General features: G+C 41.6%; 3 gene segments (V, D, J or C); all 3 read left to right on the plus strand.

Moving 5' to 3' along the window:
- The first annotated feature begins 3,217 nt into the window (after positions 1-3,217).
- On the plus strand, positions 3,218-3,714 carry LOC308375253 (immunoglobulin kappa variable 4-1-like). The segment is given in 2 exons: positions 3,218-3,266; positions 3,377-3,714.
- Positions 3,715-25,971: 22,257 nt separating this feature from the next.
- Positions 25,972-29,221, plus strand: LOC308375254 (Ig lambda chain C region-like). The segment is given in 2 exons: positions 25,972-26,044; positions 28,920-29,221.
- Positions 29,222-31,499: 2,278 nt separating this feature from the next.
- Positions 31,500-36,984, plus strand: LOC308375255 (Ig kappa chain V-III region MOPC 321-like). The segment is given in 3 exons: positions 31,500-31,548; positions 31,655-31,942; positions 36,683-36,984.
- The last annotated feature ends 35,105 nt before the right edge of the window (positions 36,985-72,089 follow it).

A 72,089-nucleotide genomic window follows, 5' to 3' on the forward strand; every position in this document is an offset into this window, starting at 1 on the left:
TTCTATCTTCTCTTAACCTATTTTAGCTACTAGCCTGGGTTCATGATCCTCTGTGGATGTCTATGTGCAATGCAGTTTTAGCAGGAAGAGATTTGCCCGGCAGGGTGGTCTATGGCTTTACCCTTTGACCTTTGAGCCTTGATTGACCCCCCCCCCCCCCCCCCCCCCCCCGACACACACATACACACACACACACACACACTCACCTATACATGCTAAAGTGTAGCATTGAGAATACCGCCTTCCGTTAATGACTGTTAATTTACAATGATTCAAGATTTATAACTATTACAATCATTCCCATATTATTATTATTATTATTATTATTATTATTATTGTTATTATTATTATTAAGTCGAGGTATTTCTAGTAATGCAATAATGAACATTTTCAGAATGCATTATTTGTGCAGAAACCACATGATTCCCCTTGCCATAGTGTACCATATCGAAAGAGATTTACAGTGATTATCACCCAACCCCACTCCACCCCCACCGACCCCCTCCCTGAAAGGGTCCCATCGTTCCCTCCCCACCCCCCCCTCCCTGAAAGTGCCCCATCATTGGTATCTCAGTAGTCCTACTGATCACCTTAAGCAGCCAAAAAGAAAACTGACAAGAATAGTATTTATTTCCCTTTTGTGTCTGAGGGCTGATTTCTCAGTGGATGATCCATTGATGTCGTCTGGATTAGTTGTGCTCCGATGGAGATGATGATGCTGTTGTTCTTTTATGGAAGGCTTGTTCCTGCTCTCTCCTGATTGGCTGAAGGCTTGTTCCTGCTCTCTCCTGATTGGCTGATGTGCTTTGGTTTGAGGATGGAAGAAAGTCCCATGGGCTCCAGGCTGCTTGGCTGCCATTTTGATGTCTTTCTGGACTTCCTGTCTGGACTTCCTGTCTCTGGACTTCCTGTCTGGACTTCCTGTCTGGACTTTCTGTCTCTGGAAGCCCTACGACCCCCTGGGGGTCATGGGTAAGGTTGTGTACATTACATTTAGTTGACTGTGGTTCTGTTCCGCATCGGGGTCTGAAGTGGGCCTGACACAGTTCTGAGGTAGATGGTCTCTGGCGACCGGCGGTTCTGAGGTAGTTGGTTTCTCTCGGTCCAGTGGTATTGAGGTAGTTGGTCTCTGGGTCCAGCGGTAGGGGAGGCGGTTCTGAGGTAGTTGGTCTCTGGGTCCAGCGGTAGGGGAGGCGGTTCTGAGGTAGTTGGTTTCTGGGACCGGTGGTTCTGAGGTAGTTGGTTTCTGGGACCGGTGGTTCTGAGGGAGTTGGTCTGTGGGTCCAGCGGTTCTGAGGGAGTTGGTCTCTGGGTCCAGCGGTAGGTAAGACGGTTCTGTTGGCTGGCGCTTGCTGTTCTGTGTTGTAGGGAACATAGAGGACCCTTGCTCAGATTGTTTGGAGCGATCCTTGTTTCCTTCTGAGCCCTATCTTACTGTCACTGCAATGCCATATTGAGACAACTTCCACACACTACATACTTCACACACACATTTTACAGCACCCCGCACATGAGTTTATAATGTACATAGAGAGATGAAGGGAGAATCTAACATATTTAAGTTAGTCCTTCTCTGTTCTTAAGGAGAAACATGACTTGATTTGTGTCCTACTATCTGTCCAAAGACAGGGGCAGTGTAGGGCAAGATTTCAGCACCACGTCTGACATGCACACTGATGTTGACCTAGGCTGTAGCTTTGGAGACGAACCCCCTCTGAGATCAATGATGATGACAAGCTCAGTCACTGACCCAGTCCCATGAGAGGTCACTGCAGCCCCGTGACATCTGAACTTTGACCCCTTCACCCTACACCCAGTCTCACACACTCTTCTCATAGGCGTCTCTGCATGATGTGCGCTGGACTTTTTTCCAAACACTCGGTCTCGGGAAGTTTAGGGGGTTTTAAGTTTGTTTTCATTCTTTCATTAAGATTTTAAAAAGGGAAAGAAATACAATAAAGGAATCAAAAGTATTCAATCACTTTTCTACTCCTATTTTCAAAAAAAAAGTGAAATTTAAAAAAAAAATCTAAAGAAAAAGTTGAATTTGTAAATACATCCTGTACAGTCTGGATCTGTACTCGTAAGTCTGTCCTTGGTGGCAGAGTCTGTCTTGCTTATAACGCACGCTACCAGTAAATAAAAAAGGAAAAAACTCTATTTAGGCTGTATGGTCCTTGAAAGCAAGTTTTAAACTTCATCTATGATGTATATTCCTGTAACATTGCATTTTTATCTGAGGAATGATGTTATTAAAAAATATTGCAAATAAATTACATTTCCTAGAGTCTGTTTGTACTTTCTGGCTGTTTTCCTGAAGACATAAATATTCACACCCATAATGAAAATGACTCTGGAACAAATCTGCACCTTCACTTCTGTGGATGAGTGAGACCTGTGGCCTACAGCCGTGAGGTGCACCCCAGGTACAGCAATCAGTGGAGCGCGTACAAAACGGATGGCACCCAGGCTAACATTACAGTATATGCAACATCAGATCAGATTTTTGTGCAGTGTATTTTTCCCACCACTAGAGGGCACTGTTGGACTAGGAGAGAAACAGATTCTGTGACTTGCCATCTGGGGATATCTGGAGACAAGCTGACGGATGCCCCACTGCATCAGCTCTCTGTAGTTTCCCTGCCGATAGACATCCTGATTCACATATGTGTTGCAGTGTTGCTGATCGCCATCCTGGTGATCTCAGAAAGAGACACGCTTGAGCACTGGACTCTGACTACTGTGTGTGATGTCACCAGTTAGTCTGCCATACTGAGGTCTTGGCATGAGTCTGAGTAATCTGTATAACGATCCGGTGAGAAACTGAAATAGTTGTAGTGGTCTCTGGTTCATCTGATTTGTACATGAGATTATGAGAACTCCACCTTGCCAAAATATCAAAAGGCTTCAATTCTCTTTTATTTAATAACAGACACTGTCTCAGAGCTCTTTCCAGAGCCCAAGACCTGTTCAATAATCTATCAATCAATCTACCAATTTCATAGAAAGATATTTTCCTATATTATCTATGTGTGTGTACATACTAATCATTACTGTAACCCTAACGGTCTGTTTCACTCAGGAAGATCATTTACATAGGCTACATGTGTCAGTTTGCATGAGTGGTCACAGTTCTAGTCTTGGGGGGATTATTTATAGCCCTGTGAGTTCACCACTTCATGGGTAAGAGCTGATTCTCATAGTGGAGAACTCAACAATGACTTTCATCTTCATGTTCCTCTGGACACTTGTCCTCTGCTTTCAGAGTAAGTTTTGTTTTATTTGAAACCAGATCTTGTGTGTAAAGTAAAGATACATGAACATATGTGGGAGGTTAAATATACGTTTCTTACTATTCTCCATGTCTTCTCTGCAGTCTCATATGGACAGGTCACTGTGACTCAGACTCCTGCAGTGAAAGCTGTTCAACAGGGAGGATCAGTCACTCTCAACTGTAAAACCAGCAGTGATGTGTATGAGGATGAGGACTCAGACCATCTCTTGTTCTGGTATCAACAGAAACCTGGAGCAGCTCCTAAACTCATAATCAAATACGCTAAAACACTCGAGTCTGGGACTCCATCCAGATTCAGTGGCAGTGGAACTGGCAGTGACTTCACTCTGACCATCAGTAATGTCCAGGCTGAGGATGCAGGAGTTTACTACTGTCAGAGTATACACGAGATAAGCAGTAAAGCTGTGTTCACACAGTGATAAAGCGCCGTACAAAAACCTCCCTCAGTCAGGCTCCACATGACTGCACTCTGCTGCTGGAGCTCACTGCAGGTGCTGAAGGGTGTGATACACAGTAACTACACAAGTGGTCTGGAAGTCATTATTCACATACTTGCCTATATCAGTTTGTAGTTATGCCATGAGAAAATGACATGAGAAGTACTAACTGAATGATAGCATCCTGCCGGTTGATACACCTCTGTCATTGACATGAGAACCCCTGCCCATCTCATGGGGTAAAACCTCCTTGTTTGTGGAAAACCTTCAGACTTTCTGTGTTTTCATCTCTGACGCTGGACTGGCGCCATGGCCCAGAAGGCCTCAGTTCGGCCCTGGAGTAACAGAAGCAGAATACTGGGACTAATCACTGGAGTTTATGACAGAGGGAAAGCCTTGGGCTGGCCCGAAAGAGGCCAACAGTGTCCCTACTGGTCTGGCACTGAGTGTTGAGGTGTTTGAGTTTGAGATGAATGAATAAAAGTATTGGATCAGTTAATTTATGCCATGACTGCCATGCCACGGTTACGCTGTTACAGGACTCTGGAGTTCTTCCCAGCTGCAGCAATGCAGTCATGTGCAGCTGCAAGGCAAAATTCACTCTGACGATGATTAAATCCAGAAGGTGGACATGGATCTCTGGTGTTTGGCCAGGAGGTCAAAGAGACAGCCATCACACAGGGACACCCAACCTGAGTATTTCACTGTGCAAGCATTAACACTGAATATACACTAAAGCTCCAGTTACTCTTTAACTGTTTTTGATCTGCGTACAACATTACACTTGCTCTCCAAACTCCAAGTTAGGAGTTATACCAATACACCTATCCTGGAGAATATCCCAAACCGGTCTTCCAGATAAGGAGACAGAATATCCATAATGACCATAGCAGGAAGATGGAGAAGGAGACAGGCCCAGTGTCCTCTGGTAAAGTGGATTGTGTAACAGTCAGGTAGAGGACTGAACAGTGTGTAGTAGGATGAGTGCACCAGGGGAGATGGATGAGAACAAGGGGACCTCAGATGATGAGCAGAACTGGATTAGACAGGACTGGATTAGACATGGCATAATCTCCTTTCTGCTGTATTTGCTTTTCCACCTTTAACTTCACAATATTCTATTTTATTTATAAGCTAATTAAAAACGTACACCAGTATTTAACAGTGGATTTGTCATACTATTTGTTTACATTATAAATGTGCAGAAACATATTTCCTTCGAACATGTAGAGTTGTGCCGTGTAACCTTCTGCTCCTGTGATGCTTCAGCACCTCCTGCAGCAGCAGCAGTGCAGTCATGTGGAGCCTGACTGAGGGAGGTTTTTGTACGGCGCTTTATCACTGTGTGAACACCCATTTACTGTTGAGATAGTGTCCAGTCTGACAGTAGTAAACTCCTGCATCCTCAGCCTGGACATCACTGATGGTCAGAGTAAAGTCACTCCCCCCACTGGATCCTCCACCAACAAATCGACTTGGAGTTGAACCAAAACGTGTGTTTATGTAATATATTAAAAGCGTGGGAGCTTCTCCGGTTTTCTGAAGATACCAGTGGAGGTAGGTGCTGTAGATGGGGCTGCTGCTTCTGCAGTCCAGTTTGATGGTTTGTCCCACAAGAACAGCTTTCACTGCTGGAGTCTGAGTCACACTGATCTGGCCCCTGCATTCTGAAAATTTGCAAACATTTCATAGCATACTGGTTTGTAAAACACATTGTACAATTATTTCAAAGAATCAATTTCAGTTAGCAACATAAATTACCTGGAATGCAGAACAGGAGTGCCCAGAGGAATTTAATGAGAAAAGTCATTCTTGTCAGATTGTTCTTCTAAAACAGGCTGGTGTTCAGTGTTCCAGTTCTCCTCTTTCTGAGATATAAAGCTCTCAAGAGCAAGAGGTTCACACTTTGGTTATGCAAATATGTCCAACCTCCCCAGTTTCTAACTGGCACCTTCTGATACCCATTCCCTCTGCTCATGAAAAGAAATAAAGAAGACTCTTCAGTAGGCCAACAGTCTAAACCTAAATGATGTTTTGTTAGATGTATCTGGGCTAACAGCAATAACTAATAGGTAGTGCTGTAGCGACGCGTCGATGACGTCGACGCGTCGATTTCAAAATTACGTCGACGCCATATTTTTACGTCGACGCTTCGGCACATACACGTGGTTGACCCAAACAGAAACAAACATTGCGCAAGGACTGAGAGAGCAGAAACCCAGGGAATTGCTTGGCGCCATTAGTTGATATTGGCGATCTAACGTAGTGAATCATGATACATACTATAAGCTGACCAACACCATGACTTAGCTCTCTGTGCCGTTTGTTCATGCTTAGTTGCCGTGTTCTGCAGCCGTAAGTTAACTTAACTGACACACTAGTAGCTAGCTAACGTTAACTACTAGCACCCAAGCACGAACAAACTGCACGGAGAGCTATAGTTTGCTAGCACCACCGAAGTGCGCAGAGCTCAAGCTACACAACACACTGAACAAACGTTAAATTAATGTAACCAACGTTACTTATTGTCCCCTTCACGAGAGACAATGGGGTGCGTTTCTATCTCCATTCTCAAACGTCTCGTATTTAACGTTTGTTCAGTGTGTTGTGTAGCTTGAGCTCTGCGCACTTCGGTGGTGCTAGCTAACTATCTTCTTAGCTCTCCGTGCAGTTTGTTCGTGCTTGGTTGCTAGTAGTTACGTTAGCTAGCTACTATGGGGTGCGTTTCTATCTCCATTCTCAAACGTCTCGTATTTAACGTTTGTTCAGTGTGTTGTGTAGCTTGAGCTCTGCGCACTTCGGTGGTGCTAGCTAACTATCTTCTTAGCTCTCCGTGCAGTTTGTTCGTGCGGCAGCGGCTAGACAGCTGTGTCAGTTTAGTAAACGTTAACTTACGGCTGCAGAACACGCCAACCAAGCACCAACAAACGGCACATAGAGCTAACTCATGCTGTGGTCATTTACGAGTCAAACACATAACATTAGACTAACGTTGGCCAGCTTATAGTATGTATCATGATTCACTACCACGTTAGATCGCCAATGTCAACTAATGCAGCCAAGCAACGTCCAGGACAGGGCTGCACATAAGGTGGTGCGCAGTGCTCATCAATGAATGAATGTTTTTATAAGCACTGAAAACATTTAAATTAATGAGCACCACATCCAAATGTGAAAGGGCTCATTTGAGTACCAAACATTTTTACTGTGAACTCTAGATAAACATGAAATGCATTGTTGGACTTTTGCTGTGCAAAACGGTGCTCATTAAAGTATATTATTAAGATTTTTTGGGGTATTTATTTGAGATACATTATGGGTTTAATCGAGCAACAGAAAAATAATCGTTAGACTAATCGTCCAATTAGTCGTTAGATTAGTCGACTATTCGATAAAATAATCGCCAGATTAATCGTTTTGAAAATAATCGTTTACCCCCAGCCCTACTAATAGGCCAGTGTGGTCCTACTTACTGACAGAAAGACTAAACAATCCTCAGATCCACAACTGAACTGAGAGAAACCTCCAGGATCAACTAAATGGAGCAGTTTGAGTATAACAGAAATAATACAAATGGCTTTATTGTTCTGCTAAAATCATTATCACATGGTAACACATTACTTCCTCTAAAGGTGAACCATACTCTTCCCTTATTGCACTAGTGTAATCATACAATAAGCACCCCTGGACTAGACCTGTGATCTAAACCTGGAGCCAGTTTACTCTCCAATCTGTGCACCTGATTTCACTGTTGGGAATAATGCATTCAAACCTGTCTACCACTGAAGAAAGAATTGCCATATTGTAGAATGTGAAGGTGATGCCTTTCTAAATCCTCCTCTCTTAACTCCATGTGTGTTTAATGAAAGAGAGAAATCCACCTGATGTGTATAAGAGAGGGTCAGAACACTGCCTGCTTGAAGTGTCTGGACACACGTTTGTCTTTTCACTAATTATCATCCTCTATGATCAGTTTTATCATTACACTAAGTATCATAATCTATCATCAGTTTTATAAAGAATGACCTCCTTACAGATCTCAGAACTGTTTCTCAGACCAGGGACCTGAGTCACCATGAGCTGTGGGCCAGTATAACAGAGGAGAGAGAATCTATCAATCTTTCTATCTTGATCTGATGGTTTGAAAAGGTTATGGAAGATAACTGTGTTGGCTCGTACCTGATGTCATTTCTATTTGAACTGTATTTATTCTGATGTCCGTCACAGAACCCAAAGCATAATCCACGTGAGAGCTGTCCATGGTGACATAGAAGTGGTGTGTAATATGATGACACTACTGTAATAATCATGACTGGACGAACACAGAAACACTTTTGTGAGATGTGAATCTCTTAAATTCCAACATTAAACTGACTAAACAATAATTCAACAATAATTAGTGTATTATCAAGTGTAATGTGGACACTGTGTTTGACAACCCTGGTTTACATGACACTAGTAGCTTTGAATGAAATAATACTGCTTCATCATTTATAACCACTAAGAGATCGAAGGACACATATTAGATCGGAGTGTTAACACAGCAGTCTGTTTCACTCAGGAAGATCATTTACATAGGCTACATGTGTCAGTTTGCATGAGTGGTCACAGTTCTAGTCTTGGGGGGAATTATTTATAGCCCTGTGAGTTCACCACTTCATGGGTAAGAGCTGATTCTCATAGTGGAGAACTCAACAATGACTTTCATCTTCATGTTCCTCTGGACACTTGTCCTCTGCTTTCAGAGTAAGCTTCTTTTTTTTATAATTCATCATCTTTAAAAAAATAAAAAATAAAATTATCGGTCACTCTCAACTGTAAAACCAGCAGTGATGTGTATTATGCAGGGCAATCAAACCTTGATTTATACTGGTACCAACAGAAACCTGGAGCAGCTCCTAAACTCCTGGGGCCGTATTCACAAAGAATCTTAGGGCTAAAAGTAGCTCATAAGTGGCGAATTTAGGAGAAACTCCTAAAAATAATGGGCGTGTCAGTCTTAAATGTAGGACTCCTAATTTTTTTTACTAAGAGCAATTCACAAAATATTTTATCCCTAAAAGTAGCACCTAAGTCTAGGACAGCTTAAAACTCCTCATGAGGACTCCTAAGTCACTAAGACCTATTCACAAAAAATCGTAAGATGGCTGCAGCCGACTTGGAATTGATAAAAGACATTGCTTAAACCGTGAAGGTATTGATATTGTCGTAGAATTAGCGCGGGATGCAATGACGCCTTTAAACAACGATGTGTCCCGAAGTGAAATGTTTGGAAACATAAAGATAGCCTATTTGGCTTCGCGTAAAACATCATTCAGCCATTTAATTCATCAAACTATCAACGCACTGTAGACCCCACATCATCCAACAGTTGGATGTACCGATGACTTGTGCATTTCAAGAGCGGTCTGCAGCAGGTTTTTGAGAACTTACCAGTTGGATGCCACTGGGGTGACAGTGGCTATTGGTCCTGGAACCAGTAGGCTTTCGCTTAGGCTATACGTTTCACGTTCGTTTCGCTTTGATCAATTAAGATTGGAGGGCTTAAAGGGCCGCATGTGCTGATATTTGAAGTGGTCAAGGGCTGGAAATATAATAGCCTTACAGTTTGCTGGGTGCTTTAATTATTACTGCCTTGATTACATGCAATTGCCATATTTTATATTGATCGCTTTATATTTCTCTTAACGTGCAAAGTGTCATTCCCGTTGCATGCACAAACTTGTCATCATGCGTGTGCATTCTGCTAACTGCACTGTCCATAACTATTTAATATGACTTAATTTGAAGCCTAGGTTATTCTCTTATTTTCAGTCGATATAGTGGGATTGTTAGAGAGACGTCACGAATGAGTTTTTAATGAGAGAGCCTGTCAACAACCAATCACCGTCCTCACCCCTTCTAAACTCGTGCGTGAGAAGCGACGTCATCCATAGCAACGGAGTTTTTATCTTAAGCTTAGGAGTTGGTATTATCCTTAGTATGAGTAGGTCTCAGAGCCGTTGTGAATCACTTTTAAGAAATTACTCCTACGTAAAAGGTTTTAGCGCGAGTTAGGAGCACTCCTAGTGGTAAGATAAAAGGCTTTGTGAATACGGCCCCTGATCTATTATGCCAAAACACTTCAGTCTGGGACTCCATCCAGATTCAGTGGCAGTGGAACTCACAGTGACTTCACTCTGACCATCAGTAATGTCCAGGCTGAGGATGCAGGAGTTTACTACTGTCAGAGTTTCCACCTTATAAGCAGTAGCTGGGTGGTCACACAGTGATAAAGCGCCGTACAAAAACCTCCCTCAGTCAGGCTCCACATGTCTGCTGCTGGAGCTCACTGCAGGTGCTGAAGGGTGTGATACACAGTAACTACACAAGTGGTCTGGAAGTCATTATTCACACCCTTGCTTAAATCAGTTTGTAGTTATGCCATGAGAAAATGACATGAGAAGTACCAACTGAATGATAGCATCCTGCCTGTGGATATACCTCTGTCATTCACATGAGAACCCCTGCCCATCACATGCACTCACTATCTGGTCCTACTGAGGTCCACTTGAAGGGAATCTATGTAATGCAGTGCAGTCTATTCAGAGTCATAAGAGGAGACTAACAGAACCATCTAACAACAGAGCTATGAGCAGCATAGGTAATGTGGGGGAGGTATGGTCATTCACATGAGAGCCCCTGCCCATCGCATGGGGTAAAACCTCCTTGTTTGTGGAAAACCTTCAGACTTTCTGTGTTTTCATCTCTGATGCTGGACTGGGGTCATGGCCCAGAAGGCCTCAGTTCGGCCCTGGACTAACAGAAGCAGAATACCAGGGGCTAATCACTGGAGTTTATGCCAGAGGAAAAGCCTTGGTCTGGCTGAAAGAGGCCAACAGTGTCTCTACTGGTCTGGAGTGTTGAGGTGTTTGAGTTTGAGATGACTGATTACCTGAGAAAACGTATTGGATCAGTTCATTTAAGCCATGACGGCCATGCCACGGTTACGCTGTTACAGGACTCTGGAGTTCTTCCCAGCTGCAGCAATGCAGTCATGTGCAGGTGCAAGGCAGAATTCACTCTGATGATGATTAAATCCAGAAGGTGGACATAGATCTCTGGTGTTTGGCCAGGAGGTCAAAGAGACAGCCATCACACAGGGACACCCAACCTGAACATTTCACTGTGCAAGCATTAACACTGAATATACACTAAAGCTCCAGATACTCTTTAACTGTTTTTGATCTGGGTACAACATTACACTTGTTCCCTAAACTGAGAGAAATACTGGAGTTATACCAGTACACTTATCCTGGGGAATATCCCAAACCTGTCTTCCAGATAAGGAGACAGAATCTCCATAATGACCATAGCAGGAAGATGGAGAAGGAGACAGGCCCAGTGGAGGTCATACTCTTCCCTTATTGCACTGCTGTAGTCATACAATAAGCACCCCCTGAACTAGACCTTTTTTTGGAGCCAGTTTACTTTTCAATCTGTGCACCAGACTCCACTGTTGGGAATAACGCACTCAAGCATGTCTGTCTTCAAACCACTGAAGGGCGAATTGCCATACTGTACTGTAGAATGTCTTCTTTTTAACAATGTATGAGATTGAATTTAGTTTGGGCAAACTTGGCTTATTAAGGCTGGTTGGCATTTATGAAATGTGAAAAAATAAGACATTTCAATTTTAGACCCGAAATGAACCATGACAGAATTCTTGATCTGGTAAACTGTTCCCCTAAATGTAACAGTAACTGTATTGCTGTCAGTCAGAGTCGCTGTACCGTGAAGAGGTTTTTGTACAGCGTCTCTATGAGTGTCCTCTGGTAAAGTGGATTGTGTAACAGTCAGGTAGAGGACTGAACAGTGTGTAGTAGGATGAGTGCACCAGGGGAGATGGATGAGAACAAGGGGACCTCAGATGATGAGCAGAACTGGATTGGACATGACCCTGGCATAATCTCCTTTCTGCTGCATTTTCCTTTCCACCTTTTTCTTCACAATATTCTCTTTTGTTTCCATTATAAATGTGCATAAACATGTTTCCTTCAAACATGTAGAGTTGCGGCGTGTAACCTTCTGCTCCTGTGATGCTTCAGCACCTCCTGCAGCAGCAGCAGTGCAGTCATGTGGAGCCTGACTGAGGGAGGTTTTTGTACGGCGCTTTATCACTGTGTGAACACTGGGCCACTGCTGATATAGTGTACACTCTGACAGTAGTAAACTCCTACATCCTCAGCCTGGACATTACTGATGGTCAGACTAAAGTCACTCCCATAATTGGATCCTTCACCAGCGAATCGACTTGGAGTTGAACCATAACGTGAGTTTATGGCAGTAACTAAAAGTTTGGGAGCTTCTCCAGTTTTCTGAAGATACCAGTAGAGACAGTTGTGACAGTTTTGGTCGAGCTTCATGCTGCTTCTGCAGTCCAGTTTGATGGTTTGTCCCACAAGAACAGCTTTCACTGCTGGAGTCTGAGTCACACTGTACTGGCCCCTGCATTCTGAAACATTTAAAACATTTTATAGCATCACGGTAAGTAAAACAAATTGTAAAATGATTTCAAATAATCCATTTAATTTTGCTAAATACATTACCTGGAATGCAGAACAGGAGTGCCCAGAGGAGTTTAATGGGGTAAGTCATTCTTGTCAGATTGTTCTTCTCAAACAGGCTGGTGTTCAGTGTTCCAGTTCTCCTCTTTCTGAGATATAAAGCTCTCAAGAGCAAGAGGTTCACACTTTGGTTATGCAAATATGTCCAACCTCCCCAGTTTCTAACTGGCACCTTCTGATCCCCATTCCCTCTGCTCATGAAAAGATATAAAGAAGACTCTTCAGTAGGCCAACAGTCTCAACCTAAATGATGTTTTGTTAGATTTATCTGGGCTAACAGCAATAACTAATAGGCCAGTGTGGTCCTACTTACTGACAGAAAGACTAAACAATCATCAGATCCACAGCTGAACTGAGAGCAACCTCCAGGATCAATGAAACAGAGCAGTTTGAGTACGACAGAAATAATACAAATGGCATTATTGTTCTGCTAAAATCATTATCACATGGTATCAACACATTACTTCCTGTAGAGGTGAACTATACTCTTCCCTTATTGCACTGCTGCAGTCATCCAATAAGCACCCCTGGACTAGACCTGTGATCTAAACCTGGAGCCAGTTTACTTTTCGTTACTTTTTACGTTTTCTCAGACCAGGAACCTGAGTTACCATAAGCTGTGGGCCAGTATAACAGAGGAGAGAATCTATCAATCTTTCTATCTTGATCCGATGGTTTGAAAAGGTTACGGGAAGATAACTGTGTTGGCTTGTACCTGATGTCATTTCTATTTGAACTGTATTTATTCTGATGTCCGTCACAGAACCCAAAGCATAATCCACGTGAGAGCTGTCCATGGTGACAGAGCAGTGGTGTGTAATATGATGATGACACTCCTGTAATAATCATGACTGGAAGAACACAGAAACACTTTGGTCAGATGTGAATCTCTTTAATTCCAACAATAAACTGACTAAATAATAATTCAACAATAATTTATGTAGTATCAAGTGTAATGTGGACACTGTGTATGGCACCCCTGGTTTACATGACACTAGTAGCTCTGTATGAAATAATACTGCTTTATCATTTCTAACCACTAAGAGATCAAAGGACACATCTGAGTGTTAACACAGCAGTCTGTTTCACTCAGGAAGATCATTTACATAGGCTACATCTGTCAGTTTGCATGAGTGGTCACAGTTCTAGTCTTGGGGGGATTATTTATAACCCTGTGAGTTCACGACTTCATGGGTAAGAGCTGATTCTCATAGTGGAGAACTCAACAATGACTTTCATCTTCATGTTCCTCTGGACACTTGTCCTCTGCTTTCAGAGTAAGCCTTTTTTTTATAATACATTATCTTTAAAAAAAAAATAGGTATCGGTATGTGAGGTTAAATATTTCTCTGAATTCCTTTTGTTTTGTTTAACAGAGTCATATGGACAGGTCACTGTGACTCAGACTCCTGCAGTGAAAGCTGTTCAACAGGGAGGATCAGTCACTCTCAACTGTAAAACCAGCAGTGATGTGTATGTGTCTTCATCAAATCATTACTTAGCCTGGTACCAACAGAAACCTGGAGCAGCTCCTAAACTCCTGATCTATTACGCCAAAACACTTCAGTCTGGGACTCCATCCAGATTCAGTGGCAGTGGAACTAGCAGTGACTTCACACTGACCATCAGTAATGTCCAGGCTGAGGATGCAGGAGTTTACTACTGTCAGAGTTTTCACGTTATAGGCAGTAACTATGTGTTCACACAGTGATAAAGCGCCGTACAAAAACCTCCCTCAGTCAGGCTCCACATGACTGCACTCTGCTGCTGGAGCTCACTGCAGGTGCTGAAGGGTGTGATACACAATAACTACACAAGTGGTCTGGAAGTCATTATTCACACCCTTGCTTATATCAGTTTGCAGTTATGACAGATGATAGTCGATGAGAGATCATTTTGCTTTGATAATCCCTGTGTGTGTGTGTGTGTGTTTGTGTGTGTGAGCATGCGTATGTCTGTGAGTGTGTGTGTGTGTGTGTGTGTATACCATAATACAGTAGTAGAAAATGATTTAGAAAACAGCGTTTATATGTTCAACCATATGAAACGTATTATTAGGTGTTTTAAAATGACACAAGTTTATTTCGGATTATTCCAACGGAAGAATACAAGGCGCAGAAAACTTTGAGCTGCGTAAACGCCTCTAAGAGGTGGATAAACGCTATTTATAGGTGCGTAAACGCTATTTCCAAAATTCCAGAGGTGCGTAAACTGCGTTTACTTGCGTTTACCCTCCACTACAGCCCTGATGATAGATGAGAGATCATTTTGCTTTGATAATCCCTGTGTGTGTGTGTGTGTGTGTGTGTGTGTGTGTGTGCTTGCGTGTGTGTGTGTGTGTCTATTTGCATTCGTTCATGAATGTTATATATCTCTCACACCTCACATTTCTCACATGATCAGGGCATGCATGCAGTTAGTGATCTAATCCACTAGGGGGAGATGAACAGGTGTATAAGACTAGGACCTCTGATGAATATCAGGAATAGGATGCAGGGTATTTAGAGGACATTGAAGGACCCCTGCATAAAGCCTGTCTAAATCCTCCTCTTTTTAAACTCCATGTGTGTTTAATGAGGGAGAGAAATCCACCTGATGTATATGAGAGATGGTCAGAACACTGCCTGCTTGGAGTGCCTGGACACACATTTGTCTTTTCACTAATTATCATAATCTATGATCAGATTTGTTTTTTCATTAAGTATCATAATCTATGATCAGTTTTATAAATAATAGTCTTCTCCTAACAGATCTCAGAACTGTTTCTCAGATCAGGGACCTGAGTTACCATAAGCTGTGGGCCAGTATAACAGAGGAGAGAGAATATATCAATCTTTCTATCTTGATCTGATGGTTTGAAAAGGTTATGGCAAGATAACTGTGTTGGCTTGTACCTGAGGTAATTTCTTTTTGAACTTTTTTTATTTCTGATGTCCGTCACAGAACCCAAAGCATAATCCACGTGAGAGCTGTCCATGGTGACAGAGCAGTGGTGTGTAATATGATGACACTCCTGTAATAATCATGACTGGAAGAACACAGAAACACTTTTGTCAGATGTGAATCTCTTAAATTCCAACATTAAACCGACTAAAAATAATTCAACAATAATGAATGTATTATCAAGTGTAATGTGGACACTGTGTATGGCACCCCTGGTTAACATGACACTTGTAGCTTTGTATGAAATAATACTGCTTTATCATTTCTAACTGCTAAGAGATCATAGGACACATATCATATCTGAATGTTAACACAGCAGTCTGTTTCACTCAGGAAGATCATTTACATAGGCTACATGTGTCAGTTTGCATGAGTGGTCACAGTTCTAGTCTTGGGGGGATTATTTATAGCCCTGTGAGTTCACCACTTCATGGGTAAGAGCTGATTCTCATAGTGGAGAACTCAACAATGACTTTCATCTTCATGGTCCTCTGGACACTTGTCCTCTGCTTTCAGAGTAAGCCTCTTTTTTATAAATCATTTGCTTTAAAAAGAAATAGGAATACGTATGTGAGGTTAAATATTTAATTCTTTCTGCTTTCTGAACAGGGTCACATGGACAGGTCACTGTGACTCAGACTCCTGCAGTGAAAGCTGTTCAACAGGGAGGATCAGTCACTCTCAACTGTAAAACCAGCAGTGATGTGTATAATACAAATGCTTTAGCCTGGTACCAACAGAAACCTGGAGCAGCTCCTAAACTCCTGATCTATGGTGCCACAACACTTCAGTCTGGGACTCCATCCAGATTCAGTGGCAGTGGAACTCAGAGTGACTTCAGTCTGGCCATCAGTAATGTCCAGGCTGAGGATGCAGGAGTTTACTACTGTCAGAGTGTACACTGGATAAGCAGTAAATATGTGTTCACACAGTGATAAAGCGCCGCACAAAAACCTCCCTCAGTCAGGCTCCACATGACTGCACTCTGCTGCTGGAGCTCACTGCAGGTGCTGAAGGGTGTGATACACAGTAACTACACAAGTGGTCTGGAAGTCATTATTCACATCCTTGCTTATAGTAGTTTGCAGTTATGACCGATGATAGATTAGAGATCATTTTGCTTTGATAATTCCAGTGTGTGTGTGTATGTGCGTGCGTGTGCGTGTGCGTGTGCGTGTGCGTGTGACTCGGTTAGTTGTGTATACGCAAAACGAGTGTTACCGAGGATTGTAGGTCTTAACTGAAGCACTCTAGACCATTATTGATAGGTTATGCTAACGAGTAGACAAAAAAAACATTGAAACAAATGGTAGCTTCTAGCCTTGAGTGCTAATTAAGTAACGTGAGCATGCATATCTCAACAGATATTGACAGCGCATTCATTTTGAAAGAGGAACACGATCAAGGCATTTGTCGATTGAAAAGATGTTTTTGCAGTCCTTCCTACGGGATCAGGTAAAAGTTTAATCTATCAGAATACTACGTTGCTCTGATTGGTTCTAGGTATCCAATTCAGCGAAGAGGAATTTTCTTTCCTGGTTCGTTGAAACACGCCCCATAATCACAGCCCAATGGTTCGGTCTCAGACTCATATTCTGACTAGAATTATGAGTATGACATCGTCAGGCTACACCATGACTTCACCCTGACTATCAGTAATGGATGCAGGAGTTTACTAATATTATAATTATAATTGAAATAACAGAGGAACAGTTTTGAATTTAAAATTGAACTAAAAAAACTATTATTAATATACTGAAAGGCATAAAGTGGAAACTGTTTTACATGACAGTAGCGTTGTATGAAATAGTGCTGCTTCATCCTTTTTAACCGCTAAGAGTTCAAAGGACACATATCATATCGGAGTGTTAACACAGCAGTCTGTTTCACTCAGGAAGATCATTTACATACAGCCCATGTGTCAGTTTGCATGAGTGGTCACAGTTCTGGTCTTAGGGGGATTATTTATAGCCCTGTGAGTTCACCACTTCATGGGTAAGAGCTGATTCTCATAGTGGAGAACTCAACAATGACTTTCATCTTCATGTTCCTCTGGACACTTGTCCTCTGCTTTCAGAGTAAGTTTTATTTTATTTTAACCCAGATCTTGTGTGTAAAGTAAAGCTACATGAACATATGTGGCGGTTAACTATATCTTACTATTCTTCATGTCTTCTCTGCAGTCTCATATGGACAGGTCACTGTGACTCAGACTCCTGCAGTGGAAGCTGTTCAACAGGGAGGATCAGTCACTCTCAACTGTAAAACCAGCAGTAATGTTTATAGAGCAAATCGATTAGCCTGGTACCAACAGAAACCTGGAGCAGCTCCTAAACTCCTGATCTATAATGCCAAAACACTTCAGTCTGGGACTCCATCCAGATTCAGTGGCAGTGGAACTCACAATGACTTCACTCTGACCATCAGTAATGTCCAGGCTGAGGATGCAGGAGTTTACTACTGTTAAAGCAGTTCAGTCTAATACTGAACTACTGAGGTGCCTGAGCCCGGGGAAGGCCTGTCCGACGCGCTGGATGTTATGCCTGCTAAACTCACTTGATTTGCCCTGTGGTAAACAAACGCCTATGGACAAATGTTGCCGTTGTAATCCAAAGGAGGTCCATTTATTCCAGTAAAAACAGTTTTCCATCGCAGTTCACACATTGCAATACAAGAGTGCCGCGTACAAGCGGTCAAAAACCCTTTGCCCTTCCGGGTCAAACACCTGCCACCATCATTTTACGTGCTACCTATATACCTGACGCAAGTCATGGACATGCGCCACCCGGTGTTACATACAAGACATTACAACGTACATACAGACCAGCATTTTGGCTCTTACACACCGGCCCCTAATTGATGATGGCCAACAGACACAACAATTCAAACACATTAAAACAAAGAGCCACAATGTTGCAAAATACCATGAGAAAATCTAATAAATACCTTCACATTCATACCCACACACTAAACAAAGTTTGGTATTAGGTCTATCAATGACATTAGACTTTGTCTGCAACTTTACAGAACGTACCAGGCCCTGCTTATCAGAAAAGTCTTCTAGTAGCATAGGTTCTTTCTCATAGGGTAAGCTTTCTCTGCGACCATAGCATTGTCTTATTTCCTCAGATTTGTCTCTCGTGTCTGCTCTTTCCTTTTTGATTTTGTCCTTCTCCTCATCATGGCCTTTTTTGGATGAGGAGGAGGACGAGTGTCTACGCCTCTCTTTTTCTCTGAATTTGTCCTGAGGATTGGTAGTGGACAGGGAGTCTACTCTTTCCTCGGTGATGTCAAGAGAGCTGATGGTGGAAGAGTCATACAAACTGCTAAGCACTGGCTCGTGGCCTTTATCTGTGAAACTGTCAGATGAGATCTCGCTGTGTTTGTCATTGGTGTCATCTTTGTAATCATTCATGGCCTCCTCCTCAAGCTTATCCAGCAATGATTTCTCAGTCTCACCACTCCCTTTGGGCGGTTTTCGGTCTTTCAGGTGATCTTGCTTATCCTTGTGTTTACTCTTGCCCTTCTCCTCACTGACTTCTCTCTTGTCCACAAGTTTTTGCTTATTTTTCTTGTCCTGATTTGAGTCCACTGATATTCTGTCTTTGCGATCTTTGTGTTTCGCGTCTGTCGACTCCTTCTCCTTTTGCTTCACGACAGCCAAGTTATTAGGCAGAGAAACGTCTTTTTTCTTGAAGGGCAACTTCAAACAGTACCTTCCCTCTTGCAGCACTGCTGAATCCTCCATGATTTCCATAAATCTGATGTCGTCCCGAGACATTTCCCTTTCCTCTGCAGCCTTCTCACTGAAGTCATGGTTGTATTGACTGACAAGCAGGTCGTCGAGCCTTTGCAGAGAGATGTGGTTCACTGTGGCTGAGGATGATGATGATGCATCACTGTTTCCACTCAGTGGGCCATTAACCACCCATCCCAGCACTGTCCTGATGGCGTACGGGCCATTCTGGTCGCTATTGATGACCTCCCAGGGTTCTAATACCTTGGGTGCATTAGTTCCAATTAACAGGTCAACCTCTGCTTTCACGCTTGGGATGCGCACCTTTGATAGATGAGGCCACTTGGCCAGATCCTCTGGCCTTATCATATTACCCACAGTGACTGGCATTTCTTTCTGTGTGAATACCTCGGGGAGGGTATAGTAGTCATCACTGTCCGGATTGGACACCTCCAGACCTGACACAGAGTATGCTGAGACAACCCTTTCTTGCCCCATTGTGCGCAACATGAAGTTTGTTCCTTTACCTGTGATGTTCAGCTTCCGCATCAGATGTTCAGAGCAGAATGTGGCTGAACTTCCAGGATCTAGAAAGGCGTAAGTTGTAATGACATGGCCACCCTTGGCAGACTTCACCTTGACAGGAAGGATGGACAGCACACTCTGGTCCTTACCGGCCCCTGCGTGTCCACATGTTTGAGGAGAGGACTGTTGCTGGCCTGGTGAAGCAAATAACTGTTCCTGCGTCACTTGTTTTATAATGTGCAGCACAGTAGGATGAGATTGTCCACAGATTTTACATGCCAAGCGACTCTCACAGTCCCTGCTCATGTGGCCGACACGTAGACATGCAAAACAAACTCCCTTTTGCCTCAGGAAGAGGATCTTCTCCTTGTGCATTTTTCCTTTGAACTGCATACACTCCTCCACAGGGTGGTGCCGGTCACAAAAAAGGCACTTAACTTCCTCAGTGTGTTCTGTGCTCAATGGCTGCTCCTCTACGTCATAAGACAAATCTTCAGTAACAGCAGCAGCAACGATGTTACCCCTTACATGGCTCCTGGGTTGGGAATAAAACCTTAATGGTGGTCTTGGTGCAGAGGCAGTAGGTGCATCCTGTATGTCGCCAAACAGAGGGTCCGATAGGATTTTGACACGGCGTTCGATAAACTTAACCAAGTCGTTGATGTGGGCTCGGTCATGCGACCTTTCCATGACGTCATGAGCTGTAGTTCTCCATTGCTCTCTCATCTTAAATGGCAGCTTGGAGATAATGGCCCTCATATTAACAGGCATGTCCAGTTCCTGCAAGTAATGAAGCTCCCCCATTACATTGCAGCAGCCACGTAAAAACAAGGAATAATCTTGCAGTGCTTTCAAGTCCTCTGCCTTAACAACTTGCCAGGCCAATGCCTTTTTCATATAAGCTGTGGCTACCTTATACGGATTTCCAAAATGCTCCTGCAGCAGACCCTTTGCCACTTTGTAGCCATGGTCAGGCGCCATATGCTGACAGCTACGCACTAGCTCTTGTGGCTGTCCTCTGGTGAACTGCTCTAGATAATAAAGACAGTCTGCACTTCCAGCTTTGCTTTCCACCCCTTGTTCAAAGGCTCTGGTAAATGGTCTGAACTGAAGAGGGTCCCCATCGAACACAGAAATCTCTCTTGATGGCAGTGATGATGTCTGATGTTGGCGAACCAAGGCAGCGGTGATGTCATTTTGTCTCTGCATGATGGCCAGTAGATCTGGGGGGTGAGTTTCATTGGCAGGCTGGCACATGGAAAGCCTTTGCTGTTCCTGTTGTTGCACGGTTGTCCACTGCTGCCGATAGTCAGCTGGTTCAAATGTTCCTTGCTCTAGGCCCCTTGGATTGTACTGACTTATAGAGGCATCCATACACCACCGCTCAGTTTGCCTTTTAACTACCTCCGGTGACAGCGGGTTGTTAGGTGGTAACAGTCCTTTGGCAGAGATAATCGGCATTGGTAATTGAGGTTGAAATTCCTTTGTTTTAGGATTTAAGACACTTCTTGATTGCATTTTCCCTTTTTCCTTTACCACACAGGAATTCATGCATTTTGAGGGTGCTGCTGAACAACTTTTCTGATCGGCGGCCTGTAGCACAGACAACTTAGCAGCAGATGCAGCCAACTCTGCATCTACATTAAGCTGCTCCCTTCTCCGCCTTAATTGCTGTTCCTGCTCCTCTAGGGCGTGTATTTCTTTCAAAACTGCAGCTCTAGCCACAAGAGCAGCTCTGTCGGCCTCAGCCATGATCCTAGCTGAGGAAGTGCTAGATCTTCCACTGCTACCACTTTTATGTGACTGTTGGCTACTAATATTGGACACACTGTCATTTGGATTGACACCATCCCCACCCTCGTCATTTTCATGCCTGGCTTCGAAACCCATATTTGCTTTACCATGACCATTCACATTTAAACCAGCATCAGACATTTCAGGTAACACAATTGACAAAGCAACATTATCATTTTCAGACCACGTAGCAATAAAACCCTTTGTTTCAGAAATAACATCATTGTTAGAGATCATCTTTGCTTTAAACCAAGTTTCATGTTTTTCCTTCTCATGAACAGGCAATACACTCAACACAGATTCATGAATACGTTTTGCAAAATTGCATGTCTCGATCAGTTCTTTCAAAGCATTTCGTAACTGTGGTTTGTCATTTTTTAAACCTTGTATCGATTTTCTGATGATGCTGGCATTGTCCAATTGAGACTTTCTGTCTGCTTGCAATGTGATTAATTTACTAACAAACAATTCTGAACGTTTAGAATGCTTATCACCAGCGCTAACAACACTGCTGTCTTTACTGGCGGCTTGCAAAGCAGCCTGTTCACTCGCGGGAGGATTCTCCATGATCAATCCACGCTGTTAAGGTGGTAATGCAAAGTTCGCAAAGTTCACAGTCAAACAAAGTTCGCAAAGATCAGTCACACAAAGTTCGTCTCCACAGTCAACTGTCCACTGTCGTCGTTTAACACATGTGTTTCTTTTATACCCGGGTATGTTTGCACACAATTTAAATGGCCATTGATTGTAGCGCTACAAATACCTATTTTGTTGGGCGCCTTGTAGTCATCGGGTGGTTCCTTGTACTCCGTGGTCCGATTTCGGCATCAAACAAGTAGCTCCTTGTCACCAGAAGGCCCACATATTCAATCGATAATCCACAAGGAATGCGACGGTCCTTTGACTGTTCCTAATTCCATGTCTGCATTCCGACGTAAACGAAAGTCCGAACTGATGCGGGGTTTTTGACTAATGTTAAAGCAGTTCAGTCTAATACTGAACTACTGAGGTGCCTGAGCCCGGGGAAGGCCTGTCCGACGCGCTGGATGTTATGCCTGCTAAACTCACTTGATTTGCCCTGTGGTAAACAAACGCCTATGGACAAATGTTGCCGTTGTAATCCAAAGGAGGTCCATTTATTCCAGTAAAAACAGTTTTCCATCGCAGTTCACACATTGCAATACAAGAGTGCCGCGTACAAGCGGTCAAAAACCCTTTGCCCTTCCGGGTCAAACACCTGCCACCATCATTTTACGTGCTACCTATATACCTGACGCAAGTCATGGACATGCGCCACCCGGTGTTACATACAAGACATTACAACGTACATACAGACCAGCATTTTGGCTCTTACAACTACTGTCAGAGTTTACACGAGATAAGCAGTAAATATGTGTTCACACAGTGATAAAGCGGCGTACAAAAACCTCCCTCAGTCAGGCTCCACATGACTGCACTCTGCTGCTGGAGCTCACTGCAGGTGCTGAAGGGTGTGATACACAGTAACTAACAAGTGGTCTGGAAGTCATTATTCACACCATTGCTTAAATCAGTTTGTAATAATAATATAATAATAATGTGTGTATCACAGTATCACCAAACACTAAATGCCCAATGGTGTTAGTTTATGTAATGGCATGACACACGAGGAAGTATATGAATGGAACATGTAAGAACAGTTTATCAGTACAATAAACGGCAAACTTAAACTTATTAGATACCAATTTCATCAAACATACTTGAACGACCAAATAAACATGATTGCGTGAGTTGAAGGGAGCTATGCATTTGCCACCAGCCGACACCTTAAGGCCACATTCTGCCCCAAAGCCTAAGATCATTCTCTCCCAAACAGTCCTTTGATTGGTCCTCTGGAGATGCTGAGGCGAACGCAGCAGAGCAAACAGCACACTTCCAGTTCACATCTCTTCTCCCCAAAAGCACCAACCCTACATGACCTGTGTTTAATGAAAGAGAGATATCCACCTGATGTATATAAGAGAGGGTCAGAACACTGCCTGCTTGAAGTGTCTGGACACACATTTGTCTTTTCACTAAATACCATAATCTACGATCAGTCTTCTCCTTACAGATCTCAGAACAGTTTCTTAGCCCAGGGATCTGAGTTACCATAAGCTGTGGGCCAGTATAAAAAGAGGATAGAGAGTCTAACAATCTTTCTTTCTTGATCTGATGATTTGAAAAGGTTCTGGGAAGATAACTTAACTGTGTTGGCTTGTACCTGATGTCATTTTTCTATTTGAACTGTATTTATTCTGATGTCCATCACAGAACCCAAAGCATAATCCACGTGAGAGCTGTCCATGGTGACAGAGCAGTAGTGTGTAATATGATGATGACACTACTGTAATAATCATGACTGGAAGAACACAGAAACACTTTTGTCAGATGTGAATCTCTTTAATTCCAACAATAAACTGACTAAATAATAATTCAACAATAATGAATGTAGTATCAAGTGTAATGGCACTGTGTATGGCACCCCTGATTTACATGACACTAGTAGCTTTGAATGAAATAATACTGCTTCATCAGTTCTAACCACTAAGAGATCAAAGGACACATATTAGTTCTGAGTGTTAACACGGCAGTCTGTTTCACTCAGGAAGATCATTTACATAGGCTACATGTGTCAGTTTGCATGAGTGGTCACAGTTCTAGTCTTGGGGAGATTATTTATAGCCCTGTGAGTTCACCACTTCATGGGTAAGATCTGATTCTCATAGTGGAGAGCTCAACAATGACTTTCATCTTCATGTTCCTCTGGACACTTGTCCTCTGCTTTCAGAGTAAGTTTTATTTATTTTAACCCAGATCTTGTGTGTTAAGTAAAGATACATGAACATATGTGGGAGGTTAAATATACGTTTCTTACTATTCTCCATGTCTTCTCTGCAGTCTCATATGGACAGGTCACTGTGACTCAGACTCCTGCAGTGAAAGCTGTTCAACAGGGAGGATCGGTCATTCTCAACTGTAAAACCAGCAGTGATGTGTATGAGGATGAGGTTTCAGACCATCTCTTGTTCTGTTTCCACTATATCAGCAGTAAAAATGTGTTCACACAGTGATAAAGCGCCGTACAAAAACCTCCCTCAGTCAGGCTCCACATGACTGCACTCTGCAGCTGGAGCTCACTGCAGGTGCTGAAGGGTGTGATACACAGTAACTACACACGTGGTCTTGAAGTCATTATTCACATCCCTGCTTATATCAGTTTGCAGTTATGCCATGAGAAAATGACATGAGAAGTACTAACTGAACGATAGCATCCTGTATGTAGTAACACCTCTGTCATTCACATGAGAACCCCTGCCCATCACATGCACTCACTATCTGGTCCTACTGAGGTCCACTTGAAGGGAATCTATGTAATGCAGTGCAGTCTATTCAGAGTCGTAAAAGGAGATTAACAGAACCAGCACAGGTAAGCAGCACAGGTAAATTGGGGGAGGTATGGTCATTCACATGAGAGCCCCTGCCCATCGCATGGGGTAAAAACTCCTTGTTTGTGGAAAACCTTCAGACTTTCTGTGTTTTCATCTCTGACGCTGGACTGGGGTCATGTCCCAGAAGGCCTCAGTTCAGCCCTGGAGTAACAGAAGCAGAATACCGGGGCTAATCACTGGAGTTTATGCCAGAGGGAAAGCCTTGGGCTGGCCCGAAAGAGGCCAACAGTGTCCCTACTGGTCTGGCACTGAGTGTTGAGGTGTTTGAGTTTGAGATGACTGATTACCTGGGAAAACATATTGGATCAGATTATTTAAGCAATGACTGCCATGCCACGGTTACGCTGTTACAGGACTCTGGAGTTCTTCCCAGCTGCAGCAATGCAGTTATGTGCAGCTGCAAGGCAACATTCACTCTGATGATGATTAAATCCAGAAGGTGGACATAGATCTCTGGTGTTTGGCCAGGGGGTCAAAGAGACAGCCATCACACAGGGACACCCAACCTGAGCATTTCACTGTGCAAGCATAAACACTGAATATACACTAAAGCTCCAGTTACTCTTTAACAGTTTATGATCTGGGTACAACATTACACTTGCTCTCCAAACTGAGAGAAATACTGGAGTTATACCAGTACACCTATCCTGGGGAATATCCCAAACCTGTCTTCCAGATAAGGAGACTCTACATCTCTATATAATGACCATAGCAGAAAGATGGAGAAGGAGACAGGCCCAGTGTCCTCTGGTAAAGTGTATTGTGTAACAGTCAGGTAGAGGACTGGAGAGTGTGTAGTAGGATGAGTGCACCAGGGGAGATGGATGAGAACAAGGGGACCTCAGATGATGAGCAGAACTGGATTGGACATGACCCTGGCATAATCTCCTTTCTGCTCTATTTGCTATTTCACCTTTTACTTCACAATATTCTCTTTCTTTTATAGGCTGATTAAAATGTAACGCCAGTATTTAACAGTGATATGTCATACAGTTTGTTTCCATTATAAATGTGCATAAACATGTTTCCTTCAAACATGTAGACTTGTGCCGTGTAACCTTCTGCTCCTGTGACGCTTCAGCACCTCCTGCAGCAGCAGCAGTGCAGTCATGTGGAGCCTGACTGAGGGAGGTTTTTGTACAGCGCTTTATCACTGTGTGAACACATGTATACTGTTGGGATAGTGGAAACTCTGACAGTAGTAGAGTCCTGCATCCTCAGCCTGGACATCACTGATGGTCAGAGTGAAGTCACTCCCAGAACTGGATCCTCCACCAACAAATCGACTTGGAGTTGAACCAAAACGTGAGCTTATGTAATATATTAAAAGTTTGGGAGCTTCTCCAGTTTTCTGAAGATACCAGGAGAGGTAGTTGCTGTAGATGGGGCTGCTGCTTCTGCAGTCCAGTTTGATGGTTTGTCCCACAAGAACAGCTTTCACTGCTGGAGTCTGAGCCACAATGTACTGGCCCTTGCATTCTGAAACATTGCAAACATTGCATAGCATATTGGTTTATAAAAAACAAATGCAAAATAATTTCAAATGATCAATTTCAGTTTGTATTTGCTAAATACATTACCTGGAATACAGAACAGCAGTGCCCAGAGGAATTTAATGAGAAAAGTCATTCTTGTCAGATTGTTCTTCTAAAACAGGCTGGTGTTCAGTGTTCCAGTTCTCCTCTTTCTGAGATATAAAGCTCTCAAGAGCAAAAGGTTCACACTTTGGTTATGCAAATATGTCCAACCTCCCCAGTTTCTAACTGGCACCTTCTGATCCCCATTCTTATCCCCATTCCCTCTGCTCATGAAAAGAAATAAAGAAGACTCTTCAGTAGGCCAACAGTCTCAACCTAAATTATGTTTTGTTAGATTTATTTGGGCTAACAGCAATAACTGATATGCCAGTGTGGTTCTACTTACTGACAGAAAGACTGAACAATCCTCAGATCCACATCTGAACTGAGAGCAACCTCCAGGATCAATGAAATGGAGCAGTTTGAATATGACAGAAATAATACAAATGGCTTTATTGTTCTGCTAAAATCATTATCACATGGTATCAACACATTACTTCCTCTAGAGGTGAACCATACTCTTCCCTTATTGCACTAGTGTAATCATACAATAAGCACCCCTGGACTAGACCTGTGTTCTAAACCTGGAGCCAGTTTACTTTTCAATCTGTGCACCTGACTCCACTGTTGGGAATATGGAATTTAAACCTGTCTACCACTGAAGGGAGAATTGCCATACTATAGAATGTCTTCTTTTTTAATGATTACAATTTATGAGATTTAATGTCGCTTTGGCAAACTTAGCCTATAAATGCTGGTTGGCATTTATGAAATATAAAAAAAATGAAATACATTCTTGTACTAAGGACGATGGAAGAAATTAAAATTCAGAACTGAAATTAACCATGACAGAATTCGTGATCTGCTAAATGTAACAGTAACTGTATTGCTGTCAGTCAGAGTCGATGTACCGTGAAGAGGTTTTTGTACAGCGTCTCTATGAGACTGTATCACTGTGGTGGACTTTCGGTGGCGGCACAAGACTCGATGTTGGAAGTAAGTAATATCATCCTTGGTCCTAAATAATATATTGGTCTACATCTTAACGCTTTCGTCAATTTGCCTCCATTGTGTCATTTGGGTTTGAAATTGATGTATGTTTCAATGGTGTGCTTTATTAGGCAGATAAGGCATACACTTGCGAGTATGGTTTGGTAATGAAACGAAATAGGCTACTGATATAATTTTGTGCATTTTTATCCGTAATGATTAATGTGATTGGTGACATATCCTAACTGAGTCAATTTTGCCTGGGATATTGGAAATCAAAGGTGTCTTACTAGTGCGCATCAGATGAGGGGTTTTTGTACGGCCACACATAGTGTTTGTATCACTGTGGTACACGTTTGGAGGTGGCAGTAGACTTGACGTTGGAAGTAAGTAAACGGTCATACATTTGGATTATTCTTTCAGTATGTGTGTGTGTGTTAGTCAAGTTCTAATACGTTGCGCTATGAGCAGAGCAGTTTATGACGGCTACCGATATCTCTGTGTTTGAGCTTTTTCGCATTTTTTGGAACAGTGCAGAACTTGTGCTCTGATCGTAACTGTGTAGTTGTACACTTACATTTTTCCTTCAAATAGTGAAAATTGTGTATCACAATGTTTTATTCTGCAAGTCCATTTATATATGAAACATCCCTTGCATGAGTTCTTAGAAAATGGAAAGAAAGATTGTTCAGGCCAAACAGGTTTGTAACTTCGTGTTACTGCTGGTGGTATTGACGTTAAAGGTATGAAGGCAATTTTCGATTGAATGAAGTCTCTGTGTTTGACCATTACTGTATGTTTTACTTTGAACTGTGTTTACTGACTCAGAATACACCTGTGCGTGTGTATTTGGGAGACTGGTGGTGGGAAGATATTTACCGCCACAGGGTTTATAACTTCTTGTTACTCTGGTGGTATGGGGCTGCGCGACAGAAAGTGGGTAATCCGTTAGACCGACACCGACCTAAAACTCTGAAATGTGTCATGATGTTGCACTGAGACATTTCTCCACAATATTCACACCATAGCATTTGCGTCTGTCTTTGCGACGGGTTTTTAGGGTAATATGGCATTTGCGCAGATGTATGGCTGTATATGCGAAGTCTTTTTAGGCTACTCTCTCTAATCAAGGAGCTTGTCAGTAGCTGATTGCATCAACATTCAAATCCTTAGTTCTTCCAGACTGTTTTAAAAGGTAATCGCTAGTTACAATGTATCTGTAATGTACCCTCATATTGCCTCTGTTATACAACATTAAAAGTAGTGGTAGCATGTTTCAGCAGATGACCTCGTTTACTGCTTTCTTCTCGTTATTTCACTGGTGACACCAGTCGCAAACTCATTGTTGTTATCATGCACTGTACATAATGTACTATCAAATATATAGTCTGATTTCTTCAGAATCTCAGTGACAGTCTGGGAGCCCTGCTTTGCCTCGCAGGTCACTGAGACCCAATATGATTCATATTGCATCTGTAATAGGCTATGATATGAACAACAGACGACCTCTTTATTAATTTCTGTACCTCTTTGCTTTATTTCTCAGGTGACACCAGTCCCAAACTCACAGTCCTGCCCCCCCTGCACACCAGCGGGAGTTCAGCCACGTTGATGTGCCTGGCTAACGGAGGCTTCCCGTCCGACTGGACGCTGAGCTGGAAGGTAGCGGGGAGCAGCAGGAGCGGAAAGACCAGTCGCTGGGGCCCACAGAAGGACGGCCTGTACAGCTGGAGCAACACCCTGACCGTCCCTCTCCAGGAGTGGACCCAGGGGGTCTCAGTGACCTGCGAGGCAAAGCAGGGCTCCCAGACTGTCACTGAGATTCTGAAGAAATCAGACTGCTCCTAGGGTCCCCTTTCAAATGTCTGTCATTAGCCTGATTGAAAGTGTATTTGATAAAGACTCTTCATCTCTGATAGGGACTCTCTCTTATTTCTGTTAGTGTGCAGCACTGAGTCACTGTCTTTCCCTCCCTTTCCACCTCTTTTACAGCATTTGGGAATCTGAAGTGCTTGATATGACCCCTTCATGTGTTTTGACATTTATTAATAAAGGAGTTTGATTAAATTCATCAGAGACTTGTTTTTGTATTTTTTATGTGTCTTATTGTTGAAGATATATTTCCAGATTGTTGATTGTCGTTGATTGTTAAATCCCTTATAACGTTGAAATGTATATAAAGTAGAGAAAACAAAGCTCCCTGTATTCACTGACAAGCCTTAAGTCCAATCACTCACTTGAACATCTGGCGATAGCGCTGCTCTATTCTGGGACTAGCAGACCCACTCAGGCCTGGCAATGCAAATAGAAGTTTCCCCCACAGAGAGCTCTGTTTCCTGGGTTACACCTACAGCCAGAAACTGCACTGAGACAGCTGTGCTCAGTTACACTGCTTTACTTTCACTCAGGACAACTCAGGTATTCTGAGACATGGCATTGCATGACGAGGAACTATATTCTATACATGAAGGTACCACCAGACCATCACCAACCCCCCCCCCCCCCCCCCACCCAAAATGTATTAACAGGCACACAGACAGACACACACACCCACAAATACACACACACACACACACACACACACACACACACACACACACACACACACACACACACAAATACACAGCACCATACCATCTGCAAGCTAGGAGCACCTCCTACTGGTGGAGAATGTTATTGAGATTTGCTGAACATGAGGACTCACTGATACTCTCATAGAGATACAAACATATTTAATCATCATGGGGATCAAGAAATGGTAGCTTATTTAATTAACGATCATGTAAAGGGCATTTTAGTTAAATAATGTAAATCTGATATAATCATCATAACTGAAGCCATATTTACACATTTACACACATAATTAAACATACAAAGAAGTATTCAAATCCACATATGGCTTTCCCTCTTCATTTCTTAATGAGACGAGTCTTGATTGTGGAGATGACACACACCTCAACCTAAATCTAGCAGCATAGTTCTGCTGAAGAAAGTCCCAACCAAGTAGAATGGCCTGACTGACATTCCTAGTAACCAGCACTTCCTGCAGCAAACTCAGTGAGCCCACTCACAGTGTAATGTTAACAGGGCCTAGTGTGTCCAAACTCAGCCCAGTCACAGTGTAATGTTAACAGGGCCTAGGGAGTCCAAACTCAGCCCAGTCACCGTGTAATGTTAACAGGACCTAGTGTGTTTAAACTCAGCCCAGTCACTTTGATGAGATTAAATCATTTTTGAGAGGCCTTCTGTTCAATGATGGGAGTGACATTCATAAATTCTCACTGATAAATGAAAAGCTTGAACCAGTTTCCAACAGGATGTGCATGTCTGACCCTTCAACTATGCCCCTAATGTATGCAGTGAAAGTGCATTTGTTCAGAATTGTTTTGCAGTGTGTTTTTCACACCACTAGAAGGCACTGTTGGACTAGGAGAGAGAGACAGATTCTGTAACTTGCCATCTGGGGATATCTGAAGACAAGCTGACGGATGCCCCACTGCATCAGCTATCTGTAGTTTCCCTGCCGATAGACATCCTGATTCACATATGCGTTGCGGTGTTGCTGATTGCCATCCTGGTGATCTCGCAAAGAGACAAGCTTGAGCACTGGACTCAGACTACTGTGTCTGATGTCACAAGTTAGTCTGCCATACTGAGGTCTTGGCATGAGTCTGAGTAATCTGTGTAACGATCCGGTGAGAACCTGGAGCAGTAGTAGTGGTCTCTGGTTCATCTGATTTGTACATGAGATTATAAGAACACAACTTTGCCAAAATATCAAGAGACTTCAATTCACTTGTATGAATTTAATGTGTATATAACACCATTAATAACAGACACTGTCTCAAAGTGCTTTACAGAGCCCAACACCTGTTCAATAATATATCAATCAATATACCAATTTCATAGAAATATATATCATATTACATCTACATCTATGTGTGTGTACATAGTAATCATAACTGTAACCCTAACGGTCTGTTTCACTCAGGAAGATCATTTACATACAGTAGATGTGTCAGTTTGCATGAGTGGTCACAGTTCTAGTCTTGGGGGGATTATTTATAGCCCTGTGAGTTCACCTCTTCATGGGTAAGAGCTGATTCTCATAGTGGAGAACTCAACAATGACTTTCATCTTCATGTTCCTCTGGACACTTGTTCTCAGCTTTCAGAGTAAGTTTTATTGGATTTTAACCCAGATCTTGTGTGTAAAGTAAAGATACATGAACATATGTGGGAGGTTAAATATATCTTACTATTCTCCATGTCTTCTCTCCAGTCTCATATGGACAGGTCACTGTGACTCAGACTCCTGCAGTGAAAGCTGTTCAACAGGGAGGATCAGTCACTCTCAACTGTAAAACCAGCAGTGATGTGTTTGTGTATTCATCAAATCATTACTTAGCCTGGTACCAACAGAAACCTGGAGCAGCTCCTAAACTCCTGATCTACGGGGCCACAACACTTCAGTCTGGGACTCCATCCAGGTTCAGTGGCCGTGGAACTGGCAGTGACTTCACTCTGACCATCAGTAATATCCAGGCTGAGGATGCAGGAGTTTACTACTGTCAGAGTTTCCACGTTATAAGCAGTAGCTGGGTGTTCACACAGTGATAAAGCGCCGTACAAAAACCTCCCTCAGTCAGGCTTCACATGACTGCACTCTGCTGCTGGAGCTCACTGCAGGTGGAGAGCAGAGAACAGACGTGAGGGAGGGGTTGAGAAAGGGGTGGGGGGGAGGGGGGGGGGGGGGGTGATTGCAGGACTAAAAATACTTACAGTAATAACAATCAGTCAGGAAACTGATGACTGCACTACTGCTGCAGATGTAGAGGAGAAAACAACAGAGGAAAAAGGAACAGAGAGGAGAGGAGAGGAGAGTTCAACATTCATTTTAGAATATTATGTGTCAGAAAATGACATGAGAAGTACTAACTGAATGATAGCATTCTGCCTGTGGATACACCTCTGTCATTCACATGAGAACCGCTGCCCATCACATGCACTCACTATCTGGTCCTACTGAGGTCCACTTGAAGGGAATCTATGAAATGCAGTGCAGTCAGATGCATAAGAGGAGATGAACAGAACCATCTAACAACAGAACTATGAGCAGCAGAGGTAATGTGGGGGAGGTATGGTCATTCATATGATAGCCCTTGCCCATCGCATGGAGTAAAACCTCCTTGTTGTTGAAAACATTCAGACTTTCTGTGTTTTCATCTCTGACGCTGGACTGGGGTCATGGCCCAGAAGGCCTCAGTTCGGCCCTGGAGTAACAGAAGCAGAATACCGGGGCTAATCACTGGAGTTTATGCCAGAGGGAAAGCCTTGGGCTGGCCCGAAAGAGGCCAACAGTGTCCCTACTGGTCTGGCACTGAGTGTTGAGGTGTTTGAGTTTGAGATGACTGATTATGAGAAAACGTATTGGATCAGTTAATTTAAGCCATGACTGCCATGCCACGGTTAAGCTGCTACAGGACTCTGGAGTTCTTCCCAGCAGCAGTAATGTAGTCATGTGTAGTCATGACGATGATTTAATCCAGAAGGTGGACATGGATCTCTGGTGTTTGGCCAGGAGGTCAAAGAGACAGCCGTCACACAGAGACACCCAACCTGAGCATTTCACTGTGCAAGCATTAACACTGAATATACACTAAAGCTCCAGTTACTCTTTAACTGTTTTTGATCTAGGTACAACATTACACTTGTTCTCCAAACTGAGAGAAAAATACTGGAGTTATACCAGTACACCTATCCTGGGAAATATCCCAAGCCTGTCTTCCAGATAAGGAGACAGAATCTCCATAATGGCCATAGCAGGAAGATGGAGAAGGAGACAGGCCCAGTGTCCTCTGGTAAAGTGGATTGTGTAACAGTCAGGTAGAGGACTGAACAGTGTGTAGTAGGATGAGTGCACCAGGGGAGATGGATGAGAACAAGGGGACCTCAGATGATGAGCAGAACTGGATTGGACATGACCCTGGCATAATCTCCTTTCTGCTGTATTTGCTTTTCCACCTTTTACTTCACAATCTCTTTCATTTATATGCTAATTAAAATGTAACACCAGTATTTAACAGTGATATGTCATACAGTTTGTTTCCATTATAAATGTGCAGAAACATGTTTCCTTCAAACGTGTAGAGTTGTGCCGTGTAACCTTCTGCTCCTGTGATGCTTCAGCACCTCCTGCAGCAGCAGAGTGCAGTCATGTGGAGCCTGACTGAGGGAGGTTTTTGTACGACGCTTTATCACTGTGTGAACACCCAGCTACTGCTGATAATATGTCCAGTCTCACAGTAGTAAACTCCTGCATCCTCAGCCTGGACATTACTGATGGTCAGACTAAAGTCACTCCCCCCATTGGATCCTTCACCAACAAATCGACTTGGAGTTGAACCATAATGTGAGTTTATTCCCTTTATTAAAAGTTTGGGAGCTTCTCCAGTTTTCTGAAGATACCAGGAGAGGACATTGCTGTAGATGGGGCTGCTGCTTCTGCAGTCCAGTTTGATGGTTTGTCCCACAAGAACAGCTTTCACTGCTGGAGTCTGAGTCACACTGATCTGGCCCCAGCATTCTGAAACATTGCAAACATTTCATAGCATATCGGTTTATAAAAAACAAATGTAAATTTATTTCAAATTATCTATTTCAGTTTGTAAAATAAATTACCTGGAATACAGAACAGGAGTGCCCAGAGGAATTTAATGAGAAAAGTCATTCTTGTCAGATTGTTCTTCTAAAACAGGCTGGTGTTCAGTGTTCCAGTTCTCCTCTTTCTGAGATATAAAGCTCTCAAGAGCAAAAGGTTCACACTTTGGTTATGCAAATGTCCAACCTCCCCAGTTTCTAACTGTCACCTTCTGATCCCCATTCTCTTTGCTCATAAAAATAAATAAAGAGAACCAACAGTCTAACCCTAAATGATGTTTTGCTAGATGTATCTGTGCTTACAGCAATAACTAATAGGCCAGTGTGGTCCTACTTACTGACAGAAAGACTAAACAATCCTCAGATCCACATCTGAACTGAGAGAAACCTCCAGAATGAATTACATGGAGCAGTTTGAGTTTGACAGAAATATTACAAATGGCTTTATTGTTCTGCTAAAATCATTTTCACATGGTATTAACACATTACTTCCTGTAGAGATGAACTATACTCTTCCCTTATTGCACTAATGTAATCATACAATAAGCACCCCTGGACTAGACCAGTGATTTAAACCTGGAGGCTGGAGCCAGTTTACTTTCAAATCTGTGCACCTGACTCCATTGTCGGGAATAACACATTCAAACCTGTCTACCACTGAGGGAAGAATTGCCATACCGTAGAAAGTCCTCTTTTTTAAGATTGCAATATATGACACTGTTTGTCGTTTGGGCAAACTAAGCCTATTAATGCTGGTTGGCATTTATGAAATATTAAAAAATGAATTACATACTTAAGACGATGGAAGAAATACAAATGTCAGTCCTGAAAACAAACATTCCCCTAAATGTAACAGTAACTGCACTACAATGTCAGTCAGACTCGCTGTAACGTGAAGAGGTTTTTTTTACAGCGTCTCTATGAGTCTGTATCACTGTGGTGGACTTTCGGTGGCGGCACAAGACTCGATGTTGGAAGTAAGTAATATCATCTTTGATCCTATATAATATGTTGGTCTACATCTGAACGCTTTGGTTAATTTGCCTTCATTGTATCATTTGGTTTTGAAATTAATATGTTTCAAAGGTGTGCTTTATTAGGCAGATAAGAGTCAGAGCCAGAGTCTGGTTTGGTAATGAAACAAAATAGTCTATTGACATAATTACCCCCCCCCCCCCCATCCGTTATAACTAATGTGATTGGTGGCATATCTTAATTTGGTCAATGTTACCTGGGATATCAGTAATTAAAGGTATCTTATAGTGCGCGTCAGAGGAGGGGTTTTTGTACGGCCACAGATAGCGTTTGTATCAATGTGGTACACGTTTGGAGGTGGCAGTAGACTTGACGTTGGAAGTAAGTAAACGGTCATACATTTGGATTATTCTGTCAGTTTGTGTATGTGTGTGTGTTTCTAAACGTTGCGGTATGAGCAGAGCAGTTTATGACGGCTACCGATATCTCTATGTTCAAACATTTTCGCACTTTTCGTAGTGCAGAACTTGTGCTTCGACCGTAACTGTTGAGTCCTATGCTTGTTTTTTTCTTTTACATTGTGGACATTGACTCCGTTTCTGATAATCCTTTTAAATATTAGACATCCCTTGTATGTGTTTTGAGGAAATATGAAGGAAGATGTATAATGCACAACAGATTTGAAACTTGTTGCAGCGTGTTAGTGGTGATAGCATTGGAATCTGTAATGTTCGATTTGAATGTAGCCTCTGTGCTTTGACCATACCTGTAAGTTTGACTCGGAACTGTGTCATACTGACTCAGAATACACCTGTGCGTGTTTAGTTGGGAAACTAGTGATGGGAAGATTTGTTGCCACCTCCAAACGTGTACCACATTGATACAAACGCTATCTGTGGCCGTACAAAAACCCCTCCTCTGACGCGCACTATAAGATACCTTTAATTACTGATATCCCAGGTAACATTGACCAAATTAAGATATGCCACCAATCACATTAGTTATAACGGATGTTATCCACTTACTGGCGCAGCGCGCAGCACCTACCACGAGAGTGACTCGAAATTATAAACCCGGTAGGGTAGTAGTTACGGCATTTTGCGAAGATATATGTCTGTCTTTGCGAGGTCTTTTTAAAAGTGTGAAAGTTATGGAATTAACACAGATAAATGCTTGTGTATGCGATGTATTTTTAAGCCAATACTTTGAATCTATAAGATCGTTTTGCCAGTATGCATCGCTTTGCACGTCCTGAGTTCTTCCAGACTGTTTAAAAGCGTAATCGTTGAATAGACCACGGTCTTTGACCAAGAGCCAGTATCATATTGCAGCTCTTATATCACATTAAAAGTGGTGGTGATATTTTTCAGCAGACGACCTCGTTAATTCCTTTCTGTACCTCTTCTCTTTATTTCTACAGTATTTGTAGGCTAATCTTTCGAATCGTGTTGCCAGTATTCTAATGCATCAACATGCAGATCCTTAGTTCTTCCAGACTGTTTAAAAAGGGAAAAGCCTAACCTAAGTAGAACATGTTCCTTTGACCAAGAGCCAGTGTATCTGTAATGTACCATCATATTGCATCTGTCATATCACATCATAGAAAAGTGCTGGTGACGTTTTTTAGCAGACGACCTTGTTTATTCCTTTCTGTCCCTTTCACTTTATTTCTCAGGTGACATCACTCCCAAACTCACAGTCCTGCCCCCCCTGCACACAAGCGGGAGTTCAGCCACGTTGATGTGCCTGGCTAACGGAGGCTTCCCATCCGACTGGACGCTGAGCTGGAAGGTAGAGGGGAGCAGCAGGAGCGGGGAGACCAGTCGCTGGGGCCCACAGAAGGACGGCCTGTACAGCTGGAGCAACACCCTGACCCTCCCTCTCCAGAAGTGGACCCAGGGGGTCTCAGTGACCTGCGAGGCAAAGCAGGGCTCCCAGACTGTCACTGAGATTCTGAAGAAATCAGACTGCTCCTAGGGTCCCCTTTCAAATGTCTGTTATTAGCCTGATTGAAAGTGTATTTGATAAAGACTCTTCATCTCTGATAGGGACTCTCTCTGATTTCTGTTAGTGTGCAGCACCGAGTTACTGTCTTTCCCTCCCTTTCCACCTCTTTTACAGCCTTTGGTAATCTGAAGTGCTTGTTACTTTGACCCTTTCATGTGTTTTGACCATTTATTAATAAAGGAGTTTCATGAAAATCATCAGACTTGATTTTGTATTTGTTTTGTCATGAGTTCAAGGTTTATTTGCACTGTTGCACCCAATGAAGGATAAAGCCACCGTACTAATAATGTTGAAATGTACAGTTTATCCTTTAAGTACAGAGAATTTCACTGAAAGTTCTTATACTTGCTGACAACCAGTGGTGAAGTGGTCCCTGGAGAAGTTAGTATACTCTTTTTAAGCAGCCCATACAGCACAGGATAAACGCCCTGTTTTGAGAAGTGGGTATAGGCAATGCTAAACAATAAGTGGGTATACTCTGTATACCTGCGTATACCCTGGACTACACCACTGCTGACAACCCTTCTGTCAAATAACTCCTAAAATGATATGTTAGTAACATTACAACTGTATAACTTACATTGGAAATGACTCCACCTTCAAGAATGGTCTTATTTTAGTAAATACAATAGCATCATCAAATTAAATAATGAGACATGGCATCCATGATGTGGCTCTAAACTATATTTAGCTTCATTCACCTATGAAGGTACAACAAGACCATCACCACAATTTTTTATTTGTATTAAAAGACAGACAGACAGACACACACACACACACACACACACACACACACAAACAAATTGAGCGATGATAGATGTATTTTGACTTCCCTTTGCCATTACAACCATAGAGGGCTCATTATGATGCCTTGAGGAGATCATTTGGTCTTAAAGCAAAAATGAGTGTCACAGTTATGAGGCTGTTGAGTTGAGTGTTGAGAAGTATTTATCCAATAACCTGCATTCTGTACCATAGAAAGATAATTTAAAATACATTTGTATGTGTTAAAAGTCCTATCAAGCTCTTTATCTCTATAATCACTCTTGAGCTCAAAGAGACTGTTTGTAATGTCCCGTAATGTAAATCCCTTGAGAACACTTGAACATCTGGCGATAGCGCTGCTCTATTCTGGGACTAGCAGACCCACTCAGGCCTGGCAATGCAAATAGAAGTTTCCCCCACAGAGAGCTCTGTTTCCTGGGTTACACCTACAGCCAGAAACTGCACTGAGACAGCTGTGCTCAGTTACACTGCTTTACTTTCACTCAGGACAACTTTATTTAGCTTCATTCACACATTAAGGTACCACCAGACCATCACCAACTAATTAATTTGTAGTTGCGCGCATACTTGGGTATTCTGAGACATGGCAGTGCATGGCGTAGCTCTGAACTGCATTTTAGTTGCAGTAATTCATGCTACCGCTAGACTGTCACCAACACATCAACATTGTTCACTGACACACACACCTTCTTCTGCAGGTGACCACCTCCCCCTACTGGTCGTGATATTGAATCACAGCTTCACAGCTTGACGGCACATACACTATGGCCCAATCCCATTTCTAATCTCCACCCCTACCCCTACCCCTACCCCTTGGCCCTCGCCTTTTCAAATGGAGCAATAACGTAGGTGTAGGCGTAGGGCTTGAAACGCTAGCCCTACGAATTGGGATATCCCTTCAACAATTACGTACGTCATCAGTACGCTGCGTCAGCTGTTACATAACCGGAGAGCTACAGCTGTCACTCATCAGACATAAACAAACATGGCGCATGCAGCTGTTGTTTACACAATGCAACATTTCATCAAACAAGTTTTAAAACCATGAATTACAAAGAAAATACTTACATTTGTGTGATGCTTTTCCTGCTGTTTACGACATTTTTAAAGGGACTCGCGCGATGTTTACAGGATTGGGGTGTGAATGATCACGGGTTCGCAATGCATTGGGGGAAATCGGTCTCACCCCTCCGTTTGAAGTGTGCCCTCGGAAAATCTCCGTTTGGAGGGGTGGAAAGCCCTTCCCCCACCCCTACCTTTCTGTCTTAACGTGAATTGGGATAGCCCTACCCCTACACGTGAATGCACAAAACGGAGGGGAAGGGGAAAGGCGTAGGGCTAAGGGGTGTAATGGGATTCAGCCTATGTGTGGCTGTACACTGGGTGTTTGTGTGTGTGTGTGTGTGTGTGTGTGTGTGTGTGTGTTTGCATCTTTCTGTCAGCAGAATTAGTTATTTTCCAAATAAATAAACCTGTTAACATCTTGATGAAACACATTGTTCAGGCTATGGTAGCCCAAGGTAATTCAGGAACGGTGAACATGAGTGTGAAATCAGTTTACTCAATCAGTTTATTTCATCAGTTTATTTCATCAGTTTATTTCATCAGTTTATTGGAGTACTTACATAGAGAGACAGCATGTTAACACATCCCCCTAGCTCTCATATCTGCACTGCCATGCACACACACACATTCACTGTACACTACACTAAGTTCACATAGTCTGTACATAGCATGTGTGTCTGTGCGTTTGCATCTGTGTAGTGTGTATATGTGTAGTGTGTATTGTGTATTGTATATTGTATATTGTATATTGTGCATTGTGTATTGTGTATTGTGTATTATGTATTGTTTATTCGTAGTGTCTATTGTGTATTGTTTGTAGTGTGTATTGTGTATTATATGTCTGTATTGTGTATTATCTGTGTGTATTGTCTGTATATATTCTATGTTGTGTATTTCTTAGCTTGAGAGTTACCAATGACCGGAATTGCTTGTATGAGTCGTCAAACGTGGCCAAGTTATTAAAAACATTGTTGGTTTCATATCATAGTTCTTCATTCTGTGGGCATCCTTAGATCTTTGTGTAGTAGACCTAAAAACGACGATCCCTATGATGACAGAAGACGCACATTTACCTACAACACTTCTCTTATCAAGTGTCACTTCTGAGCCAACTGTGTGAAGTGTTGTGGAAAACATGAACTTGGTGTTGAGACATCAGTGGGTTCCAGTTGCTCATGGGGAGCTCTATGCATGTCAACAAATCCCTGTAACACATGTCAGTATTCTTGGAATGCCATAATGACCCATTTTAGAGTCATGATTAAGAGAGACTGTGTCAGAGGCAGGTGGCTGCCATGAGAGCACTGAATGATGACTGGTTCAATATCTGACCAGGTCAAACGTTCTCAATCAATCAGTGTCAGTCTTTCAACAGTAGGGAGAGCTCTTACATTCATTGTTTTGAAATCAGTGAGGTATGCTTGTGTCCATTCCTCAATATCAGACTTGCATTAGCCTACTTAAATAGCAGTGGTAGGGCAGTCTTTAATGTGTGTGAGGCATCCAACCACACAGTCAACCACCTATTGAGTCCCTGTGTTCAAACTGAGGAGCTGTGTGTCGATGAAAAATAAGAACCTGACTTCAATGCGGCATCGTTTTTTTCTAATTGTATGATCTGAGAGTTCAAGTCCGTTTATTGGCCTCTAATTAGACATCATTTTGTGCTCACCTGCAGCTGTCTCTGGACTTGCAGGAACAAACACTCCAACACAAATACAAATATTTTAGAATAGATATGAACATATAGAGGCTCATAGAGAATATTTAATATATGGAAATAGATGGGCTCCAGCCCCCAAAATCGGGTCCTAAGAGTAAGACATTCAGACATACTACTGTAAACTAACTACAGATGCAGTCAAATATTTCCAGGTCTTTTAACAACAGAACGACGGTTACATGAAATAGGCCTTTAGCTCATGTGTACATGGAGGTGAAGGTCTAAGATGTTTAAAAGGCGGAACTTCGCTTACGCAGATTGTATTGCCTACATTTCACCTTTGAGCTTGTTTTATGTGCCGGCAACAGGTGAGTGTGTTCTGACATAATTCCTAAATAAAAGTAAAGTGTGCTATATGGGACATTAAGATATCGTCGCATTTAGTTTAAATCAGACACCATTTTGTGCTCACCCGCAGCTTTGTCTCTGGACTTGAAGAAACATGACACTCCACATCAGAGACACAAATAAGAATATTTATATGAACATATAGAGGCTCATAGAGAATATTTAATATATTAACATATAGAGGCTCATAGAGAATATTTAATATATGAACATATAGAGGCTCATAGAGAATATTTAATATATGAACATATAGGCTCATAGAGAATATTTAATATATGAACATATAGATACTAATAGAGAATATTTAATATATGAACATGTAGAGGCTCATAGAGAATATTTAATATATGAACATATAGATGCTAATAGAGAATATTTAATATATGAACATAAAGAGGCTCATGGAGAATATTTAATATCATATAGAGGCTCATAGAGAATATTTAATATACTAACATAGATGGGCTCATAGATGCTTGTGGAGGCATCTCACTACAACAAACAAATGGACATGTTCTAGATGGGCTTTCACTAGTTTAATACTTAATTCATAATAGATTATAAACTGCAAAATGTTAATTTTTTTGTCCACCAGTGCGCAAAATTGGGTCCTAAGACATACAGACATACTACTTTAAACTTATTAAAAATGATGACAAATCTTTCCAGGCCTTTTCACAACAGTAACATGAAATAGGCCTCTAGCTCGTGTGTTCATGGAGGTGACGGTCTAAGATGTTTGATAGGTGGCGCTTTGGCGGAACTTCTCCTACTCAGATTATATTACCTACATTTCACCTTTGAGCTTGTTTTATGCGCCTGCAACAGGTGAGTGTGTTCTGAAAGAATTACTAAATAATTGGTAAAGTGAGCAACTTAAGACATTAGAATATTGTCGCATTTAGTTTATTTTCACTTTCCAGCTAAGGTTACAAAAGTGTGAGGTCGATGTCAATTATGTCGATTATATTTTTGGCGACGTTGTGTCATGTTACGAGCGCTCACATTATCTGCGTCCGAAGGTGAATGTGTCACGGGCTGCTAGTCGATAGCCTACTACACTATGATTATCCACTTTGCATGACCGTGTGCCATCAACATGAATGTTAGGATATTCCTTTAAAACTAGCCACCGACAGAATATAAATGAGCTAATGCAAAAATAATGTGCTTCCCGTTATTGTTGCACCTAAGATCCTCATAGCTGGGATAAGTAGGCCACAGAACGTCGCACGTTTTGGTTTGAATACGCATTCACTGTAGGCCTATAGCCAGATGTATTTCATTAATCTAAATGTCTGTGAAGTAAAGAAGAACGGAGAAGCTCCTCGCTTTAGGTATTGACATGTTGTTGTGGTATATTAAATGTAGCGATATTACACAACAGGTGTATCTTTGGTATTCATTTTTTTACTTACAATCTCCCATTAACTTTGGCCTGGCTCTGCCCACTTAAGCCATTACTACCTGCTCTAAGGCATGTCGTTTTTTGTGAACCAGTGCGCAAATTCGGGTCTTCAGACATAAAGGTAAAGTCAAATCTTTCCTGGTGTTTCCACAAAAGTAACAGCAGTAACACGAAATAGGCCTATAACTCGTGTTTTTTGTAGAAGTAAAGGTATAAGATGTTTAAAAGGCGGTGCTCTCGAGGAACGCATATACGCTTACCTAAGTTTCACCTTTGAGCTTGTTTTATGCGCCTGCAACAGGTGAGTGAGTTCCGAAAGAATTACTAAATAATTAGCAAAGTGAGCTGCTTAGGATATGATCCATTGGCGCATTTTAAGATTAATTTAATTTCCCAGCTTAGGCTACCAAAGTGCAAGGTCGCTGTAATTTATGTCGGTGATATTTTTGGGGACGTTGTGCCATGTCACGAGCTCTCACATTCTTTGCGTCCGAAGGTGAACGTATCAAGGACGGCTAGTCGGTAGCCTACTATACACTGATTATCCACTTTGCAGGACCGTGTGCCATCAACATTATTTTTTAGAATATAACTTTAAAACTAGCCACCGCCAGAATATGAATGAATGAATGCACGATGATGGCAACATTTTGCACCAATACTTTGCTTCCCGTTGTTGTTGCACCTAAGATCCTCATAGGTGGCCAGAGAAAGTAGGCCATAGAATGTAGATCTCGCACGATTTGGTTTGAATAATACGGAGTCACTGTGTAGCCTAGACGAACAGAGATGCTGATCGCATAAAGTGATGGCACGTTGTGGTAGTCATGTAGCGATAGTACGCAACAGACGCGTCTTTGATATCCTTTTATTTACTGTCCCTCACATGACTTCAAAACGCACCTTAAGCGTACTTAAAACTCGCTATTTAACTCAAAATGTGGCCTACTTTTCTAATTTTCGTTTTATTATTTAGTGGAATTTAATGATGAATGTGTGTTGTGTGAATAATTACAAGTCGGACCAAAGACAGCATCAAGAGCAGGGGTGAAGGTAAGCAGCAGTGAGTGCAGGTGGGCAACCTCACTACTGGGAGGGGCTACATTCACCGAGGCACAAGCACAGCAGTGTTGCAGTTGGAGGGCATTCCTTGAGTAAAGATAGGGTAGCGTCTTGGTTATCAAGACATATTAATTAAAAATTACCAATCCAGAAGTAGGCTAAATCAAGCATGTCAAGTTTTCCTCACAGGTGATGGATATCCTCGGGTCCCCTTATTTTTGCATCCATTCTAGTTATTAATTTGAATGGAAAAGGAAAACCAAGTGGTATATGCCCACTCAAAACTCCATAGTCATTAAGTTAATTAAAAGTAGAAAGGTTTTATATTTTGAATTTAAAATAAGTCCCTTTCACCTTCTTTCCTTACCCGTAGTAGTTGGCTTTGACGCTGCGAAACAGATCCAACTGATTATCCTTTTTTTTTTTTTTGCCAAATGTTTTGTTTTAGTAGTAATGAATGACTAAAATATGAAATGTGGTGCATTTTGAGTGAGAGTGTTTTTCTTACAGTTTCCACCTTCAAGACCAAGGGATCAAATTCCACTGATGATGTAATTCTATAAATGTGATCATCCAAAGAGTAAGTCAAGTCAGGAAAACATTTTTCAGTTATAAATGTAGTACTAATTAACTAGTAATGCATGTCCTAACATACACGTTGTATGTCTTGAAAGACATTTGTTACCCAGTCAGTTGCATAGGAGCCTTTTAACTTGGTGGTCTGTGTACTCCTAAAAGATCCTCAGAGTGCAAGAATTGACATTTCTTGAAGATTTATTTTCCTGAAAGACTTATTTCTTGTTGCTTGCAGTGTCAGAGATAAATCCCTCAAGACCAAGGGAAAGCACCGACTCTATGGAGCAAGCCACTGGTAGCCCTTCAGATGGTGAGTCAATTCATGTTAAATTAGATTTAGGGATTTTGGATGGTATACTGAAAAGTAGTTATTGGGCAAATCATTCAACTTCGTTTTCTATTTATGCCCATGGTTGTTCAGTAGGAACTCGAATTCATTTTTGCTACAGGGAACATTCTGAAACCCGAGTTTTATTGATTGTTTCCTCCCTCTGCAGGCAGCCATTAGTGTGTGTGTGTTTTAGAAGGGAATATCGATTACATCTTTCATTAAAAAACACCAGAGACTGTGGTTAACACGTTTGTAGAACACCTCTTACAATGAAATGATATTAGCTAACACTGCTGACTTCAGAATTAATGTTTGCCAGCCGGAGCTTGGTGAGCAGAACACACAGCACCCACTGAAGCTCAACCAGTGTTGTGCACAATAACTTTGATAACACTTCCAGTTCAGGCAGTCCAGTGATTCTCACTCAGACAATATTCACTAAAAATCAGCAAAGATATGTTTTCTTCATTCTGGAAGTTGTAGTTCTCAGATGATGTGTCATGTAGTTCTTGTCATACTACATGACTTGTAATTAGCTGACAATGGCATTGAAACAAGAAAATCAAAAAGAAAAATCAAATATCGCTATCACCACAGGGAAAAGGAAAGGGGCATTTTGTTGAGTTCTGTTAATACCTTCTCTTCAATAATTCACTGCAGTTTGCAGATGATTTGAATTTTCAATAAACTGAGTGAAAAGGCAACACCAAATGATGAGTCTACTCAACTGCATTGGAGAGGTTCACTTTACTCAAATTACTTATAGTTTTCACAGAGATGAAAATTAAACTAAGGCTTGAAATTATGAGGTTTGAGTTTTTTTCCTAGCTTGACAATAAGGCTTTCTTCATTTTATTTTAGGGACTGTTGAAGCCATTTCTAAGTTAATAATAGTTTTTGTAATAATTGTAAGTTGATAATTTAAAAATTGAATAGTTTATGAGAACTATGAAGAAGTTATGTTGCATGTGTAATGAAGAACTGAAAATATTGATAGTTATCCAGTGACGTTGATAATAACTTAATTTGATTGGATGTTGATTTGATGTAAGAACAAGAAACAGCGCAAAGCAGGCAGAAGCTATTGGACCTTGGAGCAACATAATTCTTTCACCTACACCTAAGACAGTTCATTTGTTAGAAAAGTGTTACCTTGAATTTCATACTGTATTATTTGAATCATTTTAAGTAAACTTACAACAAAAGAAGAATTTGGGATTACAGACTTTTGTTTCTGAACTTTGGTGTCGAGTAAGAGAGAACTTTGAGGTCCTGAGCTAATGGGCTAAGCTAGGCTGCACCCACAGGGACTATATCTTAAAAGGTCGCAATTTGACTGAAATAAAATAAAAAATGGCTGAAATACCACCTTTTCTGTTTTGTTAACAGAGTCAAACCAACCTTCAAGAGGAAGGACATGCTCAGACGCAAGCGATGGCTCAAACGGTGATGGCCGCCCAAACAGTAAGTAGGATACGCTTGGAGTCACTGGAAGGAGAAGACGTGCATAGCGTTTGTTTTCACTGGTGTAATTTGGGCACACTGATATAGATTTGACACACCTAGACATTGGATTTAGCAAATAAAAAGCATTTTGATTCCATTGGCATCAGTATGGGTGCCTGGAAACAGGGATATGTACTGTATGTATTTTCTTATAACCCCAAATCAGAAAAAAGTTGGGACGGTATGGAAAATGCAAATAAAAAAGAAAGAAGTGATTTATAAATTTACCTTGACTTGTATTTCATTGCAAACATTATGAGCAGAAGATATTTCATGTTTTGTCTGGTCAACTTCATTTGATTTGTAAATATACTTCCATTCCTGCCATTCAGGCCTGCAACACATTTAAAAAAAAGTTGGGACGGGGGCAATTTAGGGCTAGTAATGAGGTAGAATAATTAAATAATTATGTGATTTGAAACTACTGATGTCAAAAGGTCATTGTAATCATGATTTGGTACAAAAGCAGCATCCAGGAAAGGCCTATTCCTAGAGCAAAGATGGGCTGAGGATAACCAGTTTGCCAAAAAGTGCGTCAGCAAATTATTGAAATGTTTATTATGAGAAGAGAATACAATTGATAAGGTAAAACATCAAATAATGTGCTGTTGTATTGTTTTCAATATAAAACAGGTCAAAGGGAATTCACAAATCACTGTTTTCAGTTTTAATTTTAATATAACATACCTTCCCAACCTTTTCTTATTTTCGGGTTGTAGTATAGGAGAACCTTTAGTGAATGCTTGTTATTTGCCCGGCCTTTGAACTTGGTGGTGGTCTGTGTCCTCATAAAAGACCCTCAGAGTACAAGAACTAAAATGTCCTGAAGATTTATTTTCCTGAAAGACTTCTTTCTTGTTGCTTACAGTCTCAGAGAAAAATCCCTCAAGACCAAGTGAAAGCACAGACTCTATAGAGGACCCCACTGGCAGCCCTTCAGATGGTGAGTCAATTCATGTGAAATGAGTGACAGTTTTAGAATGTAACTTTTAATCTAAAATCTTTTAATTTTTGTTGCGATACTGAATGACTTATAGTTTTTAAAATAATTATATAATTGAGCGTAAAACTGTTGCCTACCTTTTAAAAAAAGGAAACATTTTTCTTGGCAAATAATTTCACTTTCCATTCATGCCCATGTTTGTTCAGGAGGAACTTGAGTAAAGTTTGTGGCAGGGAAACATTGCAAAAGGGAATATATAGCAATTTGACTGAAATAAACATACAAAATGGCTGAAATACCACCTTTTCTGTTTTGTTAACAGAGTCAAACCAACCTTCAAGAGGAAGGACATGCTCAGACGCAAGCGATGGCTCAAACGGTGATGGCCGCCCAAACAGTAAGTAGGATAAGTTTGGAAACACTGGAAGGAGAAGACGTGCATAGCGTCTGTTTTCACTGGGGAAATTTGGGCACACTGATATAGAATCGGCACACATAGTCAGTTTTCAATGTCATACCTTTTTGCAAAACAACACGTACAGCTTCTGAACAATAGCTCCATGCCTATGCTTAGTGAAATTCGAATGTTTCAATCCAATGTCTTTTTTTTCTAGTGGGGATCGTGATTTTGGGGAAGGAATGGTCAGAGAAAAGCCATCTGGGTAATGTTGTTCTGGGTAGCTATGCATTTGGAAGTCAAGCAACTCCAAATCAGTGTATAGCTGCAGAAGGATGGGTGGATGACAAACACCTGACCGTTGTCCTCACCCCAAATCTGATCAGTAGTCAGCTCACACTGGAAGACTTACACGGGAGGATGGAAGAATGTGTCTCCCTATGTGGTCCAGGTCCTCGGGCATATGTTTTAGTTGCACAACCTCAAGACCTCACAGATGTTGACTATACGAGAGTGGAGACGATCTTGACCTCTGTGCTTGATCAGGCTTTGGAACGTACCCTTGTAGTGAAGCTCTTACCTGAAGATGAAGATGAAGATGAAGATGGGGTGGGTAGCAGTGTTGATGACAATGACAGTAATGCCTTGCGTCGTCTGATACAAGTCTGTGGAGGAGAGTGTTACCGATTGAACAGAACACATGAAGAGGAGCACATGCGGAAGTGGAAACAAGTGGAAATTCTGAAAAAGATTATCAATATAATGGGTAAGGATGATAAACAGTTCCTTTTCTCATGTTTGAATATGTGTTGTAATTGTTTGTAAGTAATCCGTTCTGAGGCCATGAATAATCCAATATGATGTAGTCACCCTCTTTCTTGTTGCTTTACTCTGTTTTCCTGCTTGAAATACTGATGTTTGCATAATATTATTCCACAGTTTTGATTTACTTAATATTCCATTATTGTCTTCCACAATCTAACAGCAAGTTTGTCCAAGCATGCTAAACTCAAAGGAAAAGAGAAGAAATCTTGTATGATGTACATGATGGCATGTGTGTGTACTCTACTGTATAAACAGGTGTGGTGTGATTCTAACTGAAATCCCAACTATTTTTATTGTTTTGTCTTTATGTCCATCCATCGATTGATCTGAACATACATCTACCATCTCCCAATACCTCCATGTTAAGGCAAGATCTTCAAATCGAAATCACCAGGAGCAGGTATGTAGCACCTGAAAGGTATCTCAATACCTTTCAAAATAATGGTGCTATCAACTTCCTTCACTTCATCAACATGTGGAGCACAGCAGTCAGAGGAGCAAGGCCTGTTTTTCTCTGAAGTAGTATTCTAGTTTCCCTTGCTTAATATCTGTCTGCCCATATGCACTACTGATTATGAAACAGTAGTTTTGATACAGCATTCAGACAAAGAACCTAGAAATTAATAAGAGAATAATAATATCGTAGTCAGTTGTCTGTTGTCTGTTTCCTTCATGTTTGGAATGGGCAGAAACCCATGTTAAGGACTTGGAACATGGTCCTGAGGGGTGTTTTGTATCTTTATTTATTTGAATTTGTTCAGAACTACTTATGCTGTTGTGGACCAATGAAAAGTCTTTTGGTTTTATTACAAGAGCAAGAATGGGAAGCTCATATTCTGCTCCCAAGAGTACCAGAGGGTGCAGAGAAAGGAATAAAAGAGAGACTTGATTGAGACACTTGTTTACGTTGATATTTAGTTTAATTGATTGAAGTCAGCAGCAGCAACCTTAGCTCGTCTTTGTGACTTTGTTTGATGGGTTTTCCTGGAAAAGAAACCAGATGAAAAAAGGTGTTAATATTCTTTGATTATTTGCATTCATCTTCTACAATGATAATAATTAAGTTCACTGTGAGTTTGACGTGTCTGTATTGCACTGAATACTGATACGAAAACTGAAAAAAATCATTGTTTGCAAATACCTCCTATGGTGCAGATATGGTGAATAGAGAAAGTACAAAATATTTACACAGTTTGCAAAGCATTCTGCAGTTTACTTCATCAGAGTAGATATTACATGATGAAAAATGTTGACATATGCAGTAAAATAGCTGAATGTGAAATCTAGAGTAACCATGAAGAAAATAACAGCCAAATTGGCAGCCAGGTTGATGAATATTTGTGTTTATAACTTTTTCTTTTCTTCCTGTGCCATCTCAGCATCTTTGCCACCGGTGAATTTGATGCTGTTTGGGAGGAAAGGAATCCATAGGACATCCATCAGCAACATTATACTATCACAGACTGACTCAAAGCAGAATATCAGTTCAGACTTTTTGCGGAGGCAAGCTGCAGTATGTGGATACACAGTCACGCTAGTTGAAGTGCCAAGTCTCACCACCATGCCTCTCTCACTAAAAGAAGCTCTAGAGAAGTGCCACCGTTCCATCTCCCAGTGTGCATCTGGGATCAATGCTTTCCTACACGCTCTGCCTGGGGGTCATTTTACTGATGAAGACAAAGAGGAGTTACAGATGATTCAAACCATTTTTGGTCCTCGTGTGAATGACTACATTATGATACTCTACACAAATGTGTCATTTCCCAAAGACAAACCTGTACAAGATAGTCTGCCAGAGAACACAATTCTAGAGCAGCGATTCCCTAAAGGTTCCTTTGTGCTTAGCCAGGAGGGAGGGCATGAGCAGATATCAGAAATGCTCCAGAAGATTAAGAGCAAATCAGACCCTTGTTTCACCACTGATATGTTTGTGGAAGCTCAAATAGAGAAGAGAGGCCGGCTCCAGAGGGAGTTGCAAAAGAAAAACAAGGACATTGAGGAGTTGATGAAGCAGCTCCAGAGCTCACAAGGTAAGACATATTTTGCTTTCCTAATTTGTTTTGCAATGCAGTGGTCCATAGCTGCAACTTCATCCAGAGACATTACTACATCCAGAGACATGGCTACAGCTACATCCATAATATTGCATTTAACATTTTCCTTATGTAATTATTTGCACACAGCCTTTATGGAATGGGAGGTGTGAAAAAAACAAAGATTATTACAAAATGTGTATCAAGCAGCATATCTTTTACATATATCACACTCTTTCATCTTAGTCCTTGAAAGTACCTTCGAATGTGTTGATCTATGGGAACTAATTTCAACATACCGAAGTTGTACAACCACAGATATTCAGCATGTGGCCCATGAAGCACAGTTTCTAGGAGTATAACAGGTTTAGGTAGAGCTTTCTACCCATGGACAACATGCCAGTGTTGCATGATAATCAGTCATAGCTGTCATAGAGTTATCTTAGGGCCAGTCTGTTAATAACAGCTTTCTCTTTAATTACTTTCTGCACATTTTCATGAAGGTTATTAATGGACAACGGAAATGGTGTCATAATTTCTCATTCATTTAATTTCAGAAGCTGCAATTAAAGAGAAGTTTGAGAACATGATGAAGGAGAGGGAGCAGGAAATTAAGAGGGAGAAGGAACAGCTCCAGGCCAAATGTGATGAGGAAATAAGAGCAATGGATAAAAAGACAAAAGAGATACAGAGGGAAAGAGAAGAGAGAGAGAAGCTGCTGAGAGAAAAAGAGGAGTACTACGTCAAGAGACTTCAAATAAGAGATGAGGTAGAGAGGAGGGAAAGGGAAGAGAGAGAAGCAGAGGATAAAATGAGGAGAAAGAAAGATGAATTATGGACTAGAACCTTAGAGGAAGTTGAGCGAAAGCATAAGGAACAGAAGGAAGTGTGGGAGATGGAGCACAAAAAACAACTGAAAGAGGAGATAGAGAGAGTAGCAAGAGAAAACGAGGAATGGCTTGAGTGGCAAAGAAAAGAGAGATCTGAATTTGAGAGAAGACAAGAAGATGAAAGACGAAGAAGGGATAAAAAAGAGAGGTCTAGGAAGAAGAAAGAGGAACTGGAGAGACAGAAGTTAGACGCTAGAGTGAAGGAGGCTGAAAAGCTGACTAAGGAGATACTCATGGAGAGAATTAAAGAGCTGAAGGAGTGGGAAGAGGAACGAAAGAAGGAAAAACAAAATCATCAAAAGGAGAGAGAGGAGTGGGAAAGGGTGCAAAAGAAAATGAAAGAAGACTTTGAAACCGAGAAGGAAAGAGTGATAAAAGAAAGGGACTCTAAAGAAGAAGCGCGAAGAAAACAAGAAAGGAAAGAAAAAGAGAGAATGGAGAACAAACTTGCAGAAAAGATAGAAGAGATGAAGCATGCTTGGGTAAAGCTAGAAATGGAGTGGACTAAAGCAAGAGAAGAAGAAACAGAAAGAAGGGGGAGAGAGGATGAGAAGAGCCAGAGGAAGATCAGAGAGCTTCAAGAAGAATTTGAAAGAGAAATAGAAGAAGAAAAGAAAAGGAGAAAGAAAGACAGAGAGAAGCTGCTGAGAGAAAAAGAGGAGGACATCAAGAAAGAACGTCAAATAAGAGATGAGAGGGAGAGGAGGGAAAGGGAAGAGAGAGAAGCAGAGGATATAAAGAGGAGAGATGAAGAGGAGACCCAGAGACAGTCATGGACTAGAACCTTAGAGGAAGTTGAGCGAAAGCATAAGGAAGAGAAAGAAGCGTGGGAGATGGAGCACAAAAAACAACTGAGAGAAGAGAAAGAGAGAGCAACTAAAGAACACGAGGAATGGATTGAGAGGCAAAGAGAAGAGAGATCTGAATTTGAGAGACGACAAGAAGCAGAGGGAAGGAAAAGGGATGAAGAAGAGAGGTCTAGAATGGAACAAGAGGAACTGGAGAGACAGAAGTTAGAGGCTAGAGTGAAGGAGGCTGAAAAGCTGACTAAGGAGATTCGCAAGGAGAGAATGAAAGAGTTGAGGGAGTGGGAAGATGAACGAAAGAAGGAAAAACAAAATGAGCGAAAGGAGAGAGAGGAGTGGGAACAGGTGCAAAAGAAAATGAAAGAAGACTTTGAAACTGAGAAAGAGAGAGCAAGAAAAGAAAAGGAATCTAAAGAAGAAGTGCAAAGAGAACAAGAAAGGAAAGAAAGAGAGAGAATGGAGAACCAACATGCAGAACAGATAAAAGACATGAAGCGTGCTTTGGAAGAGCAAGAAATGGAGTGGAGTAGAGCAAGAGAAGAAGAAACTGAAAGAAGGCAGAGAGAGGATGAGGAGAACGGAAGGAAGTTTAGAGAGCTTCAAGAAGAATTTGAAAGAGAAATGAAAGAAGAAAAGAAACGGAGAAAGAAAGAGGATGAAGACAGAGAGACGCTGCTGAGAGAAAAAGAGGAGGACATAAAAAAAGAGCAGCAAATAAGAGATGAGAGGGATAGGAGGGAAAAGGAAGAGAGAGAAGCAGAGGATAAAAAGAGGCAAGAGAAAGAGGAGACCCAGAGACAGTCATGGACTAGAACCTTAGAGGAAGTTGAGCGAAAGCATAAGGAAGAGAAAGAAGAATGGGAGTTGGAGCACAAAAAACTACTGAAAGAAGAGAAAGAGAGAGCAGCAAAAGAACACAAGGAATGGATTGAGAAGCAAAGAGAAGAGAGATCTGAATTTGAGAGAAGACAAGAAGGAGAAAGAAGGAGAAGGGATGAAGAAGAGGGGTCTAGGATGGAGAAAGAGGAACTGGAGAAACAGAAGTTAGAGGCTAGAGTGAAGGAGGCTGAAAAGCTGACTGAGGAGATTCACAAGAAGAGAATTAAAGACTTGAAGGAGTGGGAAGAAGAACGAATGAAAGAAAAACTAAAGGAGCAAAAGGAACGAGAGAAGTGGGAAAAGGTGCAAAAGAAAATGGAAGAAGACTTTGAAACTGAGAAGGAAAGAGCAAGAAAAGAAAAAGCGCAAAGAGAACAAGAAAGGAACGAAAGAGAGAGAATTGAGCACGAATATGTAGAAAAGATAGAAGAGCTGAAGCATGCTTTGGAAAAACAAGAAAGGGAGTTGACTAAAGCAAGAGAAGAAGAAACAGAAAGAAGGCAGAGAGAGGATGAGGAGAACCAGAGGAGACTCGGAGAGCTTCGGGAAGAATTTGAAAGAGAAAAAGAAGAGGAAAACAAAAGGAGAAAGAAAGAGGATGAAGACAGAGAGGACTTTGTGAATATGATGAGAGAGAGGGAGTTGGAAATTGAGAGGGAGAAGGAACAGCTCCAGGCCAAATTTGAAGAGGAAATAAGAACAATGATGGCCGAAAAGACAAAAGAAATACAGAGGGAAAGAGAAGAGCGAGAGAAGCTACTGAGAGAAAAAGACGAGTACATCATCAAGGAACTTCAAAGAAGAGATGAGCGAGAGAGGAGGGAAAGGGAAGAGAGAGAAGCAGAGGATATAAAGAGGAGAGATGAAGAGGAGACCCAGAGACAGTCATGGACTAGAACCTTAGAGGAAGTTGAGCGACAGCATAAGGAACAGAAACAGAGGTGGGAGGTGGAGCACAAAAAACAACTGAGAGAAGAGAAAGAAAGAGCAGAAAAGGAAAGGGACTCTACAGAAGATGCGCAAAGAGAACAAGAAAGGAAAGAAAGAGAGAGAATTGAGAACCAACATGCAGAAAAGATAGAAGAGATGAAGCATGATTGGGAAAAGCTAGAAAGGGAGTGGACTAAAGCAAGAGAAGAAGAAACAGAAAGAAGGCAGAGAGAGGATGAGGAGAGCCGGAGGAAGCTTATAGAGCTTAAGGAAGAATGTGAAAGAGAAATTGAAGAGGAAAAGAAAAGGAGAAGGAAAGAGGTTGAAGACAGAGAGGAGGAGCACAAGAAAAAGTTAAAGGAAACTGAAGAACAGAATCAAAAGAAAATTGAGGAGATGAAGAAGCAACTCAACAGCTCACCAGGTAAGACATATTTTTGCCTTCCTCTTTTGGTTTGCAATGTAGTGGTCCAGAGCTGTAAATACATCCAGAGACATTGCTACATCCATAATATTGCATTTAAAAATATTTACTTTTTTATGTAATAATTTGCACACAGCATTTATGGAATGGTATGTGTGAAAAAAACGAATGTTTGAACTCTCCTGAAGTCCTTCTAGATTCAGTGATTATCAGAAATGTTTTTTATGTAGACCACACGTAGTGTAAATAAGTTATAAAACCACATATATTCAGGATGTGGCCCATTCAGAACAGTTTCTAGGGGTACAAAAGGTTTAGGTAGAGCGTTCTACCCAGAGACAACATGCCAGTGTTGCATAGAAATCTGTCATAGCTGTTATAGAGCTAGCTCAAGGCCAGTCTGTTAATAACAGTTTTTCTCATTAAAGACTTATATTACATTTTCATGAAGGTTATTTATGGACAAAGGAAATTGTGTTATAATCTCTCATTAATTTAATGTTTTAGTCATTCAGAATCCACACAGCAGCCCAGATTGTGTCAGGATCGTGCTGATTGGGAAAACTGGAGTCGGGAAGAGTGCAACAGGAAACACCATCCTGGGGAGAGAGGCTTTTAAATCTGTACCTTGGAGTGCATCAGAGATGACCTGTTGTCAGAAAGACACAGCACAAGTAAATGGCCGATCAGTTGCTGTTGTAGACACACCAGGGCTGTTTTATACAGGTGCCTCACATGAAGATGTCATGAAAGAAATTGTGAAGTGTTTCAGCTTGCTGGTCCCTGGACCCCATGTGTTCTTGCTGCTTCTTTCAATTGGCAGGATGACACCAGAGGAAAAGGAGATGTTGAAACTCATCAAAGACACCTTTGGGGCAGGGGCTGAAAAGTTTACCATTATCCTTTTCACAAAAGGGGATTATCTAGAATCTTGTTCAATTGATCAGTACATCAAAAATGGTGATCGTGCAATTAAACAACTAATCTCTGACTGTGAAGGACGGTATCATGTGTTCAATAACAGAGATAAAGGGAATCACAAACAGGTGACTGAGCTGATGGACAAAATAGACAGGATGGTGGAGCAGAATGGTGTAGGTTGTTACACCAACGAGATGTTCCAAATGGCAGAAGCTGCAATAAGAAAGCCCCAGATTGAGAGGGAAAAGGAACAGCTCAAGGCTAAATTTGATGAGGAAAGAAGAGCAATGATGGACGAAAAGTCCAGGGAAATACAGAGGAAGAGAGAAGAGAGAGAAGTAGAGGATAAAAGGAGAAGAGAGAAAGAGGAGACCCAGAGGCAGTCATGGACTAGAACCTTAGAGGAAGTTGAGCAAAAGCATAAGGAACAGAAAGAAGCATGGGAGATGGAGCACAAAAAACAACTGAGAGAAGAGAAAGAGAGAGCAGCAAAAGAACACAAGGAATGGATTGAGAGGCAAAGGGAAGAGAGATTTGAATTTGAGAGAAGACAAGAAGCAGAAAGACGAAGGAGGGATGAAGTAGAGAGGTCTAGGAAGGAGAAAGAGGAACTTGAGAGACAGAAGTTAGAGGCTGAAAAGCTGACTGAGGAGATTGACAAGGAGAGACTGAAACAGTTGACGGAGTGGGAAGAAGAACGAAAGAATGAAAAACAAAAGGAGCGAAAGGAGAGAGAGGATTGGGAAAGGGTGCAAAAGAAAATTGAAGAAGACTTCGAAACTGAGATGGAAAGAGCAAGAAAAGAAAGGGACTCTAAAGAAGAAGCACAAAGAGAACAAGAAAGAGACAGAATGGAGAAACAGCATGCAGAAAAGATAAAAGAGATGAAGCATAATTGGGAAGAGCAAGAAAGGGACTGGACTAAAGCAAGAAAAGAAGAAACAGAAAGAAGGCAGATAGAGGATGAGGAAAACTGGAGGAAGATCAGAGAGATTCAGGAAGAATTTGAAAGAGAAAAGGAAGAGGAAAGGAAAAGGAAAAGGAAAGAGTATGAAGACAGAGAGGAGAAGCACAACAAGATGTTAAAGGAAATAGAAGAACAGAATCAAAAGAAAATTGTGATGTTGATAAAAACATATGAGGATGAGGCCCGAAAGAAAGCAGAGGAAGTAAATTAATTATTCGAAAAATACTTCAAGGAATTTGAAGGTTCAAAGGGTCAACATGGTTCAGAAAGAGATGAACTGACAAAAAAAATAAAGAATGGGAAGAAAAATCCAATAAGAAGTGTGTTTTGCTTTAAGATCTTTTGGGTTTCAGGACGCAACCACAGAATTAATCACACAGCAAGTCCAAATCATAACAGCTTGAATGTAACTGGAGCCATTCAGACAGATTTCCATACTAGATTACCTTTTTTAGAGAAAACATCAGCTCTCAGTGCTACTTCCTGCACTATTAATATTTGTTTATACTTTCAGGAGACCATTTATCCTACAAGAAGCATTTTTTTTTTGCATTTGCTTTTGTGTGTGACCACTCTCTGTTTTTGAACTCTGCTTTTGTGTGTGACCACTGTCTGTTTTTGAACTCTGCTTTTGTGTGTGACCACTGTCTGTTTATGAACTCTGCTTTTGTGTGTGACCACTGTCTGCCAGTCATAAAGGTCTCAGAAAAATGGGTATTCTGATCCCTGTAGGCTGCAGGTCATTCCCCTCTGGAGGTAACAACCCCCTCCATTATAAATGACTAAGAGTCCTCCATGTATCTGCTACTTTACATTAACTGATAATAATTTCAGATCCGTTTGAATGTTTAACTGAACTGTATTTTGGTGTTTTTGAATTTTTTGACATTCTGTTGGAAATCTTGATCTGTATCTGCCTGGTCTTAGAGTTTTGCCTTGTTTTTAAAAAATCTGCTTTTATGTATAACAGCTGTCTGGCTTTGAAATCTGCTTTTATATATGACCACTGTCTGGTTTTGAAATCTGCTTTTATATATGACCACTGTCTGGTTTTGAAATCTGCTCTTTTGTATGAACACTGTATGGTTTTTGAACTCTGAGGTCTGTATGCTCTTCAGCAGCTCTGAATTGTGTTTGTTTACTATTAGAAACTGAGACTCTGAACTGTCTTGACTGGCGATCCTTTTGCCTGGCCCTCTGTTTTAAGGACAGATTCATTAAACATCTCTTTTCACAACCTCAGTTTCATTGTGTCTGTATTTGGGCACGAAATCACTCCTCTGGCCTCACCGGTCGTGACGACTGGACTAAGTGTATGACAAAAGTTCCAACTCAGACAGTTTGGGAATGCCGCTAGTCAGACGTTAGGGTGACCCCAAGTCTCAAAACGGCAACCAACAAAGACTTGAAAACAAGGGTGTGTTCATCAACGTAAAAATTGATCTCACCACTAAAAATACACAGTTGAACTTGGGTTCAGTGTTATATGAATGTTGTTGATCATTATAGTCATAGTTTTCTTCTTCTGTAGTGTTACTTAGTATGTTTGCACTCCTTTCTCCTTTAAGAATTTTTGTAAGAAGTTAAAGGCAGCACTTGCATGAATGAATGTGTTTAAGTAAACATCTCAAATCTACAGCGGTGTTTTGGTGTAGTGCCTTCAGCCTGTGATATGTTGAGTGCAGCCCATTTCTTCCCTCCTTCACCCAAAACCCTCGCTTCCCTTTTTCATATCTCGTTAAGAATCTTTCTGGGATAATGACGTCACATGAAGCCAAGTGTCTGCTGTTGTCCCCTCTGCCCCAATCCCCATTCCTCTCTTCATCTTCCTCTGCCCAATCTTCCCTCCTCTCTTCATCTTCCTCTGCCCCAATCCCCACTCCTCTCTTCATCTTCCTCTGCCCCAATCCCCACTCCTCTCTTCATCTTCCTCTGTCCCTATCCCCACTCCTCTCTTCATCTTCCTCTGTCCCAATCCTCACTCCTCTCTTCATCTTCCTCTGCTCCAATCCCCACTCCTTTCTTCATCTTCCTCTGTCCTGTTCTTGTGACTGTTTCCCCCTAAAGCAACCAGACGCCACACATCCCCATTCTTCTCCCACAGGCTATCCATCTTTCTCTACTTCTCATTTGTTTGATATGCATTAATGAAAATGTATAAGCCCATTATGTTGGTATTACCTTATAGAATTATGTTCATAATATCTTATAGAAGTGCAGATGTTGATTAAGTGGGTGATTGGCAGCAGAGTTTGATCCAGCCTCCTGCACAGCTCTGTGTATTACTCCATGTGAACACATAGGGACCAGAACATGCCTTATGGCCCAAGGCTGTCACCTCCAGAACATGACTTATGGCCCAAGGCTGTCACCTCCAGAACATGCCTTAAGGCCCAAGGCTGTCACCTCCAGAACATGCCTTATGGCCCAAGGCTGTCACCTCCAGAACATGACTTATGGCCCAAGGCTGTCACCTCCAGAACATGCCTTAAGGCCCAAGGCTGTCACCTCCAGAACATGCCTTATGGCCCAAGGCTGTCACCTCCAGAACATGACTGATGGCCCAAGGCTGTCACCTCCAGAACATGCCTTAAGGCCCAAGGCTGTCACCTCCAGAACATGCCTTATGGCCCAAGGCTGTCACCTCCAGAACATGCCTTAAGGCCCAAGGCTGTCACCTCCAGAACATGCCTTATGGCCCAAGGCTGTCACCTCCAGAACATGACTGATGGCCCAAGGCTGTCACCTCCAGAACATGCCTTAAGGCCCAAGGCTGTCACCTCCAGAACATGACTGATGGCCCAAGGCTGTCACCTCCAGAACATGCCTTAAGGCCCAAGGCTGTCACCTCCAGAACATGACTGATGGCCCAAGGCTGTCACCTCCAGAACATGACTTAAGGCCCAAGGCTGTCACCTCCAGAACATGACTTATGGCCCAAGGCTGTCACCTCCAGAACATGACTTAAGGCCCAAGGCTGTCACCTCCAGAACATGACTTAAGGCCCAAGGCTGTCACCTCCAGCGAGGCCCTTCCTCTCAGGGACAGATTCCCTGCTGTGATCTGGAGAGCACGACCGGTCAGAACTCACCATGTGGGATCAATGCCATGGCCACAGTTGCAGACTATTATGAAGTCACAGCCGTGCTCAGTTACACTGCTTTACTTTCACTCAGGACAACTCAGATATTCTGAGACATAGCATTGCATGACGTGGCTCTAAACTATATTTAGCTTCATTCACACATGACCATCACAATCCTTTTGTATTAACAGACACACAGACAGACAGACACACAAATACACAGCACCATACCCTCTTCAAGCTAGTAGCACCTCCTACTGGCGGAGAATGTTAGTGATATCTGCTGAACATGAGGACACACTGCTACTCTCATAGAGATACAAACATATTTTAGACATCATGGAGATCAAGAAATCGAAGCTCGTTTAATTAACGATCAGGTAAAGGGCAATTTAGGAAAATAATATAATACTAATATAATCATCATAACTTAAGCTATATTTATAAATGTACAGTACACACATAATTAAACATACAAACATAGTACTCAAATTCACATATGGCTGACAGCCATGAAGCTTAAATAGGTCCAGTTAAACTCATTGTCTGCTTCACTCAGCTGAATCACTTACATCAATGTGTCACTTTGATTAAGTCACAGTTCTAGCTTTGGGGGATTATTCGTCATATGGATTCAGCACGTAATAAGTAAGAGCTGATTCACACTGTAAAGAGCTCAACAATTACTTTTAAATTATTAAAAATATTGCAAATAAATTTAATTTCCTAGAGTCTGTTTGTGCTTTCTGGCTGTTTTCCTGTCGACGTAAATATTCACACCCATAATGAAAATGACTCTGGAACAAATCTGCACCTACTCTTCAGTGGATGTGTGAGACCTGTGGCCCAAAGCCGTGAGGATATCCTTAATCAGCCCTTCTCACTCGTGTCTTTATGAAGATGCAGGTCCAGCGACCAAATGCTGGCTGTGTATAAGCCCTGTTGCTTCCTTTCCCCTTCTGCCACACAACCCTCCCCCTTCCCCCCCTTCCCACCTTCCTGTTTCCACCCGTTCGACCTCAAACAGATGGGTCCCCCCTTATGTGCCTTGGTTCTGCCTAAGTTTTCTTCCTGCCTAACAGGGAGTTTTTCCTTGCCCCTGTTGCCATTGTGCATGCACTAAGGGGGTTTAGGCTCTGGGCTCTGTTAAGCACCTAGAGGCAATTGTACTGTTATGGCGCTATACAAATAAAATTGAATTGAATTGAATTGAATTGAATGAAGGCCAGGCCATATTAGAAGCCTGTCGGTCATCTGAACCTGAGTCAATCAGAGTCTCTCAGCACAAAGCCAGTAAGGAGCTGCTCTTATCCAGAGGCACAGGTACTGTATCGTCATCTGTAAAAACAATCAAGGAAAATGCAATAACAACAATATTAACAGCAACTTGTTGCAACAGTGTTTTAGATAATAATAAAGTAATTGTCATAATAAAAACGTAATTGTGATTGCGTCTTAACAATTTTACACTAAGAGCAATCAGTGCGATCTTTATTTCATATTTCATATAGAGCTAAATGAGTCAACCTGACACCTAGTAAAAATCACCCTCTTTAGGACTCTCTGTTCACTGAGGGTGAGTAAATTAGAACTGGTTAGAACACCACCTGGTCAAAATATAAAGAAACTTCAATTCCCCTTTAATTATATAATGTACGGTATATACAACACCATTAACAACAGGACACTGTATCATTCTGTTCAGAGCCCAATACCTAATCAATAATATATCAATCAATCTATCCATTTCATAGACAAATACCCCCCCCCCCCCCCCCTAAAAAAAAAATCACATCTATGCTCCTAACGTAGGCAGTTAAAGTGCCTTTGTTGCAGGTGGCATTAGTATATGCAACATCAGAACTTTTGTGCAGTGTGGTCTGTTCTCCACTAGACAGCACTGTTGGACAAGGAGAGAGAGACATATTATGTAATTATCCATCTGGGGGTGGAGACAAGCTGACGGATGCCCCACTGCATCAGCTATCTGTAGTTTCCCTGCCGATAGACATCCTGATTCACATGTGTTGCAGTGTTGCTGACTGATGTCACCAATAAGTCCGCCATACTGAGGTCTTGGCATTAGTCTGAGTAGTGTAATGATCCGGTAAGAACCTGAAATAGTTGTAGTGGTCTCTGGTTCATCTGATTTATACCCTCATGCAAATATAAGAGATTATAAGAAACACCACCTTGCCAAAATATCAAGGGACTTCGAATCACTTTTATTTATTTATGTATATACAACACCATTATTAACAGACACTGTTGCAAATCTATGTGTGTGCTCATCAGTGTTGGGAGTAACGCGTTACAAAAGTAACGAATTACTGTAATGCATTGCTTTTTGCGGTAACGCGGTAATGTAAGGCATTACAGAAAAAAAATTGGTAATATTTACCTCGGTACAAATGTCAGTAACGCGCGTTACAATGCATTTTTAACCTGGAATGAAGTGTTTTATTTTCCTTCATCCAAATTCGCCAAAATCACCGCGAGATCGGCAGAGGTGAAACGTCGGCGCAAAATGTTGCACTTCCTTTTCCTTAAGGCTAGTCGATCCCTGTGGCCAGCAGCAATGATGACAAGGTAAGGCTAAAACGTTCAGATATGGTATCCTTGCAGTTACTAGTTCCGCTACATATCTAACGGAACACAGGGATTTTGTTTCATATCAAAAATACGCCTAAAAGCCCACCTCTTCACTGAATAACCCGCTAGCTTGTTAGCTGAAAATACTAGGTAACGTTACTAACTTAGCTCTTTTACCAAACAGTGTACATGTAGGATAAAGCGTCTTTCTGTTAAAGTGCACTTTACCTACAAATCATTAAACACTAGTTTAGCCCAGAGCCATAGAATCTTTCTATCTCTCTATAATCCTTCTATGTATCTGGTTTAACCTACATAGTTCTAGATCAGAACAGATACATAACGTAATTGTGAACCACGTCAATGTATTAAGATGAAACCTAGTCTACAAGAAGTATGTTTAATACAATAAACCATAAGATGAACTTGAATTTGAAGGTTAATATTGAAAATGTGTGATGCACTGCCTGTTTCTGTCCCATATGGATTTTATTATATTTTTTAGATCTAGCCTAGGGCCTATATATGTATGCGTTTTATAAATTTGAAATATAATGTGGAGCATTTTTGTAAGGGCGTGCTGAACATGAACATTGAAACATTGGGGTGCACCAGCCTGTGCTACCTGTCCCATAGAAAAAAATATTTTGACACATTCATTTTTCAATGTAAATGTTCTCATGGGGCAGGTAGCCTAATGCACCCAAATATTTCAATCTTCATGTTCAGCACAGCCATACCTTACAAAAATAGTTGGTTTCATTTGGGTTGTACATTGTAAGGCCCCTTTATATGTAGTGTTTATATCTTAGACTCTTGAATTTGAATTTTCAGCATGTACTTCAAAGCCGAAAAACCTTCACAAAGGACTTGGATGCCCAGGTGCTATGTGTACTGCCTCCCCACCATAGGTGTACAGCCCATACACTAATCCAGTTGCAAACAATTTTAGATTTTTTTATGACGCGTAAGCTATGCTTAATGCTGTGCAGTTGGAAATAATAAAGGCATAGAAATGCTAATTTTGTATCCTGTCATATTTTTAGACATTACAATACAGTCCAATTATTGTTAATATGAATAGGCCTAAAGTTACAGTATTTCTATCACAATTTGCCAGACTCTGACCTTTTGTCTGTTCTTGCGATGATTGTTCTTTGTATTGTGCCATGAGCCATCACTGTGGCTATTATGTTCTACTGTTTACCATAAGTACAGATACCACATCACCTTCCACTGGATGTGTGATTCACTAATTGAGCGTCTTGAGCTTCATTACAGTAAGATTGCCAAATCCATACTTCCAGTGATTTTGGTGCAAGTAACTTACAAGTAATACAATAGTAGTGTAATGCCTTACATTTTAAAAACAGTAATATTGTAATGTAACGAATTACTTTAAAATGACAGTAACAAGTAATAAATAATGCATTCCAGTTTTGAAGTGACTTGCCCAACACTGGTGCTCATACTAATCATTACTGTTACCCTAACGGTCTGTTTCACTCAGGAAAATCATTTACATAGGCTACATGTGTCAGTTTGCATGAGGGTCACAGTTCTAGTCTTGGGGGGATTATTTATAGCCCTGAGAGTTCACCACTTCATGGGTAAGAGCTGATTCTCATAGTGGAGAACTCAACAATGACTTTCATCTTCATGTTCCTCTGGACACTTGTCCTCTGCTTTCAGAGTAAGCTACTTTTTTATAATTCATTCTCTTAAAAAAACAAACAGATATAGGTATGTGAGGTTAAATATTTCTCTGAATTATTTCTGTTTTCTGAACAGAGTCATATGGACAGTTCACTGTGACTCAGACTCCTGCAGTGAAAGCTGTTCAACAGGGAGGATCAGTCACTCTCAACTGTAAAACCAGCAGTGATGTGTATCAGGCAGGGACATCAAATCCTTGGACAGCCTGGTACCAACAGAAACCTGGAGCAGCTCCTAAACTCCTGATCTATTATGCCAAAACACTTCAGTCTGGGACTCCATCCAGATTCAGTGGCAGTGGAGATTACAGTGACTTCACTCTGACCATCAGTAATGTCCAGGCTGAGGATGCAGGAGTTTACTACTGTCAGAGTTTCCACTATCCCAACAGTATACATGTGTTCACACAGTGATAAAGCGCCGTACAAAAACCTCCCTCAGTCAGGCTCCACATGACTGCACTCTGCTGCTGGAGCTCACTGCAGGTGGAGAGCAGAGAACAGACATGAGGGAGGGGGGTGAGAAAGGGGTTGGGGGGAGGGGGGGTTATTGCTGGACTGAAAAAACTTACAGTAATAATAATCAGTCAGGTAACTGATGACTGCACTACTGCTGCAGATGTAGAGGGAAAAGGAACAGAGAGGAGAGGAGAGTTCAACATTCATTTTTAGAACTTTTTGTGTCAGAACATTATCTGAGAAAATACAGGCTGTTACAGGACTCTGGAGTTCTTCCCAGCTGCAGCAATGCAGTCATGTGCAGCTGCAAGGCAACATTCACTCTGACGATGATTAAATTCAGAAGGTGGACATGGATCTCTGGTGTTTGGCCAGGAGGTCAAAGAGACAGCCATCACACAGGGACACCCAACCTGAGCATTTCACTGTGCAAGCATTAACACTGAATGTACACTAAAGCTCCAGTTACTCTTTAACTGTTTTTGATCTGGGTACAACATTACACTTGTTCTCCACACTGAGAGAAATACTGGAGTTATACCAATACACCTATCCTGGGGAATATCCCAAACCTGTCTTCCAGATAAGGAGACAGAATCTCCATAATGACAATAGCAGGAAGATGGAGAAGGAGACAGGCCCAGTGTCCTCTGGTAAAGTGGATTGTGTAACAGTCAGGTAGAGGACTGAACAGTGTGTAGTAGGATGAGTGCACCAGGGGAGATGGATGAGAACAAGGGGACCTCAGATGATGAGCAGAACTGGATTGGACATGACCCTGGCATAATCTCCTTTCTGCTTTTCCACCTTTTACTTAACAATATTCTCTTTTATTTATAGGCTAATTAAAATCTTACGCCAGTATATAACAGTGGATATGTCATACTGTTTGTTTTCATTATAAATGAGCAGAAACATGTTTCCTTCGAACATGTAGAGTTGTGCCGTGTAACCTTCTGCTCCTGTGATGCTTCAGCACCTCCTGCAGCAGCAGCAGTGCAGTCATGTGGAACCTGACTGAGGGAGGTTTTTGTACGGCGCTTTATCACTGTGTGAACACATATTTACTGTTGGGATAGTGTCCAGTCTGACAGTAGTAGAGTCCTGCATCCTCAGCCTGGACATTACTGATGGTCAGACTAAAGTCACTCCCCCTACTTGATCCCCCACCAACAAATCGACTTGGAGTTGAACCATAATGTGAGTTTATGTCATATATTAAAAGTTTGGGAGCTTCTCCAGTTTTCTGAAGATACCAGTAGAGCCAGTCGCTGTAGATGGGGCTGCTGCTTCTGCAGTCCAGTTTGATGGTTTGTCCCACAAGAACAGCTTTCACTGCTGGAGTCTGAGTCACAATGTACTGGCCCCTGCATTCTGAAATATTGCAAACATTTCATAGAATATGGGTTTGTAAAACAAATTGTAAATGATTTCAAATAATCCATTTCAGTTTGCAAAATACATTACCTGGAATACAGAACAGGAGTGCCCAGAGGAATTTAATGAGAAAAGTCATTCTTGTCAGATTGTTCTTCTCAAACAGGCTGGTGTTCAGTGTTCCAGTTCTCCTCTTTCTGAGATATAAAGCTCTCAAGAGCAAAAGGTTCACACTTTGGTTATGCAAATATGTCCAACCTCCCCAGTTTCTAACTGGCACCTTCTGATCCCCATTCCCTCTGCTCATGAAAAGAAATAAAGAACACTCTTCAGTCTAAACAGTCTAAACCTAAATTATTTTTTGTTAGATCTTGGCTAACAGCGATAAATGATAGGCCAGTGTGGTCCTACTTACTGACAGAAACAGTAAGCAATCCTCAGATCCACATCTCCAGGATTAACTAATACTGTTTGAGTGTGACAGAAATATTAGGAATGGCTTTATTGATCTGCTAAAATCGTTATCACATGGTATCAACACATTACTTCCTGTAGAGGTGAAGCCTACTCTTCCCTTATTGCACTAGTGTTATAATACAATAAGCACCCCTGGACTAGACCAGTGACCTAAACCTGGAGCCAGTTTACTTTCAAATCTGTGTACCTGACTCCACTGTCGGGAATAACGCATTCAAACCGTCTACCACTGAAGGGAGAATTGCCATACTGTAGTGAAGAATGTCTTCTTTTTAATTATTACTATTTATGTGGCTTCAATTTTAGCCTATTAATGCCCGTTGGCCTTTATGAAATAAATGATTGTACTTAGGACTATGGAACTGCATTGCAAAGTCAGTCACAGTCGCTGTACCTTGAAGAGGTTTTTGTACAGCGTCTCTATGAGTCTGTATCACTGTGGTGGACTTTCGGTGGCGGCACAAGACTCGATGTTGGAAGTAAGTAATATCATCTTTGGTCCTATATAAAATCTTGGTCTACATCTGAACGTTTTGGTTGAATGGCCTTTATTGTATCATTTGGTTTTGCAATTAATAATGTTTCAATGCCGTGCTTTATGAGGCAGATGAGTAGCCTAATAGTATTACTGTAATGCACTTGCGAGTATGGTTTGGTAATTCAATTAAATAGGCTACTGATGTAATTTTGTGCATTTTTATCCGTTATGACTAATGAGATTGGTGGCATATCTTAGCTGAGTCAATTTTGCCTGGGATATCAGAAACTAAAGGTACCTTATAGTGCGCGTCACAGGAGGGGTTTTTGTACGGCCATAGATAGTGTTTGCATCACTGTGGTACACGTTTGGAGGCGGCAGTAGACTTGACGTTGGAAGTAAGTAAACGGTCATACATTTGAATTATTCTGTCAGTATGTGTGTTACTAAAGGTGTAATATATTGCGCTATGACCAGAGCAGTTTATGACGGCTACCAATATCTCTTTTTAAACTTTTTCGAACTTTTCGGAAGAGTGCAGAACTTATGCTTCAACCGTAACTCCGTAGTCGTATAGTAACTTACTGTGTAGGTTGTGTGCATTGACTTTTTCATTTTTCATTTTAATTACTCCTTCAATACCAGACATCCCTAGCATGTATTTTCAGAAAATAGGAAGGAAGATATTTCATGTCAAACGTGTTTGTAAATTCGTGTTAGTGTGTTGAAATCTTTCCCATTGAATGTAACCTCTGTGCTTTGACCATGTAAATTCTACTCGGAACTGTGTATACTGACTCAGAATACACCTGTGCGTGTGTATTTGGGAAAACTGGTGATGGGAAGATATTTACTGCCCTACAGGGTTTATAACTTCGTGTTACTCTGGTGGTAATTTAGGTGCGGCGCGTCAGAAAGTGGGTAATCCGTTAGACCGACAACGACCTGTGTGTCTTGGTGTTGCACTGACACATTTCTCCAAAATATTGACATCGTATTACTGCAGTTTGCGCAGATACATGTCTGTTTTTGCGAAGTCTTTTTAAAATTGTGATAATAATGGAATTAACACAGATAAATGCTTGTATGCGATGTATTTTTAAGCCAATCTTTCGAATCAAGAAGATCGTTTTGCCAGTATTCCAATGCAACACCATGCACATCCTTAGTTCTTCCAGGCTGTTGAAAAGGGAATAGTCTGACCTAAATAGAACACGTTTCTTTGATCAAGAGACAGTGTGTCTGTAATGTACCATCATATTGCATCTGTCATATCACATCATAGAAAAGTGCTGGTGACGTTTTTTAGCAGACGACCTTGTTTATTCCTTTCTGTCCCTTTTCACTTTATTTCTCAGGTGACACCACTCCCAAACTCACAGTCCTGCCCCCCCTGCACACCAGCGGGAGTTCAGCCACGTTGATGTGCCTGGCTAACGGAGGCTTCCCGTCCGACTGGACGCTGAGCTGGAAGGTAGAGGGGAGCAGCAGGAGCGGAGAGACCAGTCGCTGGGGCCCACAGAAGGACGGCCTGTACAGCTGGAGCAACACCCTGACCCTCCCTCTCCAGGAGTGGACCCAGGGGGTCTCAGTGACCTGCGAGGCAAAGCAGGGCTCCCAGACTGTCACTGAGATTCTGAAGAAATCAGACTGCTCCTAGGGTCCCCTTTCAAATGTCTGTCATTAGTCTGATTGAAAGTGTATTTGATAAAGACTCTTCATCTCTGATAGGGAATCTCTCTGATTTCTGTTAGTGTGCAGCACTGAGTCACTGTCTTTCCCTCCCTTTCCACCTCTTTTACGACATTTGGGAATATGAAGTGCTTGATACTTTGACCCTTTCATGTGTTTTGACCATTTATTAATAAAGGAGTTTGATTCAAATCATCAGAGACTTGTTTTTGTATTTTTTGTGTGTCTTATTGTTGAAGATATATTTCCAGATTGTTGATTGTCGTTGATTGTTAAATCCCTTATAACGTTGAAATGTATATAAAGTACAGAAAACGAAGCTCCCTGTATTCACTGACAAGCCTTCAGTCCAATCACTCACTTGAACATCTGGCGATAGCGCTGCTCTATTCTGGGACTAGCAGACCCACTCAGGCCTGGCAATGCAAATAGAAGTTTCCCCCACAGAGAGCTCTGTTTCCTGGGTTACACCTACAGCCAGAAACTGCACTGAGACAGCTGTGCTCAGTTACACTGCTTTACTTTCACTCAGGACAACTCAGGTATTCTGAGACATGGCATTGCATGACGAGGCTCTAAACTATATTTAGCTTCATTCACACATGAAGGTACCACCAGACCATCACCCCCCCACCCAAAGTATTAACAGACACACAGACAGACAGACACACACACACACACACACACACACACACACACACACACACACACACACACACACACACACACACACACACACACACGCACACACACACACACACACACAAATACACAGCATACCATACCATCTTCAAGCTAGTAGCACCTCCTACTGGTGGAGAATGTTAGTGAGATTTGCTGAACATGAGGACACACTGCTACTCTCATAGAGATACAAACATATTTAATCATCATGAACATGAGGACACACTGCTACTCTCATAGAGACACAAACATATTTAATCATCATGAACATGAGGACACACTGCTACTCTCATAGAGATACAAACATATTTAATCATCATGAACATGAGGACACACTGCTACTCTCATAGAGATACAAACATATTTAATCATCATGAACATGAGGACACACTGCTACTCTCATAGAGATACAAACATATTTAATCATCATGAACATGAGGACACACTGCTACTCTCATAGAGATACAAACATATTTAATCATCATGAACATGAGGACACACTGCTACTCTCATAGAGATACAAACATATTTAATCATCATTAACATGAGGACACACTGCTACTCTCATAGAGATACAAACATATTTAATCATCATGAACATGAGGACACACTGCTACTCTCATAGAGATACAAACATATTTAATCATCATGAACATGAGGACACACTGCTACTCTCATAGAGATACAAACATATTTAATCATCATGAACATGAGGACACACTGCTACTCTCATAGAGATACAAACATATTTAATCATCATGAACATGAGGACACACTGCTACTCTCATAGAGATACAAACATATTTAATCATCATGAACACGAGGACACACTGCTACTCTCATAGAGATACAAACATATTTAATCATCATGAACATGAGGACACACTGCTACTCTCATAGAGATACAAACATATTTAATCATCATGAACACGAGGACACACTGCTACTCTCATAGAGATACAAACATATTTAATCATCATGAACACGAGGACACACTGCTACTCTCATAGAGATACAAACATATTTAATCATCATGAACACGAGGACACACTGCTACTCTCATAGAGATACAAACATATTTAATCATCATGAACATGAGGACACACTGATACTCTCATAGAGATACAAACATATTTAATCATCATGAACATGAGGACACACTGCTACTCTCATAGAGATACAAACATATTTAATCATCATGAACATGAGGACACACTGATACTCTCATAGAGATACAAACATATTTAATCATCATGGGGATCAAGAAATGGTAGCTAATTTAATAAACAATCATGTAAAGGGCATTTTAGTTAAATAATGTAATCCTGATATATTCATCATAACTGCAGCCATATTATCACATTTACACACATAATTAAACATACAAATAAGTATTAAAATTCACATAAGGCTTTCCCTCTTCATTTCTTAATGAGATGAGTCTTGATTGTGAAGATGACACAAACCTCGACCTAAATGTAGCAGCAAAGTTCTGCTGAAGAAAGTCCCAACAAAGTAGAATGGCCTGACTGACATTCATAGTAACAAGCACTTCCTGCAGCAAACTCAGTGAGCCCAGTCACAGTGTAATGTTAACAGGGCCTAGTGAATCCAAACTCATCCCAGTAACTTTGATGAGATTAAATTATTTTTGAGAGGCCTTCTGTTCAATGATGGGAGTGACATTCATACATTCTCACTGATAAATGAAATGCTTGAACCAGTGTCTAACAGGATGTGCATGTCAGACCCTTCAACTATGCCCTCGCTCCAGCTCAGGGAGAGAGCCAAGCGCCTTTGCACCAAAGACATCCAGGAGCAGTTGGGAAAAGAAAGTGGACGGATGATTGCCTTCTGTGTTCTCAGGTAGGCCGATTATCCTGTTTTGACGTCTGCTACGACCCTCAAGGTCATCCACCTAAGAGTCTCATTGTCACGTTGCATGGCAGAGCACGCTGTCTCCAGTCTTTGGATGCGTTGATCAGTGTCGGTGGCATTGTCTTCCAAAGAGGATATTCGTTTCCCATGGTCAGTGACCTTAGTGTGCAGGGTGTCTAGTGTGGAAGTCAGCAAATCGAAAGATTACTTGAAGTCAGCAGCAAGAGCAAGCCTGTGTTCATCCAGTAAGGAGCTAATCTCTGCCACGCTGATGCTAGCACTAGCAGACGCAGAAGACAGTGCAGGATGGCTTTTATCTACTTTGCCCTTAGGTTTGGACATTATGCATTATGAGGTTGCCTGTATGGTCAACACCATTCCTAATACTTTTTGAGAGTGAATATTCTTTAAAAAGGCTAGCATAAAAAGGTAGATGAAAAGTTTAGTTGTGGGAGCGAGCTGCGCACACGTCTACTCAACACGCTGCATTTCCAGAAGCACCAGCTAGCTAGCTTTCTAACTATGTTTTGGCCCGCATCTGCTCTTCCATCAGCAGAACGTCGATTTCAGCCTCACTATAATTCTTCTTACATTCTTACGTTTACATGTTTCTTTCTTGCTTGCCAATGTCACAGAGAGTTTGTGCATTGAGGATGCGGTCTGTTTTTGCATTGAGAATATGCTAAGTAGATTAAATAGGGGCGTTTTGAGGGCAGATATTCAGTTGCGCAAAATTCCTGAATAATTTGTGATTTATAACCGAAGGATTGGCGTACACGTGTTTTATTGTGTGTGCGTTCGTTTTCTGTGAATCACACTTACGTTAATTTCAGAAAATTTCTTAGACAAAATGTAGGATGGTTTCTACACAACTTTTTATAAATGAGGCCCATAAACTCAGAGACTATGGACAGGGCCTGGTGCATAACACAAGGAAGAAAGCCGAAGAATGTGCCTTGGTCGAAGCTTTATGACGTTTTTATACGCTTATACGTATGACGAAAGCAAGGATGGGCGGTCTCTCCCGGAAGCCATAGAGAATGCATTGAGAGCCCTGTTTTATGATTTTTTTAAATTATTTAACATGAGTCAATGAGAGAGGTCTGAGGCGATTTCCCCAAATCACCCCAAAAGGGGGCGTGGCCAATGAAGCACGACTGTTGCCTGACTGTTGCCTGTTTGGACATTGGCATTGAGAGGCAGATCAGGGCCCCGTCGGCGTACAACTGAAGCTAAGATAATTAATTTAGCTCGCAACTGGAGATTAACTAGCTCGCTAATTGAGAACAGGCCAAGCCCGTCTGGTGACGGGCGCTAATTTATTTTAACCTCTCGTTAATTTGTCCCAGGCTAAAATCATCAGCTAAATTGCGCGTGCACGTCCTGCTTTAAAAGGCATGAAAGGTCGATAACCAAAACCAGGATTTTTTTAACGGCACCATAGTCTAAACTCAAAGAAAACGACTCATTTTTTTCTCCGCTGAGGCGAGATATGACCATGAACGCGTTATGAAGAATTCAAGACCAAAATCATGTCAAAATTCAACACTGTCGCGACTGAAACAGCATTAAAGAAACTGTCTTTAGGCCGTCTAAGTAGTGATATCTTTTCTCATACCAAACATCTGACTTTGGTGCAGCGGGTAGAGCGTATGAGCTGAGCACTGCATTGATTCTCAGTTTGCCAGGCTCGGACTAAATGGTGTGCCTGGAACATTCCATTACCAATTGAAAGTGAAAGTGGCATTTTAGGTAAATCACCATATTGGTAAATATCAAAAAAGAAAAATGTATGCAGGAGTTAATATTTATACCATT

Source organism: Sprattus sprattus (assembly GCF_963457725.1).
Source record: "Sprattus sprattus genome assembly, chromosome: 14".
NCBI classification, from domain to species: domain Eukaryota; kingdom Metazoa; phylum Chordata; class Actinopteri; order Clupeiformes; family Clupeidae; genus Sprattus; species Sprattus sprattus.